This window comes from Salmo trutta, chromosome 36 (genome assembly GCF_901001165.1).
Source record: "Salmo trutta chromosome 36, fSalTru1.1, whole genome shotgun sequence".
Classification (NCBI taxonomy): domain Eukaryota; kingdom Metazoa; phylum Chordata; class Actinopteri; order Salmoniformes; family Salmonidae; genus Salmo; species Salmo trutta.
In genome coordinates this window covers 2,164,745-2,233,153 of record NC_042992.1, presented here as the reverse complement: position 1 = coordinate 2,233,153, position 68,409 = coordinate 2,164,745, and the positions used below count along the sequence as shown (strand labels likewise).

At 42.8% G+C, this 68,409-nt stretch overlaps 2 protein-coding genes and 1 long non-coding RNA gene across 5 annotated transcripts; 1 reads left to right on the top strand and 2 right to left on the bottom strand.

The window, feature by feature from the left end:
• Positions 1–8,251: 8,251 nt before the first annotated feature.
• Positions 8,252–39,962, bottom strand: LOC115176274 (type 2 phosphatidylinositol 4,5-bisphosphate 4-phosphatase). Of its 2 annotated transcripts, XM_029736198.1 has the most exons (8): positions 39,345–39,962; positions 21,804–21,952; positions 18,877–18,983; positions 17,630–17,753; positions 13,218–13,286; positions 12,821–12,873; positions 11,013–11,103; positions 8,252–8,916 (listed from the first exon to the last, which is right to left on the bottom strand). In XM_029736198.1, the coding sequence occupies exons 1-8, from the start codon at positions 39,451–39,453 to the stop codon at positions 8,773–8,775; spliced, it is 846 nt and encodes a 281-aa protein (XP_029592058.1). In that variant the 5' UTR covers positions 39,454–39,962; the 3' UTR covers positions 8,252–8,772. The 2 variants fall into 2 exon arrangements, with proteins under 2 accessions (XP_029592058.1, XP_029592059.1); XM_029736199.1 differs by lacking the exon at positions 13,218–13,286 and having other exon boundaries at positions 39,345–39,837.
• Positions 31,655–33,600, bottom strand: LOC115176275 (uncharacterized). The gene is made up of 3 exons (XR_003872206.1): positions 33,580–33,600; positions 31,716–31,749; positions 31,655–31,685 (listed from the first exon to the last, which is right to left on the bottom strand). It is a non-coding gene; the product is annotated as an uncharacterized LOC115176275 (long non-coding RNA).
• Positions 39,963–40,493: 531 nt separating the features above from the next.
• On the top strand, positions 40,494–49,141 carry otud6b (OTU deubiquitinase 6B). 2 transcript variants are annotated; one of them, XM_029736195.1, is made up of 8 exons: positions 40,494–40,764; positions 43,617–43,801; positions 46,552–46,656; positions 46,861–47,008; positions 47,235–47,399; positions 48,001–48,062; positions 48,305–48,411; positions 48,930–49,141. In XM_029736195.1, the coding sequence occupies exons 1-8, from the start codon at positions 40,689–40,691 to the stop codon at positions 49,024–49,026; spliced, it is 945 nt and encodes a 314-aa protein (XP_029592055.1). In that variant the 5' UTR covers positions 40,494–40,688; the 3' UTR covers positions 49,027–49,141. The 2 variants fall into 2 exon arrangements, with proteins under 2 accessions (XP_029592055.1, XP_029592057.1); XM_029736197.1 differs by having other exon boundaries at positions 40,495–40,764; positions 43,617–43,771.
• Positions 49,142–68,409: the final 19,268 nt, after the last annotated feature.

The window sequence follows — 68,409 nt, the reverse complement described above, 5'->3', positions numbered from 1 at the left end:
CACACCCTGGAACTCTTCCCGAAGTCCAATCTCATACCCCCAAGTACTTCCCTGCAGCTGCCACTACAACGTCTATTTTCTGTCATTTACGTTCTATTTCTGTAGTACAGTTGATAACCATTGCTATGAAGCCAACCTTACTGAAACATATGATATATATTATCACTCAACTCAAAATCACTCATTGGCTATCCCTTCGTTGCAGATCTACTATTTACAGGGATCCTCTCAGAATCCTTCACCTTTTACTAGTGAAGCCTGCTGACGGGAGAACGGCTCATAATAATAGCCGGAACGGAGCAAATGGAATGGCAACAAACACCAAGAAACCATGTATTTGATACCATTCCACTGATTCTGCTCCAGTCATTACCACGAGCCTGTTCGCCCCAATTATGGTGCCACCAACCTCCTGTGACCTTGACCCATTGTCACGTCCTGACCCTAGTAAGATGTCATTTTCTATAGTAGAGTAGGTCAGGGCGTGACAGGGGGTGTTTTGGGTTGATCTATGTTTTCTATTTCTATGTTTTAGTTCTAGTTTTTCTATTTCTATGTTGGGGTTGTTTGAGTTGATCTCCAATTGGAGGCAGCTGGTCCTCGTTACCTCTGATTGGAGATCATATTTAAGTAGGGGTTTTTCTTCCTGGGTTTTGGTGGGTGATTATATTTTGAGTAGAGTTTGTTTCTCTTTGCGTCACGGTTTGTTGTTTTGTCAATTCAGTTATTTATGTTTTGCAAAGTTTCACGGATTAAATAAAACGTGGAACTACAACCACGCTGCACTTTGGTCCGATCCTTTCGACAGCCGTGACACCCATCCTCTTCTACGTTCTTCAGTGCCTCAGCATACGACGCCCTGTGCACTACTCTGGCTCTAGACACCTCAACCTGCCTCTCTCACAACTTTATCCACTGAAAAAACTACACAGTTCTCTATGCCATGCCCTCTGGCTGCACACTTCCCACACAAGGTCTCTCAGCCTTAACAGTCGTCGTCATCCACAAAGCGGCAAGGCGAGCTGGCTAACTCTGGCCTATTCTTTCTTTGGATTGGTGGATACAATTTCAATTTAATTTCAATTTAAGGGGCTTTATTGGCATGGGGAAACATATGTTTACATTGCCAAAGCAAGTGAAATAGATAATAAATAAAAAGTGAAATAAACAATAAAAATGAACAGTAAACATTACACTCACAAAAGTTCCAATAGAATAAAGACATTTCAAATGACATTATGTATATATACAGTGTTGTAATGATGTGCAAATAGTTAAAGTACAAAAGGGAAAATAAATAAGCATAAATATGGGTTATATTTACAATGGTGTTTGTTCTTCACTGGTTGCCCTTTTCTTGTGGCAACAGGTCACACATCTTGCTGCTGTGATGTCACACTGTGGTATTTCACCCAGTAGATATGGGAGTTTATCAAAATCGGGTTTGTTTTCAAATTCTTTGTGGATCTGTGTAATCTGAGGGAAATATGTGTCTCTAATATGGTAATACATTTGGCAGGATGTTAGGAATTGCAGCTCAGTTTACACCTCATTTTGTGGGCAGTGTTGCACATAGCCTGTCTTCTCTTGAGAGCCAGGTCTGCCTACAGCGGCCTTTCTCAATAGCAAGGCTATGCTCACTGAGTCTATACATAGTCAAAGCTTTCCTTACGTTTGGGTCAGTCACAGTGGTCATATATTCTAATTAGCTCATTTAAAAAAGATATATATTTCCAATGTGTCAAGTAATTATCTTTTTGTTTTCTCATGATTTGGTTGGGTCTAATTGTGTTGCTGTCCTGGGGCTCTGTGGGGTCTGTTTGTGTTTGTGAACAGAGCCTCAGGACCAGCTTGTTTAGGGGACTCTTCTCCATGTTCATCTCCCTGTCGGTGATTGGATAGTTATCGGGTATCTTCCTAATTCTGCTCTGAATGCAGTATTTGCTACATGTCATTATTGTAAATCATTTTGAATATTCGATGAGGGTTGATGACATCAACTGCCTGTATTCAATGGAGATAGATGCCTCAAACTATGAATATGCATTGGCATCTCGAGACAACTCTGATATTAAAGAAAATTATCTCAAAATTGCCGGGATGTCACATGTCCTACTTATATCAAAACAACTTAAGCATTACGAAACTTCTGTTAGATCAAATAAAACTCACGTAGCAAATATCCAATTCATTCTGTCGACCAAATTCGAAATTGTCTCATTAATTAACCTCCATACAAAAACTCTTTGCTTGGTGTGCGAAACAACGAGAATACGCCATCTGCTGGAGGAAGACATATTTTCCTCTGAGTTGGTCCTCTCTGGTTAATATCTATCTTTGTGTGGCTGTCTGACGCTGGTCGGCCATTTAAAATCCGCTGAGTTGGGCATCTCTGGTTAATATCTATCTTTGTGTGGCTGTCTGACTCTGTTCAGCCATTTAAAATCCGCTGAGTTGGGCATCTCTGGTTAATATCTATCTTTGTGTGGCTGTTTGACTCTGGTCGGCCATTATTTTCCGCTGAGTTGAGCCTCTCTCTCTCTCTTCCTTTCTGTCCTCATCAACTGCAGCTTGATGTCGGAACCAAAGCATTGTGGGAGACCTTGTTTTTTTTGTGTGTGTGTGTGTTTTTTTTTTTATTAAGAAAAACATAAACAAATGAAATGTCCTCCTTGCGACAATATGGCTAATGTAATTATCTAGATGTTACTGTAATATTTTGTCCCATGTTATAGCCCACAATGTGTCTAGGCTACACATGGGTTACTGTAGGGGTTACTGTAATTTTAGAGGCTTAACCTGTGTCCGGGAAACCGGCCCTTAATGAGCAAGTACCCCAGACACCAGCCATGGGGTCAATACCAAGTGCATTTGACTGCTTGACATGTTGTTTACCCAGTCATTTATGTGAACTGGTGTAAATGTACAGAGTTCGGAAAGTATTTAGACCCCTTGACTTTTTCCACATTTTGTTACGTTACAGCCTTATTCTAAAGTGTATTTAAAAAAATATATAATTCTTCATCAATCTACACACAATACCCCATAATGACAAAGCAAAAACAGGTTTTTAGAATATTTAGCAAATGCATAATATATACATTTTTTTTAAATATTACATTTCCATAAGTATTCAGACCCTTTACTCAGTACTTTGTTGAAGCACCTTTGACAGCGATTACAGCCATGAGTCTTCTTGGGCACGACGCTACAAGCGTGGCACACCTGTATTTGGGGAGTTTCTCCCATTCTTCTCTGCAGATCCTCTCAAGCTCTGTCAGGTTGGATGGGGAGCGTCGCTGAACAGCTATTTTCAGGTCTCTCCAGAGATGTTCGATCGGGTTCAAGTCCAGGCTCTGGCTGGGCCACTCAAGGACATTCAGAGACTTGTCCTGAAGCCACTCCTGTGTTGACTTGGCTGTGTGCTGAGGGTCGTTATCCTGTTGGAAGGTGAACCTTCACCCCAGTCTGAGGTCCTGAGCGCTCTGGAGAAAGTTTTCATCAAGGATTTCTCTGTACTTTGCTCCGTTTATATTTGCCTTGATCCTGACTAGTGTCCCAGTCCCTGCCGCTGAAAAACATCCCCACAGCATGATGCTGCCACCACCATGCTTCACCGTAGGGATGGTGCCAGGTTTCCTCCAGACATGATGCTTGGCATTCAGGCCAAAGAGTCTTGGTTTCATCAGACCAGGGAATCTTGTTTCTTATGGTCAGAGTCCTTTTGGTGCCTTTTGGCAAACTTCAAGCAGGCTGTCATGTGCCTTTTACTGAGGAGTGGCTTCTGTCTGGCTACTCTACCATAAAGGCCTGATTGGTGGAGTGCTGCAGAGGTGGTTGTCCTTCTGGAAGGTTTTCCCATCTCCAGAGAGGAACTCTGGAGCTCTGTCAGAGTGACCATTGGGTTCTTGATCACCTCCCTGACCAAGGCCCTTCTCCCCCGATTGCTCAGTTTGGCCGGGCGGCCGGCTTTAGGAAGAGTCTTGGTGGTTCCAAACTTCTTCCATTTAAGAATGATGGAGGCCACTGTGTTCTTGGGGACCTTTCAATGCTGCAGACATTTTTTGGTACCCTTCCCCAGATCTGTGCCTCGACACAATCGTGTCTCGGAGCTCTACGGACAATTCCTTCAACCTCATGGCTTGGTTTGTACTGTCAACTGTGGTTTTTGCTTTCACATGCATGGTTAACTGTGGGACCTTATATAGACAGGTGTGTGTCTTTCCAAATCATGTCCAATCAATTGAATTTACCACAGGTGGACTCCAATCAAGTTGTAGAAACATCTCTAGGATGATCAATGGAAACAGGATGCATCTGAGCTCAATTTCAAGTCTCATAACAAAGGGTCTGAATACTTATGTAAATAAGGTATTTCTGATCTTTATTTTTTATAAATTAGCAAACATATCTTCAAACCTTTTTCGCTTTGTCATTATGGGGTAGTGTGTGTAGATTGATGAGGATTTTTATTTATTTAATCCCTTTTAGAATAAGGCTATAATGTGACAAAATGTGGAAAAAGTCAAGGGGTCTGAATACTTTCTGAATGCACTGTGCATTCATCCACTCACAGTAAAGTGAACAGTAACCTGGGGAAAGTTTTCTGTAGTAATATAAATGTAAGAGTGGGCTTCCCGAGAGGCGCAGCGATCTAAGGCACTGCATCGCAGTGTTTGAGGCATCACTACAGCTCCGTGTTCGATCCCAGGTTGTGTTACAGCCGGCCGTGACCAGGAGACCCATGAGGCGGCTCACAATTGGCCCAGTGTCATCCGGGTTAGGGGAGGGTTTGCAGGACCGAGATTTCCTTGACCCATCGCGCTCTAGCACCTCCTTGTGGCGGGCCGGGCGCCTGCAAGCTGAATTCGGTCGTCAATTGGATGGTGTTTCCTCTGACACATTGGTACAGCTGGCTTCCGGGTTAAGACACATTGGTGCAGTGTGGCTTGGCAGGATGGTGTTTCAAAGGATACATGGCTCTCGACCTTCACCTCTCCCGAGGCCATAGGGGAGTTGCAGCGATGGGACGAGAATGTAACTACCAATTGGATACCACGAAAAAGGGGTGTTTAAAAAAATAAATAAAAAAAAGATTGTAAGAGTTATAAACTTCCTTAATAAGCACAATGTCTACAAAGCACGACCAATCATATTTACACACCACAATATTACCAAAATGCACTCATGCTTTATCGACTTCCAAACAGCATATGATTTTATTTGGCATACAGGACTGTTCTACAATGTTATTGAAAGTGGTGTAGGGGGTAAAACATGACATAATTAAAATCAATGTATACTGGCAAGACATGCAGCATCAAAATGATTGAGTCTTTGAACGAAGACGGATATAAATCTGTCTAAAACGGATAAAATACAACACCCACATCACACACTGCCACCTGGTGGGCACTGGAAATACAACACCCATATCACACACTGCCACCTGGTGGGCACCGGAAATACAACACCCATATCACACACTGCCACCTGGTGGGCACTGGAAATACAATCATAATAATATTGCTGTCTGGAGATGAGATGCAGTCTTGCTGTCTGGTGATGAGATGCAGTCAGTCGGAGAATATTTCTACCTACCATATAACACCATAGGAGAGTTGTATTGTGCAATAGGATACACACTACATTTGTACTAGGGCCCATATCAAAAGTAGTGCCCCAAAAACAGAATAGGGTGCCATTTGGGATGTGCAGTTGAAGTCGGAAGTTTACATACACCTTAGCCAAATACATTTAAATTCAGTTTTTTTTGTTTTCACAATTCCTTACATTTAATCCTCGTAAAAATTCCCTGTCTCAGGTCAGTTAGGATCACCACTTTATTTTAAGAATGTGAAATGTCAGAATAATAGTAGAGAGAATGATATATTTCAGTTTTTATTTCTTTCATCACATTCCCAGTGGGTCAGAAGTTTACATACACTCAATTAGTATTTGGTAGCGTTGCCTTTAAATTGTTTAACTTGGGTCAAACGTTTCGGGTATCCTTCCACAAGCTTCCCACAATAAGTTGGGTGAATTTTGGCCCATTCCTCCTGACAGAGCTGGTGTAACTGAGTCAGGTTTGTAGGCCTTCTTGCTCGCACACGCTTTTTCAGTTCTGCCCACACATTTTCTATAGGATTGAGGTCAGGGCTTTGTGATGGCCACTCCAATACCTTGACTTTGTTGTCCTTAAGCCATTTTGCCACAACATTGGAAGTATGCTTGGGGTCATTGTCCATTTGGAAGACCCATTTGCGACCAAGCTTTAACTTCCTGACTGATGTCTTGAGATGTTGCTTCAATATATCCACATCATTTTCGTTCCTCATGATGCCATCTATTTTGTGAAGTGCACCAGTCCCTCCTGCAGCAAAGCACCCCCACAAAGCTCTACCAACTGTGGCTCAGTAGGTGTGTGCAACGCCAGGGTTGTGGGTTCGATTCCCACGGGGGGCCAGTACAAAAAAAAATGCATGAAATGTATTCACTACTGTAAGTCACTCTGGATAAGAGCGTCTACTAAGTGACTAAAATGTAAAATGTAAACATGATGCTGCCACCCCCGTGCTTCACGGTTGGGATGGTGTGCTTCAGCTTGACGGCTGCATGGTCCCATGGTGTTTATACTTGCGTACTATTGTTTGTACAGATGAATGTGGTACCTTCAGGCATTTGGAAATTGCTCCCAAGGATGAACCAGACTTGTGGTCTACAATTTCTTCTGATTTTCCCATGATGTCAAGCAAAGAGGCACTGAGTTTGAAGGTAGGCCTTGAAATACATCCACAGGTACACCTCCAATTGACTCAAATGATGTCAACTAGCCTATCAGAAGCTTCTAAAGCCATGACATTTTCTGGATTTTCCAAGCTGTTTAAAGGCACAGCCAACTTAGTGTATGTAAACTTCTGACCCACTGGAATTGTGATACAGTGAATTATAAGTCTGTAAACAATTGTTGGAAAAATGACTTGTGTCATGCAGAAAGTAGATGTCCTAACCAACATGCCAAAACTATAGTTTCTTAACAATAAATTTGTGGAGTGGTTGAAAAACGAGTTTTAATGACTCCAACCTAAGTGTATGTAAACTTCCCACTTCAACTGTATACAATGTAATTTATGTCCATATGGAGAACATTGTCCTTCATGGCCGATGCACTGCCCTTCACATATATAGAGAGGTAGATCAGGGAGATGGAGTCAGTGACTCAGTCTTCTGTTGATCTGAATAGAAAAATCAGCAAAATCATGAATGGAAACAGAGAGCAAGACTCACATCCGTTCATTTTATTGATAAATTATCATTTTTTAAAAAGACCCCACCGCCATTTCATATTCCAACTGATTCAAACCGTTTCAACGTTGCTGAATTAACTAATGTAACTCTGTTTCATTTCATTCACATTCAGAACAACATTAGTTAAGAGATTGTGGCCCATTTTTTTTTTTTTCTTCCTCTCAACAGGATTTCTCATCTACTGCAACGCCAGCTAGCTGGGTTTCACTGGCTACAGGAAACGATAAAAAAAAAAAATCAGGAAGTAGGTTACATTCGAGTAGCACAGGTGGGAGAGCCAGAGAGTTAAGGATCGGATCAAAACAAAAATATTGACAGAACTTTTCCTTTCTGAATCCGATAAACTATACAACCCTGGTGTCGGTTAGAAATCGGAGAACAACAACAAAAACATGCGAACGGGATTTCCCATCAAGTGGTGTGTTTAAAAATGCATCTCATTCTGCCACCAATGACGAGAAGGCAATTCAAATACAGTAGATAAGTAGTTAGGTACAGTGGAGGTAAACACTAGGGCATGATAACAGTATAGTGGAGGTAAAGCATAGTGGAACAGACGTGATAACAGTATAGTGGAGGTAAACACTAGGACATAATTGGGCAGCAACGTTGGCACACGGGTTTATTAAGGAGGAAGGTGTTAAAAGGGGGATAATTTCAGAGTATTAAAAATCAGGAACAGTATTATGTATTATACCGGCAGGGCGTTGCTAGGGTTACATACAGTATGGAGAGAGAGACAGAGAGAGAGAGAGAGACAGAGATAGAGAGAGGGAGAGACAGAGAGAGAGAGGGCGAGACAGAGAGAGAGAGAGAGAGAGACAGAGAGAGAGAGAGAGAGAGAGAGAGAGAGAGAGAGAGAGAGAGAGAGAGAGAGAGAGAGAGAGAGAGAGAGAGAGAGAGAGAGAGAGAGAGAGAGAGAGAGAGAGAGAGAGAGAGAGAGAGAGAGAGAGAGAGAGAGAGAGAGAGAGAGAGACAGCTTTTAGAGCCGGGATAACTAGCAGCAACTGAACAGAATCATTGTATATAATCATAGCGCAATGGGCAACATTTTTCTTAATAAAAGTTATTCTTCTCATTTGTTTGGTAACAAAACGCAGTACGTAAAATGTGTAACGTGTCCATTAACCAGTCAGTCAGTCAGTACCTGGGCCATGGTCCAGGAGACCGAATCCAGCCACCTGGCTTTCTTTATAATCATCATATTTACCAAAGTCAACTTTCTTCATTTCAATATCAATTACTTAAATCACACTTTATGATTTATCGAACCAATTAATATATCTTAATTACTGATCTTAATATATTAAAAGATTTCTGGAGTTAATTGCAAAACCAGGACTGGAGTTCTGTTTTCTCTTGGACCAGGAGTGACCGGACTGGACTTGGAGCTGTCAGAATCAGAATAACAACAACGTGAACAACTTAAAGGGAGATTTACAGTACAACGGTCTGTCTGTCTGTCTAGGAAAAGCTGTTCTCTGGATAGCTGACTTTGATGGCGCCCCAGTAACAAGCTCGTATCAGACAGATCAGACCCAGGAGGTAGGAGAACGCCCAGGACACATAGGTGGCATGGTAACGGCTGGCAAAGTCCTGAGTCCCCACCTGGAGAGGAGAGGAGAGACAGACAGACAGACAGGAGAGTAGACAGACAGACAGACAGACAGACAGACAGACAGACAGACAGACAGGAGAGTAGACAGACAGACAGACAGGAGAGTAGACAGACAGACAGACAGACAGACAGACAGACAGACAGACAGACAGACAGACAGACAGACAGACAGGAGAGTAGACAGACAGACAGACAGACAGACAGACAGACAGACAGACAGACAGACAGACAGACAGACAGGAGAGTAGACAGACAGACAGACAGGAGAGTAAACAGACAGACAGACAGACAGACAGACAGACAGACAGACAGACAGACAGACAGGAGAGAGTAGACAGACAGACAGACAGACAGACAGACAGACAGACAGACAGACAGACAGACAGACAGACAGACAGACATTTTTATATTGCTACTGGTGATGTGATTTTGTCACGTTTAACGCTTATTAATGCCACTATATCATCACTGTTCAATATATTTCAACTAGAAAGGACATTTCCTAAAAATAAAATAAATGTGTATGTCGTGAATTATTTATGGTTAAATCTATTTCAATGACTGGAATGTAAACCGGAAAGAGGACAAACACTGTTTCACTGGATAAGAACATCTGCTAAATGTCTAAAAGTTGAAATGCAGTGAAGGAAACGTCCACACAATACATTCTTATTTTAATTGGTTTATTGTACCCCCTTTTTCTCCGCAATTTCATGATATCCAATTACGATCTTGTCTCATCTCTGCAAACTCCCCAACGGGCTGCAACTCCCCAACGGGCTGCAACTCCCCAACGGGCTGCAACTCCCCAACGGGCTGCAACTCCCCAACGGGCTGCAACTCCCCAACGGGCTGCAACTCCCCAACGGGCTGCAACTCCCCAACGGGCCGCAACTCCCCAACGGGCCGCAACTCCCCAACGGGCCGCAACTCCCCAACGGTCCGCAACTCCCCAACGGTCCGCAACTCCACAACGGTCCGCAACTCCACAACGGTCCGCAACTCCCCAACGGGCTGCAACTCCCCAACGGGCTGCAACTCCCCAACAGGTTCAGGAGAGGCGAAGGTCGAGTCATGTGTCCCATGAAACATGACTCGCCAAAACAGCACTTTTCAGCACCCGTCCGTTTAACCAGGAAGAGAGCCGCACCATTGTGTTGGAGGAAACACTGGTGACCGGAAGTCAGCCTGCAGGCGCCCGGCCCGCCACAAGTAGTCGCTAGAGTGCAATTAGCCAAGTAAAGAGCCCCCCGGCCAAACCCTCTACAAACCCTGACGACGCTGGGCCAATTGTGCGCCGCCCTATGGAACTCCTGGTCACGGCCCAGTTGTGATACAGCCTGGGATCGAACCAGGGTCTGTAGTGACGCCTCCAGCACTTGGATTCAGTGCCTTAGACCGCTGAACCAGGGTCTGTAGTGACGCCTCCAGCCGCTGAACCAGGGTCTGTAGTGACGCCTCTAGCACTGAGATGCAGTGCCTTAGACCGCTGAACCAGGGTCTGTAGTGACGCCTCCAGCACTGAGATGCAGTGCCTTAGACCGCTGAACCAGGGTCTGTAGTGACGCCTCCAGCTGCTGAACCAGGGTCTGTAGTGACGCCTCCAGCCGCTGAACCAGGGTCTGTAGTGACGCCTCTAGCACTGAGATGCAGTGCCTTAGACCGCTGAACCAGGGTCTGTAGTGACTCCTCCAGCACTGAGATGCAGTACCTTAGACCGCTGAACCAGGGTCTGTAGTAACGCCTCCAGCACTGAGATGCAGTGCCTTAGACCGCTGAACCAGGGTCTGTAGTGACGCCTCCAGCCGCTGAACCAGGGTCTGTAGTGAGATGCAGTGCCTTAGACCGTTCCACCATTCAGGAGGTCTAGTAGATTCTATCTAGAATTATTATTATCTGATTATAATATGTTGTGCAAGCCTGAGTCTGGTAAATATGGGATGTCTACGTCCTAAAATACACCCTATTCCCTATATAGTGCACTTATTTTGACCAGAGTCCTATGGTAGTGCCCTGTAAGGGGAATTTAGGATGCCATTTGTGACGCAGCCATTGTTTCAGCCGGGGGAAATACAGCAGTACTTACTGTTAATCCCACTCCGATAAAGATGCAGATCATTCCCACAGTGATATAGGCACAACAACGCCTCCTGGGAAGAGCACTACCAACAGACGATCTGTAGGAGAGAGAGAGAACAAGAGAGAGGAGTTTCTGAACAAATATCAATTAATTCATGTGAAGAAATGTCAGAGAGACAGAGACAGACAGACACAGAGAGAGAAAGAGAGAGAGAGACAGAGAGAGAGACAGAGAGAGATAGACAGAGAGAGAGAGAGAGACAGAGACAGAGACAGAGAGAGAGAGAGAGACAAAGAGAGAGAGACAGAGAGAGAGAAAGAGAAAGACAGAGAGAGAGAGACAGAGAGAAAGAGAGAGACAGAGAGAGAGACAGAGAGAGAGACAGAGAGAGAAAGAGAGAGACAGAGACAGAGAGAGAGAAAGAGAAAGACAGAGAGAAAGAGAGAGAGAGACAGAGAGAGAGAGAGAGACAGAGAGAGAGACAGAGAGAGATAGACAGAGAGAGAGAGAGAGAGAGAGAGAGAGAGAAAGACAGAGAGAGAGACAGAGAGAAAGACAGAGAGAAAGACAGAGAGAAAGACAGAGAGAAAGACAGAGAGAAAGAGAGAGAAAGAGAGAGAAAGAGAGAGAGAGAGACAGAGAGAGAGAGAAAGACAGAGAGAGAGAGAAAGACAGAGAGAGAGAGAAAGACAGAGAGAGAGAGAAAGACAGAGAGAAAGACAGAGAGAGAGAGAAAGACAGAGAGAGAGAGAAAGACAGAGAGAGAAAGACAGAGAGAGAGAGAAGACAGAGAGAGAAAGAAACACAGAGAGAAAGAAAGAGAGAGACAGAGAGAGAAAGAGAGAGTGAACTAGACAGCAGCTTTATAGGCCTAGCCAATGAAATCCATGAATTTGTCTTCAATGAAACTACTGTAGCAAGTTTTCACAATGATCCAACTCTGCCAGGCATCTACATGATCCCATAAGCTAGAGGCCGTGATTGGCTGGCCAGGGTCAGGGGAAAGAGCCAAGGGTGAGTCACATGTCTAGCTGTGTGTGTGTGTGTGTGTGTGTGTGTGTGTGTTCCCTTCACATCCTCAGTAAGACTCCACTACCCCTCACATCACATGACCCTCATGTGAATGGGTTCAGTAACATTCCTGTCTTCATTCTCCTCTCTCCCTAGTCTTCCTGGGTCTGTGTCTTCATTCTCCTCTCCTCTCTCCCTAGATGTCTTCATTCTCCTCTCCTCTCTCCCTAGATGTCTTCATTCTCCTCTCCTCTCTCCCTAGATGTCTTCATTCTCCTCTCCTCTCTCCCTAGATGTCTGTATCCTCTCCTACTCACTGGGTTAATTGAAGCTGCTGTGACCAACATCATAATTTTTTTTAAATTGTGGATTTTCAGGGGGTGTTGCATCACCCTCAGCACCCCTACTTCCTGTTGCTCTGCCTGTCATACCTCTAGATGAACTAAGGACTATACCAGGCGTGGGTAACTCCAGTCCCTCGAGGGCCTGATTGGTGTCACAGTTCTGCCCCAGCACCCAGCGAACACACCTGACTCCAGTAATCACCTGGTCATGATCTTCAGTTTATAATGCAGTTTGATTAATCAGCTGTGTTCTCTAGGGATGGAGAAAAAGTGCATCACCAATCAGGCCCTGGTACAGTCTGCAAAAGCTGAGAACCACCACAAATCAGCTGCTGAAACGGCCCTAGTGGAGTCTGGGTAAACTCCAATCACCAAGCATCCAACAGAGAGAACGTTGAACGGTCTCGGACGTAACCTGGTTCAGCATCTTTGAATGATTTGAAGTTTTGAGGGACTTACATTTTTTTGCAGTGAGGGCATTTTGCGAGCGTGTTAAATCTGAGCTCCATCCACTGCAGAGGAAAAGACAAGCAGCTGTTAGAGAGAACAGAGAATCTCACACACACACACACACACACACACACACACACATTATTCAGTTCTACTCTACAGTCAACTAACGACTACCGAAGGTCCTGTCAATGATTCCAACCCCCATCAATCACACCTCCATCTTTCATTTTGTTGTCCGTGATGCTGGTGTAGGTTGTCACGATTAAGGGACCTGACGTTAGTTTTAAGTATAATTCATTTCACGTTGCTCATCGATTTGAGTTGATTAAGGGGTTAGTTGAAGGTTGTTATGAAGTAAATAAAAGCCCCAAGGTCGCCGTGGAAACCCCCAGCTCATAGAGACCTGGTCTGTAGAGGTGTTGTTGTCATGGAGAGCCAGATCAGAAGGTGGCGTGGCAGAGTCCTCGTTACCCTAGACACCAAGACGCATAACGGGCAACAACCTTTAACAACACGCCAGGGTACTGCTACTGTAGGTAGGCTACGTCCCAAATGGCACCCTATGGGTTCTGGACTAAAGTAGTGCACTATATAGGGAATAGGGTTCCATAGGGCTCTGGTCTAAAGTAGTGCACTATATAGGGAGTAGGGTGCCATAGGGCTCTGGTCTAAAGTAGTGCACTATATAGGGAATAGGGTGCTATAGGGCTCTGGTCTAAAGTAGTGCACTATATAGGGAATAGGGTGCCATAGGGCTCTGGTCTAAAGTAGTGCACTATATAGGGAATAGGGTGCCATAGGGCTCTGGTCTAAAGTAGTGCACTATATAGGGAATAGGGTGGCATAGGGCTCTGTTCTAAAGTAGTGCACTATATAGGGAATAGGGTGCCATTTGGGGTGCAGGCTGGGGATCAATACATCACTTCATACTCCTTATGGACTGTGGCCGGCGCTGTCCAGAGCGCCGTACCGACACCTCCAACTGTTGAGGAACTGCGTCTCCTTTAATGAAACAAAGTGGCCCAGATTCACACACAGTGGAAAAAACAAAAACAAAATGGTTGATCAAAGTGGAATGTAGCTGGGATCTGTATTGAATAGCAATGGAGAGGTCCCGTGTGGCTCAGTTGGTAGAGCATGGTGTTTGCAACGCCAGGGTTGTGGGTTCGATTCCCACGGGGGGCCAGCACAGAAAAAAAAAAAAAAATGTATGAAATGTATGCATTCACTACTGTAAGTCGCTCTGGATAAGAGCGTCTGCTAAATGACTAAAATGTAAATGAGAGTGTATTCATATTTTAATTCCGCTTTGTTCAAGCTTATTCCACACTAGTCTGTGAATCCAGCGTAGGTGAATCCAGCGTAGGTGAATCCAGCGTGCGTGAATCCAGCGTGCGTGAATCCAGCGTGCGTGAATCCAGCGTGCGTGAATCCAGCGTACGTGAATCCAGCGTACGTGAATCCAGCGTACGTGAATCCAGCGTACGCTAACACCAGTAGACTGTTGGCGATTGAGACATTTCAGCAGCAGCTAATCTCTAAAATAAAGACAGGCTAACTAAAGAGCCAATTCAAAATGTTGCTAGTTAACCGTTTAGCTATAGAGCTAAGCATTAATGTCGCGGACTCACTGTCACCTTTCCACTGACGCTGTTTTGGGAAAGCTGGGATTCCCTCTACTAATCCAGAAGGCTATGTAATTCAGAACAATATAAAACAAATATTTTAAGAATAGTCTAATTGACAAATAGCTTCCGCGCTGAGTGTAGATCTCCCAAGAGACGAGAATATTTGAGGTTATAAATCAACATGTCTTAGTTAGCGACCTTGCTTTGAAGTAGCCTGCCTTATCCACGTTATCCCTGATTCACCGAATGAAGGAATGTAATGTTGTAATATTTATTATCAGGGGTGGCAAACCATCCTCTAGGAGAGCTACTGGGAGTGCAGGCTTTTATTCCAGCCCTGCTCTAACACACCACACTGTAGCCTCAACATCAGCCCTGGTCTAATACACCACTGTAGCCATCAACCCTGGTCTATTACACCACTGTAGCCATCAGCCCTGGTCTAATTCACCACTGTAGCCATCAGCCCTGGTCTAATTCACCACTGTAGCCATCAGCCCTGGTCTAATTCACCACTGTAGCCATCAGCCCTGGTCTAATACACCACTGTAGCCATCAGCCCTGGTCTAATACACCACTGTAGCCATCAGCCCTGGTCTAATACACCACTGTAGCCATCAACCCTGGTCTAATACACCACTGTAGCCACTAGCCCTGGTCTAATTCACCACTGTAGCCATCAGCCCTGGTCTAATACACCACTGTAGCCATCAGCCCTGGTCTAATTCACCACTGTAGCCATCAGCCCTGGTCTAATATACCACTGTAGCCTCAACAGGACTTTGATAAGAGGACTCTGGTGTGTATCAGGGCTTGATGAAAAGCCTGTACACCCAGTAACTCACCAGACTGAGGGTTGACCACGTGTTTTATACAGTAGCATAACACTGTAGTTATTTTACTTTATGGGAGGTTAAGTGCCTTGATCGAGGGCACAATGGCAGGAGATAGTAGGCCTACATGTGATCCAGAGACTAGTAGACTTCTCCTGTCAATACCACATTTACACTGACTTCTTCACGTAGGCTATATAGAGACGCCAATTATTGGTCATGGAAATGTGGTTCAAAGTCATGAAACAGTTGAAGTGGGAAGTTTACATACACTTAGGTCATTAAAACTCGTTTTTCAACCACTCCACACATTTCTTGTTAACAAACTAGTTTTGGCAAGTCGGTTCGGACATCTACTTTGTCCATGACACAAGTCATTTTCCCAACAATTGTTTACAGAGGCCTACCTTCAAACTCAGTGCCTATTTGTTTGACATCATGGGGAAATCAAAAGAAATCAGCCAAGACCTCAGAAAAAAATGTGTAGACCTCCACAAGTCTGGTTCATCCTTGGGAGCAATTTCCAAACGTCTGAAGGTACCATGTTCATCTGTACAAACAATAGTACGCAAGTATAAACACCATGGGACCACGCAGCCGTCATACCGCTCAGGAAGGAGACGCGTTCTGTCTCCTAGAGATGAACGTACTTTGGTGTGAAAAGTGCAAATCAATCACAGAAGAACAGCAAAGGACCTTGTAAAGATGCTGGAGGAAACAGGTACAAAAGTATCTATATCCACAGTAAAACAAGTCCTATATTGACATAACCTGAAAGGCCGCTCAGCAAGGAAGAAGCCACTGTTCCAAAACCACCATAAAAAAAGCCAGACCACGGTTTGCAACTGCACATGGGGACAAAGATCGTACTTTTTGGAGAAATGTCCTCTGGTCTGATGAAACAAAAATAGAACTGTTTGGCCATAATGACCATCGTTATGTTTGGAGGAAAAAGGGGGAGGCTTGCAAGCCAAAGAACACCATCCCAACCGTGAAGCACGGGGGTGGCAGCATCATGTTGTGGGGGTGCTTTGCTGCAGAAGGGACTGGTGCACTTCACAAAATAGATGGCATCATGAGGACAAAAATTATGTGGATGTATTGAAGCAACATCTCAAGACATCAATCAGGAAGTTAAAGCTTGGTCGCAAATGGGTCTTCCAAATGGACAATGACCCCAAGCATACTTACAAAGTTGTGGCAAAATGGCTTAAGGACAACAAAGTCAAGGTATTGGAGTGGCCATCACAAAGCCCTGACCTCAATCCTGTAGAAAATTTGTGGGCAGAACTGAAAAAACTTGTGCGAGGAAGGAGGCCTACAAACCTGACTCAGTTACACCAGCTCTGTCAGGAGGAATGGGCCAAAATTCACCCAACTTATTGTGGGAAGCTTGTGGAAGGCTACCCAAAATGTTTGACCCAAGTTAAACAATTTAAAGGCAATGCTACCAAATACTAATTGAGTGTATGTAAACTTCTGACCCACTGGGAATGTGATGAAATAAATAAAAGCTGAAATAAATAATTCTCTCTACTATTATTCTGACATTTCACATTCTTAAAATAAAGTGGTGATCCTAACTAACCTAAGACAGGGAATTTTTACGAGGATTAAATGTCAGGAATTGTGAAAAACTGAGTTTAAATGTATTTGGCTAAGGTGTATGTAAACTTCCAACTTCAACTGTAAGTCATGGAAAAGTCACTGCAAGTCATGGAAAAGTCACGATAAGGTCACGATAAGTCATGGAAAAGTCACGATAAGTAATGGAAAAGTCACGATAAGTCATGGAAAAGTCACGATAAGTCATGGAAAAGTCACGATAAGTCATGGAAAAGTCACGATAAGTCATGGAAAAGTCACGATAAGGTCACGATAAGTCATGGAAAAGGCACGATAAGTCATGGAAAAGGCACGATAAGTCATGGAAAAGTCATGAAATTCCATCTGTCAAAATGTGTATGAACCCTTAACAGTGAATAAATCAGAGGTCTGTCTCCATAGCATATTGTCATTTGGGAATTTCTGTGAATGGACCAACTTGAAAAAAAAAGACATCCCAAGTCAAACACTGAGAACCACACACACAGTCTTTTCCTTATTAGCCTGATCCCAGACCTGTTTGTGCCGTCTTGCCAAACTCCTATGATCACTGTCGTTGGCAAGACTGCACAACACATTTATTAAGCGTCTCAGTGCAGGAGTGCTGTTTTGCCTTTTCGATTATATGGGAATGGACAAGGGAGACCTGATCCTAGACCAGCACTACCACTCTGAGACGCTTTATGAAGTCTCTGATAGGCCAGAAGGTGCTGACTGCTGCTCAGAGGGCACACTGATTAGCCACATACGAGGAAGGCGTTTCCACAGTGGCCACAGACCACCCTCGTGCCCTCAGGCTGGACTGGCAGGGCTGGCTGGGCCGGCTGCTCCTCTGGAATCACCATCACAGGGCTCAGGTTGATGATGCGTCTGCTGTGGGGGTGGGGCACACAGAGGGCGAGGGGTTACCATACAGTAGTGATGGATCATATTGTTTACCCATGTTTCCCAGGTAAGTTGGTTACTGATGGTCAGTTTGTTATTGGATTCATGGTATTGAACATTTCTGTATGCAAGAACATCCATCAGGCTGTTTTGAAAAACGATCAGGATTTTACTTTTCCTGTTTCTTAGAACATTTCTGAAAACATCCTCTCCAGGTGCAAGCAAGGATTTACCTACTGGAGCCTAGACCAGCAAGGATTTACCTACTGGACTCTAGACCAGCAAGGATTTACCTACTGGACTCTAGACCAGCAAGGATTTACCTACTGGAGTCTCGACCAGCAAGGATTTACCTACTGGAGTCTCGACCAGCAAGGATTTACCTACTGGAGTCTCGACCAGCAAGGATTTACCTACTGGACTCTAGACCAGCAAGGATTTACCTACTGGACTCTAGACCAGCAAGGATTTACCTACTGGACTCTAGACCAGCAAGGATTTACCTACTGGACTCTAGACCAGCAAGGATTTACCGACTGGACTCTAGACCAGCAAGGATTTACCGACTGGACTCTAGACCAGCAAGGATTTACCGACTGGACTCTAGACCAGCAAGGATTTACCGACTGGACTCTAGACCAGCAAGGACTTACCTACTGGACCAGAAACCCTGTGTGCACTGTATGCATTCCTGGGGCTACTGTGAACATCCTATCACCTACCAGTTGGGTCTGGGACATCCTATCACCTACCAGTTGGGTCTGGGACATCCTATCACCTACCAGTTGGGTCTGGGGTATCCTATCACCTACCAGTTGGGTCTGGGACATCCTATCACCTACCAGTTGGGTCTGGGACATCCTATCACCTACCAGTTGGGTCTGGGGCATCCTATCACCTACCAGTTGGGTCTGGGGCATCCTATCACCTACCAGTTGGGTCTGGGGCATCCTATCACCTACCAGTTGGGTCTGGGCATCCTATCACCTACCAGTTGGGTCTGGGGCATCCTATCAAATACCAGTTGGGTCTGGGACATCCTATCACCTACCAGTTGGGTCTGGGACATCCTATCACCTACCAGTTGGGTCTGGGACATCCTATCACCTACCAGTTGGGTCTGGGACATCCTATCCTCCTAGATGAGTCTTTGCAGATGAGGAGACAGTTACAGGGACACCGTACATACTTCTTCCCAGTCGGTGGGTTTTTGATGGGCTGAAAGAAAGAAACCACTTTTAACTACATTTAAATCCATTTTAAACCAGTTTTGCTATTGAATCCTCTCTGTAAAGTACACAGTCTGCATTTCTAACATCTGGTTCTTATTTAAAGCATAATTTCTTTGCTAGTAAATTACACAGTAAAATTACATAATAAAATCACAATAACACTGTCACGTTTAATCCCTCTCCAGACTCTAGGTCACCAGGCTGCTCGTTATGACACACACCATCGTTACACGCACCTGCGCGGCGTCAGACTCACCTGGACTCCATCACTTCCCTGAGTACCTTCCCTATATATATATGGAGTCCAGGTGAGTCTGACGCCGTGCAGGTGCGTGTAACGATGGTGGGAGGGATATATATATATATATATATACGCCTGAGAAGGAACCAAAGGGAGTGACATATATATATATATATATATGTCACTCCCTTTGGTTCCTTCTCAGGCGTCTCTGTTTCATGGTCTGTTAGTGTTTCGTGGCCTGTTAGTGTTTCGTGGCCTGTTAGTGTTTCGTGGCCTGTTAGTGTTTCGTGGCCTGTTAGTGTTTCGTGGCCTGTTAGTGTTTCGTGGCCTGTTAGTGTTTCGTGGCCTGTTAGTGTTTCATGGGCTGTGTGCTGTTAGTGTTTCATGGGCTGTTAGTGTTTCATGGGCTGTTAGTGTTTCATGGGCTGTTAGTGTTTCGTGGCCTGTTCGTGTTTCGTGGCCTGTTCGTGTTTCGTGGCCTGTTCGTGTTTCGTGGCCTGTTCGTGTTTCGTGGCCTGTTCGTGTTTCGTGGCCTGTTCGTGTTTCGTGGCCTGTTAGTGTTTCGTGGGCTGTTAGTGTTTCATGGGCTGTTAGTGTTTCAGGTCTGTGTGCTGTTAGTGTTTCATGGCCTGTTAGTGTTTCATGGGCTGTTAGTGTTTCATGGGCTGTGTGCTGTTAGTGTTTCATGGGCTGTTAGTGTTTCATGGCCTGTTCGTGTTTCATGGGCTGTGTGCTGTTTGTGTTTCATGGCCTGTTAGTGTTTCATGGCCTGTTAGTGTTTCATGGCCTGTTAGTGTTTCATGGCCTGTTAGTGTTTCATGGCCTGTTAGTGTTTCATGGGCTGTTAGTGTTTCATGGGCTGTTAGTGTTTCATGGGCTGTTAGTGTTTCATGGGCTGTGTGCTGTTAGTGTTTCATGGTCTGTTAGTGTTTCAGGTCTGTTAGTGTTTCGTGGTCTGTGTGCTGTTAGTGTTTCTTGCTTCTGTATTATGTTCCATTTATTTTATTAAAACACTCACTCCCTGAACTTGCTTCCCAACTCTCATTACAGAGTCTCGTTACAAACACTCTTATTCACAGGGGACACACCCAATTACATTCCAATTAGTTGGTCATTTTGCAGAGTCATGGCCCTGGATTCAGGTGTTACTACAAGCCCTGGTTGAGTGTAGACAGAGCAGAGCGTGGCAGTACGACTGCTACTAACACCCTCTCGATGAGGGGTCAGCCTCGGCACGCACGGATCGACTGACTCACTATTTGATCCCTCTCAGCTGAGACGACTGAGGCATTGGGAAACTTCTGGCTGTCAGACATCAACTGCTGCGGAACTGTGGGTCCACACTGTAGTAGTAGTAGAAATAAGGAACAATCTCTATAGCCGCGTGAAACCAGACTGACCACCGCACTCACAATTTGTTTTCACTTCACTTGGTGATACGCGAAACAGAATTTGAGCTCGCAACATCTGTCTGCTTTAACAAGGGCTACAATCTTTAGTCCACTCGTGTAATAACAAAACCCAGCTCAACTCCATGACTTCGCCGTTGTAGAGTAGTTACTACATTCGTATGACACGTTAATAACCCATGTTATAACACTGTTAAATCCACATCCATTTAATACGACAGGTCACATCCAGGTCTTTAGGATAGCTCTACCACTCTCCCATTACATCCCAAACAGCACCTTATTCCCTACATAGTATGCTACTTTGAGCAGAACCCTACGGGCCTGGTAGAAGGATAGGGTGTTAAATGTACCCAGCTCTACTGACAGACAAACACATTAGCTCCCTGTCATTCAACGTGTGTGTGTGTGTGTGTGTGTGTGTGTGTGTGTTTGTGTGTGCCCACTGTGGGCTCACAGAACTGCCATCACAGTGGAAACTGAAGGATATCTAGTGTCTAGTTAAAATCCCTCTCCTAGTCTCTGATCTGATGTCACTACAGTATGGATCCTCTCCTAGTCTCTGATCTGATGGTGACGTCACTACAGTGTGGATCCTCTCCTAGTCTCTGATCTGATGGTGACGTCAGTACAGTGTGGATCCTCTCCTAGTCTCTGATCTGATGGTGACGTCACTACAGTGTGGATCCTCCCCTAGTCTCTGATCTGATGTCACTACAGTGTGGATCCTCTCCTAGTCTCTGATCTGATGGTGACGTCAGTACAGTGTGGATCCTCTCCTAGTCTCTGATCTGATGTCACTACAGTGTGGATCCTCTCCTAGTCTCTGATCTGATGGTGACGTCAGTACAGTGCAGTCCTGGAGTAATGGATCATATTACAACACAATGGTGTGGTATGGATGACCTAACACTGGCCTTAAGGTAGAATGATGGTGCTGAGAGACAGACAGACAGACAGACAGACAGACAGACAGACAGACAGACAGACAGACAGACAGAGACCAGTGAAGCAGCAGTAGGTTGAGAATTGACTAAGCAGTAGAATCATCATCAGTCTGCATGGTGAGTCTGCATGCTGAGTCTGCATGGTGAGTCTGCATGGTGAGTCTGCATGGTGAGTCTGCATGGTGAGTCTGCATGGTGAGTCTTACCGTGGCCTCGTTGCACACGGTGCACTTCACCACGTGCTGATGCAGTTTGCCATCCAGGTTAATGAGAGACTGGCACACCCGGCAGTTGATGACAGGTACCCCTCCTGGGTCGGGACTGGCGATGGCTGTGTAGGGTGGAGGTAGTTCAGCTGGAGGGGAGAGACACACACACACACACACACACACACACACACACACACACAGCACCTGGTTTAATGACACATTACATACAGTTGAAGTGGGAAGTTTACATACACTCAGGTTGGAGTCATTCAAACTTGTTTTTCAACCACTCCACAAATGTCTTGTTAACAAACTATAGGTTTGGCAAGTCGGTTAGGACATCTGCTTTGTGCATGACACAAGTCATTTTTCCAACAATTGTTTACAGACAGATTATTTCACTTATAATTCACTGTATCACAATTCCAGTGGGTCAGAAGTTTACATACACTAAGTTGACTGTGCCTTTAAACAGCTTGGAAAATTCCAGAAAATGATGTCATGCCTTTAGAAGCTTCTGATAGGTTAATTGACATCATTTGAGTCAATTGAGGGTGTACCTGTGGATGTATTTCAAGGCCTACCTTCAAACTCAGTGCCTCTTTGCTTGACATCATGGGGAAATCAAAAGAAAAATCTGCCAAATAATTGTAGACCTCCACAAGTCTGTTTCATCCTTGGGAGCAATTTCCAAATGTCTGAAGGTACCACGTTCATCTGAACAAACAATAGTACGCAAGTATAAACATTATGGGACCATGCAGCCATCATACCGCTCAGGAAGGAGACGCGTTCTGTCTCCTAGAGATGAACGTACTTTGGTGCGAAAAGTGCAAATCAATCCCAGAACAACAGCAAAGGACCTTGTGAAGATGCTGGAGGAAACAGGTACAAAAGCATCTATATCCACAGTAAAACAAGTCCTATATCGACATAACCTGAAAGGCCGCTCAGCAAGGAAGAAGCCACTGCTCCAAAACCGCCATAAAAAAGCCAGACTATGGTTTGCAACTGCACATGGGGACAAAGATTGTACTTTTTGGAGAAATGTCTTCTGGTCTGATGAAACAAAAATAGAACTGTTTGGCCATAATGACCATCGTTATGTTTGGAGGAAAAAGGGGCAGCAGGTTTTTCCACCTAGTCGGCTTGGGGATTTGAACCAGCAACCTTTCCGTTACTGGCCCATTGCTCTTAACAACTAGTCTACCTTGTTGTAATGACATCGTACACAATTTCATGGCATTGTTTTTAGGCCTACAGACAAGGCCCTGTTTTCACTTCTATTTTCAGTACCTTTTTCTTTAACATGGGTCGACCTGGGAGACGAGTGAAAATAGGGTCGGTCAGTTGACAGTGAAAGGGAAGGAATGGATTTAATTCCTGATGTCAATACACTGTGCATCACCCACCCCTCCCCTTCTGTTTGGGTCAAAAAGCAGAACTGACCTATTTTTATACCTTGATTTAACTAGGCAAGTCAGTTAAGAACAAATTTCTTATTTATAATGATGGCCTAGGAACAGTGGGTTAACTGCCTTGTTCAGGGGAAAAACAACAGATTTGTACCTTGTCAGCTCTGGGATTCGATCTACCTTCGGGTTACTGGCCCAACGCTCTAACCACTAGGATACCTGCCTCCTATAGGCCAAGCAGACTCTCTGTTCAACAAGAGGTTTAGTATCGATCCTTTAGCATATTAACCCGTATGTCTTCAATGTACCAAGTAGTGTCAACATCACAGAGCTCGGTGATATATCACAGAGCTCGGATATATATCACAGAGCTAGGCTATACATCACAGAGCTCGGATATATATCACAGAGCTAGGCTATATATACAGTATCTCACAAAAGTGAGTACACCCCTCACATTTTTGTAAATATGAGTATCTTTTCATGTGACAACACTGAAGAAATGACACTTAGCTACAATGTAAAGTAGTGAGTGTACAGCTTGTATAACAGTGTAAATTTGCTGTCCCATCAAAATAACACAACACACAGCCATTAATGTCTAAACCGCTGGCAACAAAAGTGAGTACACCCCTAAGTGAAAATGTCCAAATTGGGCCCAAAGTGTCAATATTTTGTGTGGCCACCATCATTTTCCAGCACTGCCTTAACCCTCTTGGGCATGGAGTTCACCAGAGCTTCACAGGTTACCACTGGACTCCTCTTCCACTCCTCCATGACGACATCACGGAGCTGGTGGATGTTAGAGACCTTGCACTCCTCCATGACGGAGCTGGTGGATGTTAGAGCCCTTGCACTCCTCCATGACGGAGCTGGTGGATGTTAGAGCCCTTGCACTCCTCCATGACGGAGCTGGTGGATGTTAGAGCCCTTGCACTCCTCCATGACGGAGCTGGTGGATGTTAGAGACCTTGCACTCCTCCACCTTCCGTTTGAGGATGCCCCACAGATGCTCAATAGGGTTAGGTCTGGAGACATGCTTGGCCAGTCCATCACCTTTACCCTCAGCTTCTTTAGCAAGGCGGTGGTCGTCTTGGAGGTGTGTTTGGGGTCGTTTATCATGTTGGAATACTGCCCTGTGGCCCAGTCTCCGAAGGGAGGGGGATCATGCTCTGCTTCAGTATGTCACAGTACATGTTGGCATTCATGGTTCCCTCAATGAACTGTAGCTCCCCAGTGCCGGCAGCACTCATGCAGCCCCAGACCATGACACTCCCACCACCATGCTTGACCGTAGGCAAGACACACTTGTCTTTGTACTCCTCACCTGATTGCCGCCACACACGCTTGACACCATCTGAACCAAATAAGTTTATCTTGGTCTCATCAGACCACAGGACATGGTTCCAGTAATCCATGTCCTTAGTCTGCTTGTCTTCAGCAAACTGTTTGCGGGCTTTCTTGTTCATCATCTTTAGAAGAGGCTTCCTTCTGGGACGACAGCCATGCAGACCAATTTGATGCAGTGTGCGGCTTATGGTCTGAGCACTGACAGGCTGACCCCCCCCCCCCACCCCTTCAACCTCTGCAGCAATGCTGGCAGCACTCATACGTCTATTTGCCAAAGACAACCTCTGGATATGACGCTGAGCACGTGCACTCAACTTCTTTGGTCGACCATGGCGAGGCCTGTTCTGAGTGGAACCTGTCCTGTTAAACCGCTGTATGGTCTTGGCCATCGTGCTGCAGCTCAGTTTCAGGGTCTTGGCAATCTTCTAATAGCCCAGGCCATCTTTATGTAGAGCAACAATTATTTTTTTCAGATCCTCAGAGAGAGTTCTTTGCCATGAGGTGCCATGTTGAACTTCCAGTAACCAGTCAGTATGAGGGAGTGTGAGAGTGATGACACCAAATTTAACACACCTGCTCCCCATTCACACCTGAGACCTTGTAACACTAACGAGTCACATGACACCGGGGAGGGAAAATGGCTAATTGGGGCCCAATTTGGATATTTTCACTTAGGGGTGTACTCACTTTTGTTGCCAGCGGTTTAGACATTAATAGCTGTGTGTTGTGTTATTTTGATGGGACAGCAAATTTACACTGTTATACAAGCTGTACACTCACTACTTTACATTGTAGCAAAGCGTCATTTCTTCAGTGTTGTCACATGAAAAGATATACTCATATTTACAAAAATGTGAGGGCTGTACTCACTTTTGTGAGATACTGTATATATATATATATCACAGAGCTCGGCTATCTATATCTATATCTATATATATATATCACAGAGCTAGGCTATATAAATATATATCACAGAGCTAGGCTATATAATATATATATATATATATAAATAATCACAGAGCTAGGCTATATATATATATATATATATATATATATATATATATATATATATATATATATATATATAAATATCACAGAGCTCGGCTATATATATATATATATATATATATATATATATATATATATATATATATATATATCTATATATATATAAATAATCACAGAGCTAGGCTATATATATATATATCACAGAGCTCGGCTATATATATATATATAATCACAGAGCTAGGCTATATATATATATATATATATATATATATATATATATATATATATATATATATATATATAATCACAGAGCTAGGCTATATATATATATATATATATATATATATATAAATATCACAGAGCTAGGCTATATATATATATATATATATATATATATATATATATATATATATAAATATCACAGAGCTCGGCTATATATATATATAATCACAGAGCTCGGCTATATATATAAATAATCACAGAGCTAGGCTATATATATATATATATATATATATATATATATATATATAATCACAGAGCTTGGCTATATATATATATATAATCAAAGAGCTAGGCTATATATATATATATATATATATATATATATAATCACAGAGCTAGGCTATATATATATATATATAAAATCACAGAGCTAGGCTATATATATATATAATCACAGAGCTAGTCTATATATATATAAATAAATATATATCACAGAGCTAGGCTATATATCCATCCACTCAAGGTCGTCCAAGGTCGCTCTATTGTTGACTCTCTTACAACAGTTATGGACGATGGCATTTTAGAAGACCATTCAATTCAGTGATTCAATGAGGTTTTAGAAGTGCATTCAATTCAGTGATTCAATGAGGGTTTTAGACGTGCATTCAATTCAGTGATTCAATGAGGTTTTAGAAGAGCATTCAATTCAGTGATTCAATGAGGTTTTAGAAGAGCATTCAATTCAGTGATTCAATGAGGTTTTAGAAGTGCATTCAATTCAGTGATTCAATGAGGTTTTAGAAGAGCATCCAATTCAGTGATTCAATTAGGTTTTAGAAGCGCATTCAATTCAGTGATTCAATGAGGGTTTTAGAAGTGCATTCAATTCAGTGATTCAATGAATTTTTAGAAGAGCATTTAACATCATATAACAGAATCTGTATGATTTAAAGCTGGTTCTAAATTCAGGTAAAACAAAATGCATGGTATTTTCAAATGACAGGCATGTTACTAATCATGTCATTGCTACATTGGCTGGACATACTATAGAGCAAGTTAAAGTGTATAAATATTTGGGTGTGTGGGTTGTTGATAAGCTGAGCTTAACTGTAAACACTATATGTGTTTATAGTTGTGTTTAATGTTGTGTTAGTGTGTGTGTGTTTATAGTTGTGTTAAATGTTGTGTTAGTGTGTGTGTGTGTGTATAGTTGTGTTTAATGTTGTGTTAGTGTGTGTGTGTTTATAGTTGTGTTTAATGTTGTGTTAGTGTGTGTGTGTTTATAGTTATGTTTAATGTTGTGTTAGTGTGTGTGTGTTTATAGTTGTGTTTAATGTTGTGTTAGTGTGTGTGTGTTTATAGTTGTGTTTAATGTTGTGTTAGTGTGTGTGTGTTTATAGGTGTGTTTAATGTTGTGTTCGTGTGTGTGTGTTTATAGGTGTGTTTAATGTTGTGTTCGTGTGTGTGTGTTTATAGGTGTGTTTAATGTTGTGTTAGTGTATGTGTGTTTATAGTTGTGTTTAATGTTGTGTTAGTGTATGTGTGTTTATAGTTGTGTTTAATGTTGTGTTAGTGTGTGTGTTTATAGTTGTGTTTAATGTTGTGTTAGTGTGTGTGTGTTTATAGTTGTGTTTAATGGTGTGTTAGTGTATGTTTTTGTTGTAGTGTGTGTGTGTTTATAGTTGTGTTTAATGTTGTGTTAGTGTGTGTGTGTTTATAGTTGTGTTTCATGTTGTGTTAGTGTGTGTGTGTTTATAGTTGTGTTTAATGTTGTGTTAGTGTGTGTGTGTTTATAGTTGTGTTTAATGTTGTGTTAGTGTGTGTGTGTTTATAGTTGTGTTTAATGTTGTGTTAGTGTATGTGTGTTTATAGTTGTGTTTAATGTTGTGTTAGTGTGTGTGTGTTTATAGTTGTGTTTAATGTTGTGTTAGTGTGTGTGTGTTTATAGTTGTGTTTAATGTTGTGTTAGTGTGTGTGTGTTTATAGTTGTGTTTAATGTTGTGTTAGTGTGTGTGTGTGTTTATAGTTGTGTTTAATGTTGTGTTAGTGTGTGTGTGTGTTTATAGTTGTGTTTCATGTTGTGTTAGTGTGTGTGTGTTTATAGTTATGTTTAATGTTGTGTTAGTGTGTGTGTGTTTATAGTTGTGTTTCATGTTGTGTTAGTGTGTGTTTATAGTTGTGTTTAATGTTGTGTTAGTGTGTGTGTTTATAGTTGTGTTTAATGTTGTGTTAGTGTGTGTGTGTTTATAGTTGTGTTTAATGTTGTGTTAGTGTATGTGTGTTTATAGTTGTGTTTAATGTTGTGTTAGTGTATGTGTGTTTATAGTTGTGTTTAATGTTGTGTTAGTGTGTGTGTGTTTATAGTTGTGTTTAATGTTGTGTTAGTGTGTGTGTGTGTGTTGTGTTTAATGTTGTGTTAGTGTGTGTGTGTGTTGTGTTTAATGTTGTGTTAGTGTATGTGTGTTTATAGTTGTGTTTAATGTTGTGTTAGTGTGTGTGTGTGTTTATAGTTGTGTTTAATGTTGTGTTAGTGTGTGTGTGTTTATAGTTGTGTTTAATGTTGTGTTAGTGTGTGTGTGTTTATAGTTGTGTTTAATGTTGTGTTAGTGTTGTACTGTATGTGTGTTTATAGTTGTGCTTAATGTTGTGTTAGTGTGTGTGTGTTTATAGTTGTGCTTAATGTTGTGTTAGTGTGTGTGTGTTTATAGTTGTGTTTAATGTTGTGTTAGTGTTGTACTGTGTGTGTGTTTATAGTTGTGTTTAATGTTGTGTTAGTGTGTGTTTATAGTTGTGTTTAATGTTGTGTTAGTGTTGTACTGTGTGTGTGTTTATAGTTGTGTTTAATGTTGTGTTAGTGTTGTACTGTATGTGTGTTTATAGTTGTGTTTAATGTTGTGTTAGTGTGTGTGTGTTTATAGTTGTGTTTAATGTTGTGTTAGTGTTGTACTGTATGTGTGTTTATAGTTGTGCTTAATGTTGTGTTAGTGTGTGTGTGTTTATAGTTGTGTTTAATGTTGTGTTAGTGTTGTACTGTATGTGTGTTTATAGTTGTGTTTAATGTTGTGTTAGTGGAAGTTGTTTTGTCTGAAACGTTGTTCCCCTGATGCTATTGGACCAGGTCTCTCTTGGAAAAGAGATATTATCTCAATGAGAAAAAACCTGGATAAATAAAAGGTTAAATAAAAATAAAAAAGTGCATTCAATTCAGTGATCAATGAGTACGGTTATTCATTTATCTCACATTATTGTGGACAGTCAGGTTAATATAATAGTTGGATTAAAACGTTTACATGCTTTGCAAGAAGAACTATTTCCCTAATTATCCTGTTTCCATGGACTACCTGATGGTACTCTGATAAAAGCAGAAAATCAACAATCAAAATTTAACATTCTACCACAGCGACCTTGTCATTTTTAGGAAGTATATTTGATTCTGAGTTCAGACATATAAAGTTTGTATGTGAAACTACTTCTACGACGGATACAGCCAGTAGTTCTGTACTCACTTCCCTCATGCTAAAGAGGGAGGCTCACTCAGATGGAGCAAACACAAGGCCAGATTAAATACATCTCTGGAACACATGACCAGATTAAATATACCTCTGGAACTAACACATGACCAGATTACATACACCTCTGGAACACATGACCAGATTAAATACACCTCTGGAACACATTACCAGATTAAATATACCTCTGGAACTAACACATGACCAGATTAAATACACCTCTGGAACACACAACCAGATTAAATACACCTCTGGAACACATGACCAGATTAAATACACCTCTGGAACACATGACCAGATTAAATACATCTCTGGAACACATGACCAGATTAAATACACCTCTGGAACTAACACATGACCAGATTAAATACACCTCTGGAACTAACACATGACCAGATTAAATACACCTCTGGAACTAACACATGACCAGATTAAATACACCTCTGGAACACATGACCAGATTAAATACACCTCTGGAACACATGACCAGACTAAATACACCTCTGGAACACATGACCAGATTAAATACACCTCTGGAACTAACACATGGCCAGATTAAATACACCTCTGGAACACATGACCAGATTAAATACACCTCTGGAACTAACACATGACCAGATTAAATACACCTCTGGAACTAACACATGACCAGATTAAATACACCTCTGGAACTAACACATGACCAGATTAAATACACCTCTGGAACTAACACATTACCAGATTAAATACACCTCTGGAACTAACACATGACCAGATTAAATATACCTCTGGAACTAACACATGACCAGATTAAATATACCTCTGGAACTAACACATGACCAGATTAAATACACCTCTGGAACACATGACCAGATTAAATACACCTCTGGAACACATGACCAGATTAAATACATCTCTGGAACACATGACCAGATTAAATACACCTCTGGAACTAACACATGACCAGATTAAATACACCTCTGGAACTAACACATGACCAGATTAAATACACCTCTGGAACACATGACCAGATTAAATACACTTCTAGAACACATGACCAGATTAAATACACCTCTGGAACTAACACATGACCAGATTAAATACACCTCTGGAACTAACACATGACCAGATTAAATACACCTCTGGAACTAACACATGACCAGATTAAATACACCTCTGGAACTAACACATGACCAGATTAAATACACCTCTGGAACACATGACCAGATTAAATATACCTCTGGAACACATGACCAGATTAAATATACCTCTGGAACTAACACATGACCAGATTAAATACACCTCTGGAACACATGACCAGATTAAATACACCTCTGGAACACATGACCAGATTAAATACATCTCTGGAACACATGACCAGATTAAATACACCTCTGGAACTAACACATGACCAGATTAAATACACCTCTGGAACTAACACATGACCAGATTAAATACACCTCTGGAACTAACACATGACCAGATTAAATACACCTCTGGAACTAACACATGACCAGATTAAATACACCTCTGGAACTAACACATGACTAGATTAAATACACCTCTGGAACTAACACATGACCAGATTAAATACACCTCTGGAACTAACACATGACCAGATTAAATACACCTCTGGAACTAACACAAGACCAGATTAAATACACCTCTGGAACTAACACACGACCAGATTAAATACACCTCTGGAACTAACACACGACCAGATTAAATTCACCTCTGGAACTAACACACGACCAGATTAAATTCACCTCTGGAACTAACACACGACCAGATTAAATACACCTCTGGAACTAACACACGACCAGATTAAATACACCTCTGGAACTAACACACGACCAGATTAAATACACCTCTGGAACTAACACATGACCAGATTAAATACACCTCTGGAACTAACACATGACCAGATTAAATACACCTCTGGAACTAACACATGACCAGATTAAATACACCTCTGGAACTAACACATGACCAGATTAAATACACCTCTGGAACTAACACATGACCAGATTAAATACACCTCTGGAACTAACACATGACCAGATTAAATACACCTCTGGAACTAACACATGACCAGATTAAATACACCTCTGGAACTAACACATGACCAGATTAAATACACCTCTGGAACACATGACCAGATTAAATACACCTCTGGAACACATGACCAGATTAAATACACCTCTGGAACTAACACATGACCAGATTAAATACACCTCTGGAACACATGACCAGATTAAATACACCTCTAGAACACATGACCAGATTAAATACACCTCTGGAAATAACACATGACCAGATTAAATACACCTCTGGAACTAACACATGACCAGATTAAATACACCTCTGGAACTAACACATGACCAGATTAAATACACCTCTGGAACACATTACCAGATTAAATATACCTCTGGAACTAACACATGACCAGATTAAATACACCTCTGGAACACATGACCAGATTAAATACACCTCTGGAACACATGACCAGATTAAATACATCTCTGGAACACATGACCAGATTAAATACACCTCTGGAACACATGACCAGATTAAATACACCTCTGGAACTAACACATGACCAGATTAAATACACCTCTGGAACTAACACATGACCAGATTAAATACACCTCTGGAACACATGACCAGATTAAATACACCTCTGGAACTAACACACGACCAGATTAAATACACCTCTGGAACTAACACACGACCAGATTAAATACACCTCTGGAACTAACACACAACCAGATTAAATACACCTCTGGAACACACGACCAGATTAAATACACCTCTGGAACTAACACATGGCCAGATTAAATACACCTCTGGAACTAACACATGACCAGATTAAATACACCTCTGGAACTAACACATGACCAGATTAAATACACCTCTGGAACTAACACATGACCAGATTAAATACACCTCTGGAACTAACACATGACCAGATTAAATACACCTCTGGAACTAACACATGACCAGATTAAATACACCTCTGGAACTAACACATGACCAGATTAAATACACCTCTGGAACTAACACAAGACCAGATTAAATACACCTCTGGAACTAACACATGACCAGATTAAATACACCTCTGGAACTAACACATGACCAGATTAAATACACCTCTGGAACTAACACATGACCAGATTAAATACACCTCTGGAACTAACACATGACCAGATTAAATACACCTCTGGAACTAACACATGACCAGATTAAATACACCTCTGGAACTAACACATGACCAGATTAAATACACCTCTGGAACACATTACCAGATTAAATACACCTCTGGAACTAACACATGACCAGATTAAATACACCTCTGGAACACATGACCAGATTAAATACACCTCTGGAACACATGACCAGATTAAATACACCTCTGGAACTAACACATGACCAGATTAAATACACCTCTGGAACTAACACACGACCAGATTAAATACACCTCTGGAACTAACACACGACCAGATTAAATACACCTCTGGAACTAACACACGACCAGATTAAATACACCTCTGGAACTAACACATGACCAGATTAAATACACCTCTGGAACACATGAGCAGACTAAATACACCTCTGGAACTAACACATGACCAGATTAAATACACCTCTGGAACTAACACATGACCAGATTAAATACACCTCTGGAACTAACACATGACCAGATTAAATACACCTCTGGAACTAACACATGACCAGATTAAATACACCTCTGGAACTAACACAAGACCAGATTAAATACACCTCTGGAACTAACACACGACTAGATTAAATACACCTCTGGAACTAACACACGACCAGATTAAATACACCTCTGGAACTAACACATGACCAGATTAAATACACCTCTGGAACTAACACATGACCAGACTAAATACACCTCTGGAACTAACACATGACCAGATTAAATACACCTCTGGAACTAACACATGACCAGATTAAATACACCTCTGGAACTAACACATGACCAGATTAAATACACCTCTGGAACTAACACATGACCAGATTAAATACACCTCTGGAACTAACACATGACCAGATTAAATACACCTCTGGAACTAACACATGACCAGATTAAATACACCTCTGGAACTAACACATGACCAGATTAAATACACCTCTGGAACTAACACATGACCAGATTAAATACACCTCTGGAACTAACACATGACCAGATTAAATACACCTCTGGAACTAACACATGACCAGATTAAATACACCTCTGGAACTAACACATGACCAGATTAAATACACCTCTGGAACTAACACATGACCAGATTAAATACAGGTGTTTTAAATCGGCATACGCTTACTCAGATTTTGACCTTTGGCCGATTAAAATAAACAGTGTAAAGTGTTTACATGACTACTGCATAATCTGCCTGCTGCCATAATCAGTTTAACATCGAATTATTACTGTGCATGTAAACATACTTAATGAGGTTTTAGAAGAGCATTCAATTCAGTGATTCAACGACGCTCTCTAGGAATCTTGTCTGTCCTCTCACTGAAGATGTACAGCTGTGTACTGACTATTCTAGAGTAGTACAAAAACCTTGAACTAAACCAGTCCAGGTAACTAGGGGAGGCAGGTAGCCTAGTGGTTAGAGCGTTGGACTAGTAACCGAAAGGTTGCAAGATCAAATCCCCGAGCCGACAAGGTAAAAATCTGTCGTTCTGCCCCTGAACAAGGCAGTTAACCCACTGTTCCTAGGCCGTCATTGAAAATAAGAATTTGTTCTTAACTGACTTGCCAAGTTAAATAAAAAGGTATATAAATCAACACTAAACTGTGTATTCACTAACCTACAGACTAGAATCCAGTTCAGTTTCCATTTTTTTTGTAATGGTATTCAAGAACAAAAACATTCAGAAACACTATGGGACTGGATCCAGGAAGTAAGCAGGAAAAGCTGGTCACTTTCCCAGCGTATTAGAGGTCATTATAGTCCCAACATTTCAATGTTTACCGTTACTTCTGTGGTGAAATATGGATTAAACATCAGATTTAAATCTCATGGTGTACAAAGGTGAGTAACAATGCTCATTCAGTGTCTCCATTACATCGCCGTTGGCAATTGGCAAAAAAAATTTAAATAATGTATTTATACTTAACACTTGATTTTCAACTGGTCTGTAAACCTTGTTGTCAGGGCTGACACTACCTCGACCTATATGGGTCTCTCTGTGTGGGTCTCTCTGTGTGGGTCTCTCTGTGTGGGTCTCTCTGTACTGGTCTCTCTGTACTGGTCTCTCTGTACGGGTCTCTCTGTACGGGTCTCTCTGTACGGGTCTCTCTGTACGGGTCTCTCTGTACGGGTCTCTCTGTGTGGGTCTCTCTGTACTGGTCTCTCTGTACTGGTCTCTCTGTACTGGTCTCTCTGTACTGGTCTCTCTGTACTGGTCTCTCTGTACTGGTCTCTCTGTACGGGTCTCTCTGTGTGGGTCTCTCTGTGTGGGTCTCTCTGTGCTGGTCTCTCTGTGCTGGTCTCTCTGTGTGAGTCTCTCTGTACTGGTCTCTCTGTACTGGTCTCTCTGTACTGGTCTCTCTGTACTGGTCTCTCTGTATGGGTGAACATGCTGCTTAACTGGCATTGTGTTCCTCTGGATAGGTCTCAACAGGCAGAGCCCATGCAGAGCTGGTTCCAGGTATAAGCCACATAAACAGGCGTTTAGAGCCCCGAGCCCGGGGGGAGACTCAGGTCGGGGTCTCAACTTTCTGAGAGTAAGAATAGTAGAATACACAAGGTGTAATTTAACAATCTGTTTGTGCATCAGCAGTTTATCTGTTGTTAAGTCAGCCACTGACAGTCACTCAATTAGCCATGTCAGCCACAGGAGGCTGGTGGCACCTTCATTGGGGAGGACGGACTCGTGGTAATGACTGGAGCGGAATCAGTGGAATGGTATCAAATACATCAAATACATGGTTTCCATGGTTCCCATGTACATCAAACACATGGTTTCCATGGTTCCCATGTACATCAAACACATGGTTTCCATGGTTCCCATGTACATCAAACGCATGGTTTCCATGGTTTCCATGTACATCAAACACATGGTTTCCATGGTTCCCATGTACATCAAACACATGGTTTCCATGGTTCCCATGTACATCAAACACATGGTTTCCATGGTTTCCATGTACATCAAACACATGGTTTCCATGGCTCCCATGTACATCAAACACATGGTTTCCATGGTTCCCATGTACATCAAACACATGGTTTCCATGGTTCCCATTTACATCAAACACATGGTTTCCATGTACATGAAACACGTGGTTTCCATGGTTTCCATGTGTTTGATGCCATTCCATTCGCTCCAGCCATTATTATGACCCATCCTCCCCTCAGCAGCCCCCATTGATGTCAGCTAATAAGTTATGGATTGGTAATTAGCTTAGCCAGCTATCTAAACTTGTAGTAATCATGGCCGAATACACAGGGGCTCTGACCTACAGGGGAACCCCATTGATTCTGTTAGTCACTCTGACCTCCAGGGGGACCCCATTGATTCTGTTAGTCACTCTGACCTCCAGGGGGACCCCATTGATTCTGTTAGTCACTCTGACCTCCAGGGGGACCCCATTGATTCTGTTAGTCACTCTGACCTACAGGGGGACCCCATTGATTCTGTTAGTCACTCTGACCTCCAGGGGGACCCCATTGATTCTGTTAGTCACTCTGACCTACAGGGGGACCCCATTGATTCTGTTAGTCACTCTGACCTCCAGGGGGACCCCATTGATTCTGTTAGTCACTCTGACCTCCAGGGGGACCCCATTGATTCTGTTAGTCACTCTGACCTACAGGGGGACCCCATTGATTCTGTTAGTCACTCTGACCTCCAGGGGGACCCCATTGATTTTGTTAGCTACCCTGACCTCGAGGGGCACCCCACCTCCAGGGGGACCCCCAAAAAGCTAGAGCCAGCTCTGGGCCCATGCTCTGGTCAAAAGTAGTGCACCATACTGGGAAAAGGGTTCCATTTGGAATGTAGCCTCTGTGTTCTAACTCTGCACCATACTGGGAAAAGGGTTCCATTTGGAATGTAGCCTCTGTGTTCTAACTCTGCACCATAATGGGAAAAGGGTTCCATTTGGAATGTAGCCTCTGTGTTCTAACTCTGCACCATAATGGGAAAAGGGTTCCATTTGGAATGTAGCCTCTGTGTTCTAACTCTGCACCATACTGGGAAAAGGGTTCCATTTGGAATGTAGCCTCTGTGTTCTAACTCTGCACCATAATGGGAAAAGGGTTCCATTTGGAACGTACAGTGGGGGGAAAAAAGTATTTGATCCCCTGCTGATTTTGTACGTTTGCCCACTGACAAAGAAATGATCAGTCTATAATTTTAATGGTAGGTTTATTTGAACACTGAGAGACAGAATAACAACAAAAATCCAGAAAAACACATGCCAAAAATGTTATAAATTGATTTGCATTTTAATGAGGGAAATAAGTATTTGACCCCCTCTCAATCAGAAAGATTTCTGGCTCCCAGGTGTCTTTTATACAGGTAACGAGCTGAGATTAGGAGCACACTCTTAAAGGGAGTGCTCCTAACCGCAGCTTGTTACCTGTAAAAAAGACACCTGTCCACAGAAGCAATCAATCAATCAGATTCCAAAATCTCCACCATGGCCAAGACCAAAGAGCTCTCCAAGGATGTCAGGGACAAGATTGTAGACCTACACAAGGCTGGAATGGGCTACAAGACCATCGCCAAGCAGCTTGGTGAGAAGGTGACAACATTTGGTGCGATTATTCGCAAATGGAAGAAACACAAAAGAACTGTCAATCTCCCTCAGCCTGGGGCTCCATGCAAGATCTCACCTCGTGGAGTTGCAATGATCATGAGAACGGTGAGGAATCAGCCCAGAACTACACGGGAGGATCTTGTCAATGATCTCAAGGCAGCTGTGACCATAGTCACCAAGAAAACAATTGGTAACACACTACGCCGTGAAGGACTGAAATCCTGCAGCGCCCGCAAGGTCCCCCTGCTCAAGAAAGCACATATACATGCCCGTCTGAAGTTTGCCAATGAACATCTGAATGACTCAGAGGACAACTGGGTGAAAGTGTTGTGGTCAGATGAGACCAAAATGGAGCTCTTTGGCATCAACTCAACTCGCCGTCTTTGGAGGAGGAGGAATGCTGCCTATGACCCCAAGAACACCATCCCCACCGTCAAACATGGAGGTGGAAACATTATGCTTTGGGGTGTTTTTCTGCTAAGGGGACAGGACAACTTCACCGCATCAAAGGAACGATGGACGGGGCCATGTACCGTCAAATCTTGGGTGAGAACCTCCTTCCCTCAGCCAGGGCATTGAAAATGGGTCGTGGATGGGTATTCCAGCATGACAATGACCCAAAACACATGGCCAAGGCAACAAAGGAGTGGCTCAAGAAGAAGCACATTAAGGTCCTGGAGTGGCCTAGCCAGTCTCCAGACCTTAATCCCATTGAAAATCTGTGGAGGGAGCTGAAGGTTCGAGTTGCCAAACGTCAGCCTCAAAACCTTAATGACTTGGAGAAGATCTGCAAAGAGGAGTGGGACAAAATCCCTCCTGAGATGTGTGCAAACCTGGTGGCCAACTACAAGAAACGTCTGACCTCTGTGATTGCCAACAAGGGTTTTGCCACCAAGTACTAAGTCATGTTTTGCAGAGGGGTCAAATACTAATTTCCCTCATTAAAATGCAAATCAATTTATAACATTTTTGACATGTGTTTTTCTGGATTTTTGTTGTTGTTATTCTGTCTCTCACTGTTCAAATAAACCTACCATTAAAATTATAGACTGATCATTTCTTTGTCAGTGGGCAAACGTACAAAATCAGCAGGGGATCAAATACTTTTTTCCCTCACTGTAGTCTCTGTGTTCTAACTCTGCACCATAATGGGAAAAGGGTTCCATTTGGAATGTAGTCTGTGTTCTAACTGAGATCAGGCCAGCTCAGTTGAAAAGCGTGTCTTGACAAAGACGTGTGGTTTATTCTAGGTTAGTAAGCTCTCCAGTCATTTCAATGAGGAATATGCTGATTTCACAACGGGGCTGTGTATATTTTCATCTGAATATCACTGTGAAAAACAGGGGGAACGACGGCCCTAAGCATTCCGATCACTCACAAGGGCCCTGTGTGTTTAACTATACATATGAAATACACTACATGGAGGAATTATGTTTCCAGAAAACACATAGTGAAGGGATCATCAACATGCACAACTGGGCCTGTATGTCATTAAGGGATATTATGGGATAGTAAAACCAACCTATAGATGTATTTCATGGATGTTTATGATCCAGTCAAATGAAAGAGGTGAATAATACATATGTTACAGTGGAGGCCTGTAGGAGGCGCTATAGGAGGATGGGCTCATTGTAATGTCTAGAATGGAATTAGATGGAAAGGTATTAAACCATCAACCATATGCAAACCACGTGTTTTGACTCATTTCCTTCAATATCATTCCAGCCATTAGAATGATCCCGTCCTCCTATAGCGCCTCCCACTGATGGTAATAAAAATACTCATTCATAGCCTAGTGGCCTGTTCAGTTTGCATGGGCCTAATGTCTTATGGACTCAACAACCACACAACAACAACAAAAAAACAACGTTGAGAGGGGAGTTTTTTTTTTTTCAGGATTTGTGAGTTATACTTGTATCCTCTGATTGATAATGTCCTTGCTCATCTCAAGTAATGGCTGACAGCATCACATATCCTTTTAAGAAGACGTATAAACAGTATTACCCAGAAACACAGATCGTGATGCGAGTCATTTCTGCAGAATACTGAATGACAACTGGAAAATATTCGGCTAGGCCTTCTACTGCAAGCTCAACCTTTCTGATTTCTGACTGATGTCCTTCTCTTGTCTTGATGTCCTTCTCTTCTCTTGTTACAATTTAACGCACTACGCAAAAAAATATATAATGCTCAACACGATACTCCCCCAAAATGATTCAGCATTCACGGGGGGAGTCATAGCCTGGAGTCGGTTTACCTCTCGGACTCGTGTCCTGCAGGTAGGAAGGCGGTCCCGACGGCGTGACATTCCCGGAGTTCGGTGCTGAGAGCAGCGGGGACCGTTCATCCATGCCTTCGTCGGCCATGGCGGCAGCAGTTCACCCAAAGCAGACGACTAAACAAGGAGTAGAAGGACAGCCGATGCGGCGGAGCCTCTCCTCTGGCCAGTGTTTCCTCTGGAGGGGGGCGGCCAGCAGATCGGTGGTAGCCTGCTGCTCCAGAGAGGGCAGTTCCTCAGAGGTGGAGCTACAGACACCGAAACGGGACCGGGTGGGAGGGTTATGAGCGACTGAATGCAGAGAGAGAGCCAGACACCCCAACCCAACCCAACCCAACCCGTTCCCCCCAGGCACAGTGCCGGCATGCCATTTAGTAGGCCTGCAAACTACACTTAATCATCATTTTAATTCTTTAAGATACAGTTTACATCCTCCAAAATGAGAGATTTGAGGAATAAAATAGTACTAGGCCCTAGGGGCTACTGTAGACAGGCTATATTATATTGTATTATATGTTTAAAAGATTAAACAAAACTATTCATGAATATTTCATATTATATTCTGATGTTGGTGGTGGATGAGGTGTTTCCGCGTAAAACCGATTTGGGTGTCTAGAAAAAAAAGCACTATATAAATCCAATCAATGAATCATCTATTCTGTTTTATTCTATTCAGATCTATGTTTAACAATGTTACTCTGAATGATATAGGTGTGTTTTCTAAAACAAAAGCAAAAGAGAATATATTCTTGAAGATCTGCTACTTCTATCATTTTCACCGCAGTTACCAATAATAGATTATATCATATCGATCATATCTCTACTAGCCATAAAGAATTATTCATTCAAATCATTCTGTGATTGATGTTGAAGACAGTATTTTTTTTTAGACGTATTTGTTATTTTAATTAAGCTTCACTGACGTTTTGCTCATTGCCAATCCCATATAATCGGATATAATCGATCTTTGAGAAACCAACGTTTTAAAGATTCCTGAAAAATAAATGATATCAAACTTAAAAGTTGAACGTGAAACAGCGATTTTGGACGTCAAAAAAAGAAAAACGTCTTTATTCGACTAGAAGCTCCTAACCAATCAACTCAGGAAACTGTTGCGACGTGATGAACAAAAACATCGCGATACTTCAGGAGCCGGAAGTATGGTGCTCAACACGTTTCAAATGTAATGGATGGTCAGCTGACGTAAACTTGTATCTGATATCAATAATGTTCCAATTCTACATAACAGCAAAACCATAACGTTGAATTGCATATATATATATATATATATATGTTACAGTATTTATAAAATAAAATACAGTCATGGAAGAGGTAACGATAGACACAGCCGAGGAGATGTTAGCCAAGCAACATCGCAAGGAGAAGAAGGACCTGCAAGGTTGGTAGCTACATGTAGTGTTATGATTTACAATGATGTCTTTGCTAGCTAGCCACATTTACAATTACTGTTTTAATCATTAGCGATTTAACATGTACTGGTAATCAGGCTGTAGCATCCTGACTGGGATAGATATGACATGCCTGTCTGTTATTCTAGCTAGCTAATAATAACAGGTCTAACTTGTTAACAATCAAAACAGCAATTTAGTTTAGCCAAAGAAACTTGTATCTGTGGTTAGCTAGCTAGCTAATTGTTATGACCGTATGACTACTGGAGGCTATTGTTATGACTGTATGACTACTGGAGGCTGATGTTATGACTGTATGACTACTGGAGGCTGATGTTATGACTGTATGACTACTGGAGACTGTTGTTATGACCGTATGACTACTGGAGGCTGATGTTATGACTACTGGAGGCTGTTGTTATGGCCGTATGACTACTGGAGGCTATTGTTATGACCGTATGACTACTGGAGGCTATTGTTATGACTACTGGAGGCTATTGTTATGGCTGTATGACTACTGGAGGCTGATGTTATGACTACTGGAGGCTGTTGTTATGGCCGTATGACTACTGGAGGCTATTGTTATGACTACTGGAGGCTATTGTTATGACCGTATGACTACTGGAGACTGATGTTATGGCTGTATGACTACTGGAGGCTATTGTTATGACTGTATGACTACTGGAGACTGTTGTTATGACCGTATGACTACTGGAGGCTGATGTTATGGCTGTATGACTACTGGAGGCTATTGTTATGACTACTGGAGGCTATTGTTATGACTACTGGAGGCTGTTGTTATGACTGTATGACTACTGGAGGCTATTGTTATGACTGTATGACTACTGGAGGCTGATGTTATGACTGTATGACTACTGGAGGCTGATGTTATGACTGTATGACTACTGGAGGCTGATGTTATGGCTGTATGACTACTGGAGGCTATTGTTATGACTGTATGACTACTGGAGGCTATTGTTATGACTGTATGACTACTGGAGGCTGATGTTATGGCTGTATGACTACTGGAGGCTTATTGTTATGGCTGTATGACTACTGGAGGCTATTGTTATGACTGTATGACTACTGGAGACTGTTGTTATGACTGTATGACTACTGGAGGCTGATGTTATGGCTGTATGACTACTGGAGGCTATTGTTATGACTGTATGACTACTGGAGGCTATTGTTATGACTGTATGACTACTGGAGGCTGATGTTATGACTGTATGACTACTGGAGGCTATTGTTATGACTGTATGACTACTGGAGGCTATTGTTATGACTGTATGACTACTGGAGGCTATTGTTATGACTGTATGACTACTGGAGGCTGATGTTATGACTGTATGACTACTGGAGGCTGATGTTATGGCTGTATGACTACTGGAGGCTATTGTTATGACTGTATGACTACTGGAGGCTATTGTTATGACTGTATGACTACTGGAGGCTATTGTTATGACTGCTGTAGGCTATTGTTATGGCTGTATGACTACTGGAGGCTGATGTTATGACTACTGGAGGCTGTTGTTATGGCCGTATGACTACTGGAGGCTATTGTTATGACCGTATGACTACTGGAGGCTATTGTTATGACTACTGGAGGCTATTGTTATGGCTGTATGACTACTGGAGGCTGATGTTATGACTACTGGAGGCTGTTGTTATGGCCGTATGACTACTGGAGGCTATTGTTATGACTACTGGAGGCTATTGTTATGACCGTATGACTACTGGAGACTGATGTTATGGCTGTATGACTACTGGAGGCTATTGTTATGACTGTATGACTACTGGAGACTGTTGTTATGACCGTATGACTACTGGAGGCTGATGTTATGGCTGTATGACTACTGGAGGCTATTGTTATGACTACTGGAGGCTATTGTTATGACTACTGGAGGCTGTTGTTATGACTGTATGACTACTGGAGGCTATTGTTATGACTGTATGACTACTGGAGGCTGATGTTATGACTGTATGACTACTGGAGGCTGATGTTATGACTGTATGACTACTGGAGGCTGATGTTATGGCTGTATGACTACTGGAGGCTATTGTTATGACTGTATGACTACTGGAGGCTATTGTTATGACTGTATGACTACTGGAGGCTGATGTTATGGCTGTATGACTACTGGAGGCTTATTGTTATGGCTGTATGACTACTGGAGGCTATTGTTATGACTGTATGACTACTGGAGACTGTTGTTATGACTGTATGACTACTGGAGGCTGATGTTATGGCTGTATGACTACTGGAGGCTATTGTTATGACTGTATGACTACTGGAGGCTATTGTTATGACTGTATGACTACTGGAGGCTGATGTTATGACTGTATGACTACTGGAGGCTATTGTTATGACTGTATGACTACTGGAGGCTATTGTTATGACTGTATGACTACTGGAGGCTATTGTTATGACTGTATGACTACTGGAGGCTGATGTTATGACTGTATGACTACTGGAGGCTGATGTTATGACTGTATGACTACTGGAGGCTGATGTTATGACTGTATGACTACTGGAGGCTATTGTTATGACTGTATGACTACTGGAGGCTATTGTTATGACTGTATGACTACTGGAGGCTATTGTTATGACTGTATGACTACTGGAGGCTATTGTTATGACTGTATGACTACTGGAGACTGTTGTTATGACTGTATGACTACTGGAGGCTGATGTTATGGCTGTATGACTACTGGAGGCTATTGTTATGGCCGTATGACTACTGTAGAATATTGTTATTACTACTGTAGAATATTGTTATTACTACTGTAGAATATTGTGATATGTGAGAAGCGGACATAAACCACTCATAAATGTTTTCAGCTAAAATCCAGAGCATGAAAAATGCTGTCCCCAAAAATGCCAAGAAGAGACGTAAACAGCTGACGGAGGATATTACCAAGCTGGAGGCTGAGCTGAGCCAGAAACACAACGAGGAACTCCGACAACTACACTCATCAGGAGGAGGAGACAACACGGTATCTGTTGTGTACATATCAGCCGTACTGGTGACCAATAACATCTGTTGTCTACATATCAGCCGTACTGGTGACCAATAACATCTGTTGTCTACATATCAGCCGTACTGGTGACCAATAACATCTGTTGTCTACATATCAGCCGTACTGGTGACCAATAACATATGTTGTCTACATATCAGCCGTACTGATGACCAATAACATATGTTGTCTACATATCAGCCGTACTGATGACCAATAACATCTGTTGTCTACATATCAGCCATACTGGTGACCAATAACATATGTTGTCTACATATCAGCCATACTGGTGACCAATAACATCTGTTGTCTACATATCAGCCATACTGGTGACCAATAACATCTGTTGTCTACATATCAGCCGTACTGATGACCAATAACATCTGTTGTCTACATATCAGCCATACTGGTGACCAATAACATCTGTTGTCTACATATCAGCCATACTGGTGACCAATAACATCTGTTGTCTACATATCAGCCATACTGGTGACCAATAACATCTGTTGTCTAGTTATCAGCCATACTGATGACCAATAACATCTGTTGTCTAGTTATCAGTGGTTATATACGTTAGTAGTAGGCCTACTTGGTAACCCCAAAGGTCACTGGTTTGAAATCCCAGAGCCGACAGCGTGAATAATCTCACCACCTGTGCTCACATGAATGTTTTGATGATTGTACTTAAGCTCATTCAGAGCTAGGTGAAAAAGCTTTCCAGTTTCCTGTCCCTTCTGCTTGGAATGAGCTTCAAAAGTTCTTGAAATGACTGGAGCTCGTTCCTTTAAGTTAGTTTAAAGCTAGGTTAAACACTATGATGGAAAATGAAGTGTGGGGGGGGGGGAGGGAGGGGGCTGTCAATGTTTTGGCTCCTAGTTGCACCACACTTTCCCAAACCAACTTTCTGTTCAATGTTTTCTGCTATTTTGGCCAGGTATCTCTTGGAAAAGAGATTGTTCATCTCAATGAGACTAACCTGGTCAAATGAAAATAGTAAGAAACTTGAGCAAGACATTTAACCCCAATTGCTCCAGGGGCGCTTGATAATGGTGACCCTGGCTGTGACCCAAGGTTATTATAGTAAACACAAAAACTGAAAACAAAACTATTCATGAAGAAACTATTTAGTAAACTGAAATAAAATAATTAACAAATCCCTTTTGAAAACTACAACTATACTGAAAATATATCTTTGACTCAAACTAAATAAAATAAAAATCATCATGAATTAAGTTACATTTTAGTTTTTCATCTAAACTTTGGGTAAAATTCTGATGGGGTTTCAAAGGTGTTTTCAATTTTTTGGGGGGAGTTTTCAAGCTACTTAATCTGGTGAGTAAATAATTATGCCTCCAGTAGATGGCGATGTTTGATACTGGTCTAGCTTGTGCATCACCATCACTACAGGGGAAATCAGCTAAGTAGCAAAATTTTTCTTACATATGCTACTCAAGTTAAAAAAACATTGGATTGGTGTAAACATGTATGAGAGCGTTTCCTTATACCATATTTTTTTGGGGCACCGGTCTTGGCACTATTCCTTTTAAAATCGAAGTCACATTGAGATTGACATTATAAACCGAACCTAACCTATCACCTAAGCCATCACCTGATGTAATACCAAAGACTATCTGTATACTGACAAGAGACGGGACTCTATACTCTAATAATGGGAATAAATGTCCGCAAAGGCAGAAAGCAGGCGGGAGGAGGCGGGAGCAGGCTGAAACATTCTAGCCAATGAGAGGGCAGATTTGCATGTGAACAACAGGCACAAGTCTGATCAAATGTTTTTTTTTTCTCTCAAAGATGCCACGTGCGTCCGCTTATTTCAGTACATTCGTTACAACCTAAACATGATCAAACTTATATTCAATCAAATAAACCTCACGTAGCAAATTATCAATTCAATTTTATGTTGATCAAATTCATCACTCTCCCATTGACCTACATTCAAAAAATCTCCAGTTCCATTGGTTTAACGCTGTATTTTCGCTCGGACATAATTTTTGGAGGGGTCAAATCTCTCGCTTCAGCTCTTCCTCTCTGGTATTACTGCCCCCCATTTGCAAGACATTCCAAAAAAAACTATTTCCAATAAAAAGCGAATAGAAATAAAAACTCATATAATAACACAACACTATAATAACCTTTCTGTGACCCCGCTCCCTGATAACCTTTCTGTGACCCCGCTCCCTGATAACCTTTCTGTGACCCCGCTCCCTGATAACCTTTCTGTGACCCCGCTCCCTGATAACCTTTCTGTGACCCCGCTCCCTGATAACCTTTCTGTGACCCCGCTCCCTGATAACCTTTCTGTGACCCCACTCCCTCCCTGATAACCTTTCTGTGACCCCACTCCCTCCCTGATAACCTTTCTGTGACCCCACTCCCTCCCTGATAACCTTGCTGTGACCCCACTCCCTCCCTGATAACCTTGCTGTGACCCCACTCCCTCCCTGATAACCTTGCTGTGACCCCACTCCCTGATAACCTTGCTGTGACCCCACTCCCTCTCTGATAACCTTGCTGTGACCCCACACCCTCAGGGAGTTGGGATATGTAAGAAACACATTTCCTTTTTATAACCTATTTGTGTCTGTGTGTGAATATCATGTTATTTTTTTACCTATGCTATTTTATTTCATGGAATCATTATTGTTATCACCGTCCACAATCTTTAATTGTAAATAATCACACAGATAAATAACTTGGTATGTTTTAATAACAGAAATATATTTATACCTCCTTCTCTTAAGGTGGAAGAGGTTGTGAATGGAGTAGAGTCCCTGGCTTTGGAAGGAGAAGAGGAGCAGAAAGATGCCAAACAAGGTGGAGGTCCATCCAAGGCACAGAAGAGACGGGTGAGCTGTAATGCATTGTGTCAGTCACTGTAATACCTTAATGTATTACCCTTCAATGAGCCCTAAACTCCTGCTGTTTTTGGTTGTTCTAATCCTCTCATTTACCAGTTGCAATAACATGAGATTGATGTAATCCTTTATTTAGTTTCGCATTGGAGTTCAAGTCTCATGTGTGTCCTCCCTGTGCTCTCTGAACCCTCCCAGGATAAGAAGGCAGCCGCGGAGAAGGAGAGAGAACGTCGCATAGCGGAGGCAGAGGTGGAGAACCTGTCTGGGCTGAGACACCAGGAGGGACTGAAGTTGTCCCAGAAACTAGTAGAACGCCAGCTGCAGATCAGGGAGATTTCCTCAGGTACCTCACCCGCAGCAGGGTGGGTAAGACCTGCAGGGGGGGGGGGGGGGCTAGCGGGTGGCCTAGCGGTTAGAGAATCAGGCCAGCAAATGGAGGGTTGCCGGGTTGGAATGAGCAAGGCACTTTCTTAGGGACATGTGTATCTCAGAGGGAAGTTGGATTGTGAGCATAAGGACTCCAATTTCATTCCCTGCAAGTTAATGTAAAGTAAACTGTCTTCCCTCAGATGGCCACTGTATGTACCGTGCTGTGGAGGATCAGTTAGGGCAGCATGGCTTAGGTCTGACCCTGAAGGACCTCCGGGCCAAAACCGCTCAGCACATGAGGAGCCACGCTGACGACTTCCTTCCCTTCATCACTAACACCAACACAGGGGACATGTACACGGCTGGTGAGGACGAGCTGAACTCTTCACTTCGGGGGGACGGTTTAGTTAAGACATTAAAACGGTGGTTTCCCCAGAGACAGATTAAGCCTTGTCGAGTACTAAAAAGCATGATCAGTGACGAGAACTTTTTTTATTGAAATGGCTTTTCAATCCAGGACTAAACTGAATCGGTGTCTAGAAAACCGTCTCTAGGTTTTATGTTGTTGTTGTTTTGAATGAGTGATTCCTCACTAAATTAGAACAGAAAAATAATGCTTTGGATTTTCATGAAATGTAATCCGTTAAAAGCATTCTTTTGGAGGAAGGATTGTTTTTCACATTTGTATCTTAAAACATAATTGAGAAATAATGAATTGAAGTTGTAATATTTGGGGCATTATGACCTTACCCAGACCATAATGTTTCATCTATAGATGCTACAAAACAACAGTTGTTTATGAAGCTTTACCACTTCCTCTGTAATATGATTCGGATTGTGGTCCGCTCTGCAGTGTCACTCCAGTGTGTGATCACTACCTCTGTGTGTGTGTGTGCGTGTGTGCGTGTGTGCGTGCGTGCGTGCGTGCGTGTCTGTGTCTGTGTCTGTGTGTGTGTTTTTTTCCAGATGAGTTTGACAAGTATTGCAGTGACGTGGCAGACACAGCCGCCTGGGGTGGACAACTGGAGGTATCGTCAACTTTATTTCAACTTTAGGAAAGTTCATCCGTTCAATCACTTGATCAGGGAATTTATTTTATCAAAGGACCCAACAGAGCACCTTGTGTCATAACGGTTTTATAATAATTTATAAATTACCTAGAAACTGGAAATTAACATTTACAAACGACTTATAGTTAGCGTACCTTAGTGTAAAATGGGGTCAGATGTACTCTGTGATTCATGTGTGCTGTTAATTTGTTTCCTAACAGCTGAGAGCTCTGACACAGATCCTTCAACGGCCAATAGAAGTGCTCCAAGCCGATTCCCCAGCTATAATGATTGGAGAGGAATTTAACAAGTCACCCATCACCCTTATGTAAGGACCATATCAGTTAACCTCTATACTGTTAGCATCCTATCAGTTAACCTTCTGTTAGCACCATATCAGTTAACCTTCTGTTAGCACCATATCAGTTAACCTTCTGTTAGCACCATATCAGTTAACCTCTATACTGTTAGCATCCTATCAGTTAACCTCTATACTGTTAGCACCATGTCAGTTAACCTTCTGTTAGCACCATGTCAGTTAACCTCTATACTGTTAGCACCATGTCAGTTAACCTCAATACTGTTAGCACCATGTCAGTTAACCTCTATACTGTTAGCACCATGTCAGTTAACCTCTATACTGTTAGCACCATGTCAGTTAACCTCCATTCCTCCCCTTACATCCTTAGCTCAGTTTATCAAGTCATTTGAGTGGTTACATTTCTTCAGCCCCATTCACGAATCAGCCTTATAGTAAACTAAGTGACGGGGGCTGCCGTTTGGCAGAAAAACAAATTATTCAAATGATGGATTGTGCCGTTTTTAATTGTTGCGATTGTGTTTCAGTTACATGCGTCATGCGTACGGACTGGGAGAACACTACAACTCAGTGGAACGTATGAAAGACCCTGCTACTCAAGAGGAGACCCGAGACTCTCTTTGAGTTCCGTTATAATGAATGATAAAGTCAACTATACTGAATGAAAATATAAACACAACATGTAAAGTGTCATGTTTCATGAGCTGAAATAAAAGACCCCAGAAATGTTCCATACGCACAAAAATCTTATTTCTCTCAATTTTTATATACACATTTGTTTACATCCCTGTTAGTGAGCATTTCTCCTTTCCCGAGATAATCCATCCACCTGACACGTGTGGCATATCAAGAAGCTGATTAAACAGCATGGTCATTACACAGGTGCACCTTGTGCTGGGGACAATAAAAGGCCACTAAAATGTGCAGTTTTGTCACAAAACACAGATGTCATAATTTTTTAGGGAGGCGTGCAATTATCATGCTGATTGCAGGAATGTCCACCAGAGCCGTTGCCAGAAAAGTGAATGTTAATTTCTCTACCATAAGCCGCCTCCAATGTCGTTTTAGAGAATTTGGAAGTACATCCAACCGGCCTCACAACCGTCAAACCACGTGTATGGCGTTGTGTGGGGCGAGCGGTTTGCTGATGTCAATGTTGTGAACAGAGTGCCCCATGGTGGTAGTGGCGTTATGGTATGGGCCCCATGGTGGTAGTGGCGTTATGGTATGGGCCCCATGGTGGAGGTGGGGTTATGGTATGGGCCCCATGGTGGTAGTGGCGTTATGGTATGGGCCCCATGGTGGAGGTGGGGTTATGGTATGGGCCCCATGGTGGAGGTGGGGTTATGGTATGGGCCCCATGGTGGAGGTGGGGTTATGGTATGGGCCCCATGGTGGAGGTGGGGTTATGGTATGGGCCCCATGGTGGTAGTGGCGTTATGGTATGGGCCCCATGGTGGTAGTGGCGTTATGGTATGGGCCCCATGGTGGTAGTGGCGTTATGGTATGGGCCCCATGGTGGTAGTGGCGTTATGGTATGGGCCCCATGGTGGTAGTGGCGTTATGGTATGGGCCCCATGGTGGTAGTGGCGTTATGGTATGGGCCCCATGGTGGAGGTGGCGTTATGGTATGGGCCCCATGGTGGTAGTGGCGTTATGGTATGGGCCCCATGGTGGAGGTGGCGTTATGGTATGGGCCCCATGGTGGAGGTGGCGTTAGGGTATGGGCCCCATGGTGGTAGTGGCGTTATGGTATGGGCCCCATGGTGGAGGTGGCGTTATGGTATGGGCCCCATGGTGGAGGTGGGGTTATGGTATGGGCCCCATGGTGGAGGTGGCGTTATGGTATGGGCCCCATGGTGGAGGTGGGGTTATGGTATGGGCCCCATGGTGGCGGTGGGGTTATGGTATGGGCCCCATGGTGGAGGTGGGGTTATGGTATGGGCCCCATGGTGGAGGTGGCGTTATGGTATGGGCCCCATGGTGGCGGTGGGGTTATGGTATGGGCCCCATGGTGGAGGTGGGGTTATGGTATGGGCCCCATGGTGGTAGTGGCGTTATGGTATGGGCCCCATGGTGGCGGTGGGGTTATGGTATGGGCCCCATGGTGGAGGTGGGGTTATGGTATGGGCCCCATGGTGGAGGTGGCGTTATGGTATGGGCCCCATGGTGGAGGTGGCGTTATGGTATGGGCCCCATGGTGGAGGTGGCGTTATGGTATGGGCCCCATGGTGGAGGTGGCGTTATGGTATGGGCCCCATGGTGGAGGTGGGGTTATGGTATGGGCCCCATGGTGGAGGTGGCGTTATGGTATGGGCCCCATGGTGGAGGTGGGGTTATGGTATGGGGCCCATGGTGGAGGTGGGGTTATGGTATGGGCCCCATGGTGGAGGTGGCGTTATGGTATTGGCCCCATGGTGGAGGTGGCGTTATGGTATGGGCCCCATGGTGGAGGTGGCGTTATGGTATGGGCCCCATGGTGGAGGTGGGGTTATGGTATGGGCCCCATGGTGGAGGTGGGGTTATGGTATGGGCAGGCATAAGCTACGGACAACGAAAACAATTTCATTTTATCGATGGCGATTTGAATGCACAAAAATACCGTGACGAGATCCTGAGGCCCATTCTTTAAAAGTTATCTGTGGCCAACAGATGCATATCTGTATTCCTAGAAATGTGAAATCCATAGATTAGGCCCTAATGAATTTATTTTAATTGACTGATTTCCTCATATGAACTGTAACGCCGTAAAATCAATGACATTGTTGCACGTTGCGTTTATATTTTTGTTCAGTATATATGGTGTTATTAGATTTACAGTTTACTGTCTAAATAAAGTGCTTGCCATCCATGGAATTTGATGGGAGAGGAGAGAGAGGCAGAGAGACTGAAAATAATTCCACCTAACTATGTGGCGACAGAGAGTAGTTTGCCATCACAGTGAGCTGAGGAGGAATTGGAAGTAACTTTATACACCCTTCAGTGCTTGTGAATACTCCTGAAATCACCATGGAAATGTTAACTATTAAATATTGCTTTTGGTGGTGATGTGCTGTTATTTCCTATGACTGCAATATCAAAGGCTGATTGTCTTGTATGTGTGTATGCTGATGGACAATACAATTATCAAAATGGTTTTCAATTTAGTTTCATTTCCACTGGAAAGACATAAATGCAAAAAAAAAAAACAGAACATATTGTCATGTTGAAAGTCCAATGTGCCAATTTAGGCATTTTATTTCAATGATCGGGACACATTCAGGGGCTACCTCTTACAGTAGCTAGAATGGCTCTGAAGTTCAGACAAAACCTGAAGGAAATAGAATAAGAATATCCTAAAATACAAACCGATTCCCAGGAGTGTCATAAAGCGTCTTGTTTCTATGGGAACCTGCCTCCTGTGGGAGTTTTTTGTATCCTGTGTACCAAATCATGGCTAACAATGTGGTTATCAGAGTTTTTTGACAATCTGACAATCTGAAATGGTCCACCCACACAGACAGTGTGGTGAAGAAGGTGCAACAGTGCCTCTTTAACCTCAGGAGGCTGAAGAAATTCAGCTTGGCCCATAAAACCCTCACAAACTTTTACAGATGCACCATTGAGAGCATCCTGTCGGGCTGTATCACCGCCTGGTACGGCAACTGCACCGTCCACAACCGCAAGGCTCTCCAGAGGGTAGTGCGGTCTGCACAACGCATCACCGGGGGCAAACTACCTGCCCTCCAGGACACCTACAGCACCTGATGTCACAGGAAGGCCAAAAAGATCATCAAGGACAACAACCACCCGAGCCACTGCCTGTTCACCCCGCTACCATCCAGAAGGCGAGGTCAGTACAGGTGCATCAAAGCTGGAACCGAGAGACTGAAAAACAGCTTCTATCTCAAGGCCATCAGATTGTTAAATAGCCATCACTAGCCAGCTTCCACCTGGTTACACAACCCTGCACCTTAGAGGCTGCTGCCCTAAATACATAGACATGGAATCACTGATCACTTTAATAATGGAACACTAGTCACTTTAATAATATTTACATACTACTTTACTCATCTCATATGTACAGTGCCTTTGGAAAATATTGGATCGGGTTCAAGTCCGGGACTTTTTATATATATATGTATATACACTGCTCAAAAAAAATAAAGGGAACACTTAAACAACACAATGAAACTCCAAGTCAATCACACTTCTGTGGAATCAAACTGTCCACTTAGGAAGCAACACTGATTGACAATCCATAAATTGGATTTCCATTGATTATTTTTGTGTGATTTTGTTGTCAGCACATTCAACTATGTGAAGAAAAAAGTATTTAATAAGATTATTTCATTCATTCAGATTTAGGATGTGTTGTTTTAGTGTTCCCTTTATTTTTTTGAGCAGTGTATATACATATATACATATACATACATATATACATATATATACATATATATACATATACATACATATATATACATATAGGTGGTCCTGGGAATCGAACCCACTATCCTGGCATTCCAATGCTCTAACAAGAAGCATGCCAAGGTTATAAATGCTTTGTGATGCCTCGATTTAATATGCTTTATAAAGCCTTTATTAAGCGGTCCTTATGCCACCCTAAGCACAGGCTTATATCATATTTGACATAGTGGGTTATGTCACATTTGACATTAGTGGTTATGTCACACAGTTATGTCACATTTATAAACCCTTTATAGAACATGACATGCAGTTATAGATGATTAGTGGCACATGTATGTAGTATTTATGAAGGCTTTATGAAGCCTTTATAAGCTGCACGTCATTTAAAGTAGGACCATATATTCATACTCTGGACTCTGATATTGCTCATCCTTATATTTCATAATTCCATTCTTACATTTTTTTGATTTGTGTGTATTGTTAGATATTACTGCACTGTTGGAGCTAGAAACACCAGCATTTAGTTAGATACTACTGTTGGAGCTAGAAACACCAGCATTTAGTTAGATATTACTGTTGGAGCTGGGAACACAAGCATTTAGTTAGATATTACTGCACTGTTGGAGCTAGAAACACAAGCATTTAGTTAGATATTACTGCACTGTTGGAGCTAGAAACACAAGCATTTAGTTAGATATTACTGTTGGAGCTGGGAACACCAGCATTTAGTTAGATATTACTGCACTGTTGGAGCTAGAAACACAAGCATTTAGTTAGATATTACTGTTGGAGCTGGGAACACCAGCATTTCGTTAGATATTACTGTTGGAGCTAGAAACACAAGCATTTAGTTAGATATTACTGTACTGTTGGAGCTAGAAACACAAGCATTTAGTTAGATACTGCTGCACTGTTGGAGCTAGAAACACAAGCATTTAGTTAGATATTACTGTACTGTTGGAGCTAGAAACACAAGCATTTAGTTAGATACTGCTGCACTGTTGGAGCTGGGAACACAAGCATTTCGCTACACCTGCAATGACATCTGCTAAATGTTTGTATGCGACCAATACAACTTTACGTTAGCTAGCTAGATATAGTACAGTTGTGTCTGGTTATATGACTAACCTGCTAGCTATAGTACAGCTGTATCTGGTTATATGACTAGCCTGCTAGCTATAGTACAGTTGTATCTGGTTATATGACTAGCCTGCTAGCTATAGTACAGTTGTGTCTGGTTATATGACTAGCCTGCTAGCTATAGTACAGTTGTATCTGGTTATATGACTAGCCTGCTAGCTATAGTACAGCTGTATCTGGTTATATGACTAGCCTGCTAGCTATAGTACGGCTGTATCTGGTTATATGACTAGCCTGCTAGCTATAGTACAGTTGTATCTGGTTATATGACTAGCCTGCTAGCTATAGTACAGCTGTATCTGGTTATATGACTAGCCTGCTAGCTATAGTACAGCTGTATCTGGTTATATGACTAGCCTGCTAGCTATAGTACAGTTGTATCTGGTTATATGACTAGCCTGCTAGCTATAGTACAGCTGTATCTGGTTATATGACTAGCCTGCTAGCTATAGTACAGTTGTATCTGGTTATATGACTAGCCTGCTAGCTATAGTACAGTTGTGTCTGGTTATATGACTAGCCTGCTAGCTATAGTACAGTTGTATCTGGTTATATGACTAGCCTGCTAGCTATAGTACAGCTGTATCTGGTTATATGACTAGCCTGCTAGCTATAGTACAGCTGTATCTGGTTATATGACTAGCCTGCTAGCTATAGTACAGCTGTATCTGGTTATATGACTAGCCTGCTAGCTATAGTACAGTTGTGTCTGGTTATATGACTAGCCTGCTAGCTATAGTACAGTTGTATCTGGTTATATGACTAGCCTGCTAGCTATAGTACAGCTGTATCTGGTTATATGACTAGCCTGCTAGCTATAGTACAGTTGTGTCTGGTTATATGACTAGCCTGCTAGCTATAGTACAGTTGTGTCTGGTTATATGACTAGCCTGCTAGCTATAGTACAGTTGTATCTGGTTATATGACTAGCCTGCTAGCTATAGTACAGCTGTATCTGGTTATATGACTAGCCTGCTAGCTATAGTACAGCTGTGTCTGGTTATATGACTAGCCTGCTAGCTATAGTACAGTTGTGTCTGGTTATATGACTAGCCTGCTAGCTATAGTACAGTTGTATCTTGTTATATGACTAGCCTGCTAGCTATAGTACAGCTGTATCTGGTTATATGACTAGCCTGCTAGCTATAGTACAGCTGTATCTGGTTATATGACTAGCCTGCTAGCTATAGTACAGCTGTATCTGGTTATATGACTAGCCTGCTAGCTATAGTACAGCTGTATCTGGTTATATGACTAGCCTGCTAGCTATAGTACAGTTGTATCTGGTTATATGACTAGCCTGCTAGCTATAGTACAGCTGTATCTGGTTATATGACTAGCCTGCTAGCTATAGTACAGCTGTATCTGGTATCGAAGAGCCCTCACTGCTGCACGATCATCCTATTTTTCCAACTTAATTGAGGAAAATAAGAACAATCCGAAATTTCTTTTTGACACTGTCGCAAAGCTAACTAAAAAGCAGCATTCGCAAATGGAGGATGGCTTTCACTTCAGCAGTAATAAATTTATGAACTTCTTTGAGGAAAAGATCATGATCATTAGAAAGCAAATTACGGACTCCTCTTTAAATCTGGGTATTCCTCCAGGGCTCCATTGTCCTGAGTCTGCACAACTCTGCCAGGACCTAGGATCAAGGGAGATACTAAAGTGTTTTAGTACTATATCTCTTGACATAATGATGAAAATAATCATGGCCTCCAAACCCTCAAGCTGCATACTGGACCCTATTCCAACTAAACTACTGAAAGAGCTGCTTCCTGTGCTTGGCCCTCCTATGTTGAACATAATAAACGGCTCTCTATCCACCGGATGTGTACCAAGCTCACTAAAAGTGGCAGTAATAAAGCCTCTCTTGAAAAAGCCGAATCTTGACCCAGAAATTATAAAAAACTATCGGCCTATATCGAATCTTCCATTCCTCTCAAAAATTTTAGAAAAAGTTGTTGCGCAGCAACTCACTGCCTTCCTGAAGACAAACAATGTATACGAAACGCTTCAGTCTGGTTTTAGACCCCATCATAGCACTGAGACTGCACTTGTGAAGGTGGTAAATGACCTTTTAATGACGTCAGACCGAGGCTCTGCATCTGTCCTCGTGCTCCTAGATCTTAGTGCCGCTTTTGATACCATCGATCACCACATTCTTTTGGAGAGATTGGTTTAGATCTTATCTGTCGGAAAGATATCAGTTTGTCTCTGTGAATGGTTCGTCCTCTGACAAATCAATTGTAAATTTCGGTGTTCCTCAAGGTTCCGTTCTAGGACCACTATTGTTTTCACTATATATTTTACCTCTTGGGGATGTCATTCGAAAACATAATGTTAAATTTCACTGCTATGCGGACGACACACAGCTGTACATTTCAATGAAACATGGTGAAGCCCCAAAATTGCCCTCGCTAGAAGCCTGTGTTTCAGACATAAGGAAGTGGATGGCTGCAAATTTTCTACTTTTAAACTCGGACAAAACAGAGATGCTTGTCCTAGGTCCCAAGAAACAAAGAGATCTTCTGTTGAATCTGACAATTAATCTGGATGGTTGTACAGTCGTCTCAAATAAAACTGTGAAGGACCTCGGCGTTACTCTGGACCCTGATCTCTCTTTTGAAGAACATATCAAGACTGCTTCAAGGACAGCTTTTTTCCATCTACGTAACATTGCAAAAATCAGAAACTTTCTGTCCAAAAATGACGCAGAAAAATTAATCCATGCTTTTGTTACTTCTAGGCTCGACTACTGCAATGCTCTACTTTCCGGCTACCCGGATAAAGCACTAAACAAACTTCAGTTAGTGCTAAATACGGCTGCTAGAATCCTGACTAGAACCAAAAAATTTGATCATATTACTCCAGTGCTAGCCTCCCTACACTGGCTTCCTGTTAAGGCAAGGGCTGATTTCAAGGTTTTACTGCTAACCTACAAAGCATTACATGGGCTTGCTCCTACCTATCTTTCCGATTTGGTCCTGCCGTACATACCTACACGTACGCTACGGTCACAAGACGCAGGCCTCATAATTGTCCCTAGAATTTCTAAGCAAACGGCTGGAGGTAGGGCTTTCTCCTATAGAGCTCCATTTTTATGGAATGGTCTGCCTACCCATGTGAGAGACGCAGACTCAGTCTCAACCTTTATGTCTTTACTGAAGACTTATCTCTTCAGTAGGTCCTATGATTAAGTATAGTCTGGCCCAGGAGTGTGAAGGTGAACGGAAAGGCTGGAGCAACGAACCGCCCTTGCTGTCTCTGCCTTGTCGGTTCCCCTCTTCCCACTGGGATTCTCTGCCTCTAACCCTTTTACAGGGGCTGAGTCACTGACTTACTGGTGTTCTTCCATGCCGTCCATGGGAGGGGTGCGTCACTTGAGTGGGTTGAGTCACTGACGTGGTCTTCCTGTCTGGGTTGGCGCCCCCCCCTTGGGTTGTGCCATGGCGGAGATCTTTGTGGGCTATACTCGGCCTTGTCTTCGGACGGTAAGTTGGTGGTTGTAGACATCCCTCTAGTGGTGTGGGGGCTGTGCTTTGGCAAAGTGGGTGGGGTTATATCCTGCCTGTTTGGCCCTGTCTGGGGGTATCATCGGATGGGGCCACAGTGTCTTCTGATCCCTCCTGTCTCAGCCTCCAGTATTTATGCTGCAGTAGTTTATGTGTCGGGGGGCTAGGGTCAGTCTGTTACATCTGGAGTATTCTCTTGTCTTATCCGGTGTCCTGTGTGAATTTAAATATGCTCTCTCTAATTCTCTCTTTCTCTCTTTCTTTCTTTCTCTCGGAGGACCTGAGCCCTAGGACCATGCCTCAGGACTACCTGGCATGATGACTCCTTGCTGTCCCCAGTCCACCTGGCCATGCTGCTGCTCCAGTTTCAACTGTTCTGCCTGCGGCTACGGAACCCTGACCTGTTCACCGGACGTGCTTGTTGCACCCTCGACAATTACTATGATTATTATTATTTGACCATGCTGGTCATTTACGAACATTTTAACATCTTGACCATGTTCTGTTATAATATCCACCCGGCACAGCCAGAAGAGGACTGGCCACCCCTCATAGCCTGGTTCCTCTCTAGGTTTCTTCCTAGGTTTTTGGCCTTTCTCAGGAGTTTTTCCTAGGGAGTTTTTCCCAGCCACCGTGCTTCTTTCACATGCATTGCTTGCTGTTTGGGGTTTTAGGCTGGGTTTCTGTACAGCACTTTGAGATTTCAGCTGATGTACGAAGGGCTATATAAATAAATTTGATTTGATTTTGATTTATATGACTAGCCTGCTAGCTATAGTACAGCTGTATCTGGTTATATGACTAGCCTGCTAGCTATAGTACAGCTGTATCTGGTTATATGACTAGCCTGCTAGCTATAGTACAGTTGTATCTGGTTATATGACTAGCCTGCTAGCTATAGTACAGTTGTATCTGGTTATATGACTAGCCTGCTAGCTATAGTACGGCTGTATCTGGTTATATGACTAGCCTGCTAGCTATAGTACAGTTGTATCTGGTTATATGACTAGCCTGCTAGCTATAGTACGGCTGTATCTGGTTATATGACTAGCCTGCTAGCTATAGTACAGTTGTATCTGGTTATATGACTAGCCTGCTAGCTATAGTACAGTTGTATCTGGTTATATGACTAGCCTGCTAGCTATAGTACAGCTGTATCTGGTTATATGACTAGCCTGCTAGCTATAGTACAGTTGTATCTGGTTATATGACTAGCCTGCTAGCTATAGTACAGCTGTATCTGGTTATATGACTAGCCTGCTAGCTATAGTACAGTTGTATCTGGTTATATGACTAGCCTGCTAGCTATAGTACAGCTGTATCTGGTTATATGACTAGCCTGCTAGCTATAGTACAGTTAACATTTATATTATTTGTAGCTGTCTATTTACCACCACAGACCAATGCTGGCACTAAGACCGCACTCAACCAACTACATAAGGCCATAAGCAAACAAGAAAATGCTCACACAAGTATATACTGAGTTTGAGTTTTTCCGACCTATATAATGGTTTGCTGTTACTTTTGAACATGCTCTAACAAAATAGTTGCTCATTTAGGAATGTCATGCTCCTTTTCAACTACTAGTAACATGCTAGCCAAGTTACTTCTTGGAACGTTTAATAATTAATAATGCAAGAAATGGCGGTGGGAACGCTTTTATGCGCAAATATTGATATAATATTCATAAATTCGAAGTAAACTTGGAGGCACGCGATGATATGTTGTGTGGTCCTCCCACTACGACGCGATGATATGTTGTGTGGTCCTCCCACTACGACACTAATACATGTAACAGTGCAGGGACTGGTTCAACTGGCTTCCGCCAAAGAATCGACCTGCATGAGGAATATGTTGTAAACTCCCACCAGCCATGCTTGCACCAAACCAATGCTTTTACATTGCGAGGGTGCGAGGCAAGGGCGTGTTTGAATCTCAGAGGGAGGCTCCCTCCTTGTTTTAGCTTGTGCATGTTATTGCATTGTGTATATTTGGTATTTTTAGTTTTAAGGATCTAACCATTGTTTTAATAGACTTGTATTTAGAATTAGTTCAAAATGTCTATTATTACTGTAGGGATGTGTTTTACATGTTACAGGACAAGGAGAAGCCTGTTGCAGTTAGACATTGTCTCACTAGATGGCAGCATCAAGTGAGACAATCACCACCTTCCGGAGACACCAGAAACCCCTCCTCTTTAAGGAATACCTGGGATAGGATAAAGTAATCCTTCTATTCCCCCCCCCCCCTTTAAAGGATTTAGATGCACTATTGTAAAGTGGTTGTTATACCTATAAAAGGTGGTCAACATCCTGGAGAGGCCATCCACACCAGGTAAGGAACCTCCAGCCGTGGACCAGGCCGTCCTCTCCCTGCCTGTTACCCCCTTACCTTCTTCCTTCAGCAAAGAGTCCACCTCTTCCTCCAAACACAGCGGTGACCACCACCATCACCACCACCACCACGAGCACAAGAAGAAGAAGAAGAAGAAGCACAAACATAAACACAAACACAAACATGAGAGTCTAAAAAGAAACGCTTGTTTTTTTTTGTTGTAAAACTTGTTCCTTTGCAAAATGTTTCGCTAAATTGTGCACTACTGAATAAAAATTCAGTAGTAGCACAGTAATGAACTTGTGTGTGTAAATATGTATTTAAGTGTCTTTTTGTACCTTTTAGCTGCATATGTGTTAAAAAAGGGAAGTTGTGTGTTATTGTTAGCAGATGTATTCATTGTAGTGCCATGAATATAACTACGTCTGATGAAGATTGTGTTTTTGCTGTGTACTCTACCTGGTTACAGAGCTCATGTATTTTGTAGGGCCAGGAGTTTTTCCTATCCACATATCCTGACCAGGGAAAGCTCTGGCCTATGGAGACCGTTTTTGTAAATATAACTTTTTTATATTTGTGCGGAATGTGGGTTAGCTTTTGCTCAAAGAAAGCGCCGGACTGAACACCAATGCACTCACTCCTTGAATTAAAGTGTTATTTTGAAGATTCTACTGACTACTTGCATTGCAAGGCGATTTCGAAAAGTAAACTGTGGGTTGAGTTATTTGCGTCAAGGGAAGTTATTTTAATGTCAATTTGTATGTTTTCCAGTTTCTAGTTTAGGCGCTGGGAGAGTTAAGAGGGTATCACATCATACATCATTAACCTGTTATCTTGTTGGTTCTGTATTTATTTATTGGTGAAGGTCGGTAGGTTTTTACTTGCCTTTTTACAGCTGTATCTGGTTATATGACTAGCCTGCTAGCTATAGTACAGTTGTATCTGGTTATATGACTAGCCTGCTAGCTATAGTACAGTTGTATCTGGTTATATGACTAGCCTGCTAGCTATAGTACAGCTGTATCTGGTTATATGACTAGCCTGCTAGCTATAGTACAGTTGTATCTGGTTATATGACTAGCCTGCTAGCTATAGTACAGCTGTATCTGGTTATATGACTAGCCTGCTAGCTATAGTACAGTTGTATCTGGTTATATGACTAGCTGCTAGCTAGTACAGTTGTATCTGGTTTACTACTAGTACAGTTGTATCTGGTTATATGACTAGCCTGCTAGCTATAGTACAGCTGTATCTGGTTATATGACTAGCCTGCTAGCTATAGTACAGTTGTATCTGGTTATATGACTAGCCTGCTAGCTATAGTACAGCTGTATCTGGTTATATGACTAGCCTGCTAGCTATAGTACAGCTGTATCTGGTTATATGACTAGCCTGCTAGCTATAGTACAGTTGTGTCTGGTGTTATTGTTGAACTGGCTATTTGTTTGCATAACCTTTATAATATACCGGGGAAGCTATGCTACAATATTAAGTATTTAAACTACGGGTAAATTAACTGTTGAAGACAAGAACTACAACCGGCGACAGGAAGTGCGTCACTAGGCTAGGACCAGCCTGCACGCCGACGATAGGATGAGCAAGTTTAAACCACGCTCCTCCTCCCTCTGACAGGCCAGCATTGAGCGGGAACTATCTCTGTCAGAGTATATAAGCGAGAACAATAGAATGTGACGCTCTCTTCTCTGTTTTGCCTTGCGAGGTAAAACAGCGAGACCGTATATATACGAACCACACATATACCACACACGTGTTTGCATTAATTAAAGTACAGCTAAATCAGAAGTTACTATGTGCTGACTATTTTGTTCTGATACCAGAAACGAACTGTCGCAACATTAACACTGGTTATATGACTAGCCTGCTAGCTATAGTACATGAAATAATGCTCAGGAGGGGAACCCCTCAGGTACCTACACTTCTTAACATTTAAGATTACATAACACCTCTGGTGGCAAACTGTCCTGCTGTCAATATGGATTCTGACTTGAATAGGTACTGTACAGTACCATCACTGCTATTCCATGATAATCCCTCATCATCATCACACACACACACACACACACACACACACACACACACACACACACACACACACACACACACACACACACACACACACACACACACACACGGACACATATCATAAAGGACTTCATAACCTCACTCTCCTCAATCTGAACCACAATCACTTCACAGTCCTTCCACCAGAGGTCAAAAGGTCACATCACAGTCCTTCCACCAGAGATCAAAAGGTCACTTCACAGTCCTTCCACTAGAGGTCAAAAGGTCACATCACAGTCCTTCCACCAGAGGTCAAAAGGTCACTTCACAGTCCTTCCACTAGAGGTCAAAAGGTCACTTCACAGTCCTTCCACCAGAGATCAAAAGGTCACTTCACAGTCCTTCCACTAGAGGTCAAAAGGTCACATCACAGTCCTTCCACCAGAGGTCAAAAGGTCACTTCTCAGTCCTTCCACCAGAGATCAAAAGGTCACTTCACAGTCCTTCCACTAGAGGTCAAAAGGTCACATCACAGTCCTTCCACCAGAGGTCAAAAGGTCACTTCACAGTCCTTCCACTAGAGGTCAAAAGGTCACATCACAGTCCTTCCACTAGAGGTCAAAAGGTCACTTCACAGCCCTTCCACTAGAGGTCAAAAGGTCACTTCACAGTCCTTCCACTAGAGGTCAAAAGGTCACATCACAGTCCTTCCACTAGAGGTCAAAAGGTCACATGACAGTCCTTCCACTAGAGGTCAAAAGGTCACATGACAGTCCTTCCACTAGAGGTCAAAAGGTCACATGACAGTCCTTCCACTAGAGGTCAAAAGGTCACATGACAGTCCTTCCACTAGAGGTCAAAAGGTCACATCACAGTCCTTCCACTAGAGGTCAAAAGGTCACATCACAGTCCTTCCACCAGAGATCAAAAGGTACCAATTTGTTTACCAATAGCCTAATTGTGATTCATACAGCAAGCCTGTGCATGATAGAGGCTACATAGGCTACATAGGCTGTGTTTACACAGGCAGCCCATTTCTGATCTTTTCCCCACTAGCCTAATTAGTCTTTTGACCAATCACATCAGATCTTTATCAGAGCTGACCAATCAGTGAAAAAAAGATCAGAATTGGGGTGCCATGTAATCTCTCGCGGACAGACAATAGTCGCGTTGCCCTGCTCAGACGTTGCATTCATTAATCAATGGTTGCGTGCTACTTCATCGACTGTGTTGTGATTGACGACAGATTGCTATAACATGTGATGTGGTCAGCTGATATGTAAAATACCTATCCAGGTGTTGTAAGATCTGGTCACTGGTCAGCTGATATGTAAAATACCTATCCAGGTGTTGTAATATCTGGTCAGCTGATATGTAAAATACCTATCCAGGTGTTGTAATATCTGGTCAGCTGATATGTAAAATACCTATCCAGGTGTTGTAATATCTGGTCAGCTGATATGTAAAATACCTATCCAGGTGTTGTAATATCTGGTCAGCTGGGATGTAAAATACCTATCCAGGTGTTGTAATATCTGGTCAGCTGATATGTAAAATACCTATCCAGGTGTTGTAAGATCTGGTCAGCTGATATGTAAAATACCTATCCAGGTGTTGTAATATCTGGTCAGCTGATATGTAAAATACCTATCCAGGCGTCAGCAACGCTTCGGCAGAGGAACGCTCCATTTCGACAGACAGTCTAATTCTAATCTTTTTGCAACTAATTGGTTTTATGACCAATCAGATCAGCTCTGAAAAAGATCTGATTTGAAAAGATCTGATGTGATTGGTCAAAAGACAAATTACTATGAGAAAAAATATATCAGAATTGGGCAGCCTGTGTAAACATATTGAGCATCTGACCAAATTTTACTTCTGGGTGAACCGAGATTTAGGCTAAATCTAGAAATATAACCACATTTTTGGTTCTCTGTTTTCAAAGACTGGAAACCCTCAGTCCACTGGACAACCAATTGGAGGAACTTCCTATAGAAATTCTCAAGAAAATAGTTGAGATTAATTTAGCCATCAACAAGCTGGTCAGACTGGTCAGATTACATCTAGAGTTTGTCACAACTGGCCAGATTACAGAACTTCCAGACAGTGGAGGTTGGTGACGTTTTTTTGTATTAGCATGGCCTTATTTCTCAGACCATCCCCTGTACGTGTTCTCCTCTGTTCCTACACGTGCTTCAATAAGAGCGGACATTCATACTATGGTGCTGCATCTGTATGAAGAGGTACTTCTATTTACAGTTTTTCTCAATTGCTAAAACACTAAAACCTATTGGCTGAACAAAGTTCTCAGTTGTCTGGACTCATTTAGCTAATTATGCAGTCTGTTGTCAGTACCTTAAACCATTTCACATGGTAAAACACAATTTGCAGATCTCACTTAGACTTTTCAGAAAAACTCTAAACACATTCTCAAAACACATTCTGCACTCTAATGCACATGTCATCCATACTGGTAAACACAAGTGGCAACAATCAAATACAAATAGAGAAGACATGTCATTGATTGAACACAACCACTCAAAATTGATTTAACCTGTTTCAAATGATGCGACACAACCAATATAAGCCAGTTCAGAGAGCAAACAGGTTGTTGAAGGTGGGAAGGAGAAAGTCTGAGATAGAAGAAACAATGTGAGAGGACGAGTGCGTATGCGAGGTGGGCGACGAGGAGGAAGAGGAGGAGGTGGGCGACGAGGAGGAAGAGGAGGAAGTGGGCGACGAGGAGGAAGAGGAGGAGGTGGGCGACGAGGAGGAAGAGGAGGAGGTGGGCGACGAGGAGGAAGAGGAGGAGGAGGGCAAGAAAGAGGAAGAGGAGGACGAAGAGGAAGAGGAAGACAAAGAGTGGAAATATCTGATGAAATTTGAGCAACAGTTATAGACCATGTTCTTGTCCATGGACTGACAATGAGGGAAGCAGGACTTAGAGTGCAACCCAGTTTGAGCCGATTTTCTGTGTCCACCATAGTAAGGACATTCAGAGAAGAGAACAGGTACAGTATACTACTGTATTTTTGTAATTGCAAATTTACTGTACTACACTATATGCAGCTGTTTCAATAGACATTTGTAAAGTTAATCACTGTATGTATTGTACTGCATGAATATGTTTTGTAACTGCACAACTACATTTTGTAGAATTGCAAGGCTGCCACATGCAGGTGGAAGGACAGCTATATTCACTCGGGAGCAAGAGGCCGTTATAGTTGGCATGGTCCTTCAAGATAATGCAATTACGACTCAGAGAAATCCAGGAACGAGTGATACAAGACAACACACACTTCCAGGGAATCGACATTGTCAGCATTTCCACAATTGACCGTGTCCTCCATCGTAACAGGATGCGAATGAACCAAGTCTACAGAGTACCTTTTGAGGGAAACTCACCAAGGGTGAAAGAACTGCGAGCTCAGTATGTGCAAGTAAGTGTACATTCAGAAACATTTACTGTAATCCAGATTGTCTACAGTACTAACAAATACTATGTGAATGACATTACTCTTCAGTACATACAATGTATGTGAATCAGAAGTGCATACAGTAGGCCTAATTGTACTCTACAGTATAGGACTGTCTCTGTACGACTTACAAAATCCTACATACAGTATATTGTATTTCTACACAGACAATATTTGACTTGGAATCCTTGGACAGACCCCATGAGTTAATCTTTTGTCGATGAAGCAGGTTTCAATCTAACAAAGAGGAGAAGGAGAGGCCCGAAACATGATTGGACAGCGGGCCATTGTTGAAGTCCCTGGTCAACGAGGTGGTGATGTCACAATCTGTGTTGCTCTCAGCAACCATGGTGTTCTACATCACCATGTTACACTCGGGCCATATAACACCCAGCACCTTCTGACATTTATGGCCAATCTAAGATATATTTTATTTGAGCAGCAGGTTCAAGAGCAGCAGGGTCAAGAGCTAAATGAGAATCCCATTCCCACCTATGTGATAGTGTGGGACAATGTCAGTTTCCACCGAGCTGCTCAGGTAAGGGAATTGGTTTAACATCAATGGGCAGTTAATGAACTTGGACCTCCCTCTATACTCACCCTTTCCTGAATCCGATTGAGGAGTTTTTCTCCTCTTGGAGATGGAAAGTGTATGATAGACAACCCTACACCAGAGTAAATCTGCTGCAAGCCATGGATTTAGCCTGTGGTGATATAGGTGAGGAAATATGTCAGGGCTGGATAGGGCACACAAGAGGCTTCTTCCCCCGTTGCCTCAGGAGGGACAATATTGCTTGTGATGTGGACGAAGTGCTCTGGCCTGACCCAGCCCAAAGACAAGAAGAAGCACATTGATCACATGTTTACTCCTTTGATTTGTGTCCCTTTTAATATTGTATACTGTAGTACAGTGCATTGTAGGCTGTATACTGTACAATGGACAAATTGTATGGCCCTGAACATTGTGCTTTCCATTTATTAACAGTACTGACTGCTCAATAGATTTTGACTGGTTGCAGGTTCATATCAACAAAGAACAAGAATTACAGTATCACAGAGACAAAGGACAAGTTTGTGAGGTGCAGGGTACAGTACTGTATAAATAGGGGTACAAGGAGGAGGAAGAATAAAAAACTAAATTTCAAAGAGCAAAGCAGAATAGTAATTTCTGATCCATTTTGAGCTACTATGATAGAACATGTTTTCGTTCATCAAAAGACAATGACGGAAAAATATGAATAATTTTTTTAGATTAAAAATGTACTTCTCCCTGAGAATTGTATCTTTTGAACAATGTGTTTTCTATTTTTCGGTGTATTGTTTACTGACTGCTTGAGAGTGTATATCATTTTGATCACTTTGTTTATGATTTGAGAGCAGTGTTTGATTTTGAACACAGGTCAAACTGTTTTGAGGCGAATGTTTCATTTTGCGAGAGGAGTCAGTGGTTATGTAAATAGTGCTTGAAGGAGAGGAGAGGAGAGGAGAGGAGAGGAGAGGGGAGGAGAGGAGTCAGAGGTTATGTAAATAGTGATTGAAGATGAGGTTTTGTGTTTAATGTTTTCAGGAAACAGAGCAAGGTTTCAGGAATCGTGTTTTAGCAATTGAGAAAAACTGTAAACACCTATCTGATATACTGTAAGAAATGAATTGCTGTTCTTTCAATCAAATATTTATTACATGCATGTCCACCAGATGGCAGCAGAGGACCACAGTAAGAGACCAGACTCATGACACAATACCATAAGGCCAAAACAATGAGCTAGGTTGGCCAGAGAGCTAGGTTGGACAGAGAGCTAGGTTGGCCAGAGAGCTAGGTTGGACAGAGAGCTAGGTTGGACAGAGAGCTAGGTTGGCCAGAGAGCTAGGTTGGACAGAGAGCTAGGTTGGACAGAGAGCTAGGTTGGCCAGAGAGCTAGGTTGGCCAGAGAGCTAGGTTGGACAGAGAGCTAGGTTGGACAGAGAGCTAGGTTGGACAGAGAGCTAGGTTGGCCAGAGAGCTAGGTTGGCCAGAGAGCTAGGTTGGCCAGAGAGCTAGGTTGGATAGAGAGCTAGGTTGGCCAGTGAGCTAGGTTGGACAGAGAGCTAGGTTGGACAGAGAGCTAGGTTGGCCAGAGAGCTAGGTTGGCCAGAGAGCTAGGTTGGACAGAGAGCTAGGTTGGACAGAGAGCTAGGTTGGACAGAGAGCTAGGTTGGACAGAGAGCTAGGTTGGACAGAGAGCTAGGTTGGACAGAGAGCTAGGTTGAACAGAGAGCTAGGTTGGACAGTGAGCTAGGTTGGACAGAGAGCTAGGTTGGACAGAGAGCTAGGTTGGACAGAGAGCTAGGTTGGCCAGAGAGCTAGGTTGGCCAGAGAGCTAGGTTGGACAGAGAGCTAGGTTGGACAGAGAGCTAGGTTGGACAGAGAGCTAGGTTGGCCAGAGAGCTAGGTTGGCCAGAGAGCTAGGTTGGATAGAGAGCTAGGTTGGCCAGAGAGCTAGGTTGGACAGTGAGCTAGGTTGGACAGAGAGCTAGGTTGGACAGAGAGCTAGGTTGGCCAGAGAGCTAGGTTGGCCAGAGAGCTAGGTTAGACAGAGAGCTAGGTTGGACAGAGAGCTAGGTTGGACAGAGAGCTAGGTTGGACAGAGAGCTAGGATGGACAGAGAGCTAGGTTGGCCAGAGAGCTAGGTTGGACAGAGAGCTAGGTTGGCCAGAGAGCTAGGTTGGCCAGAGAGCTAGGTTGGACAGAGAGCTAGGTTGGCCAGAGAGCTAGGTTGGATAGAGAGCTAGGTTGGCCAGAGAGCTAGGTTGGACAGTGAGCTAGGTTGGATAGAGAGCTAGGTTGGACAGAGCTAGGTTGGACAGAGAGCTAGGTTAGATAGAGAGCTAAGTTGGACAGAGAGCTAGGTTGGACAGAGAGCTAGGTTGGATAGAGAGCTAGGTTTGCCAGAGAGCTAGGTTGGATAGAGAGCTAGGTTGGATAGAGAGCTAGATTGGACAGAGAGCTAGGTTGGACAGAGAGCTAGGTTGGACAGAGAGCTAGTTTGGATAGACAGCTAGGTTGGATAGAGAGCTAAGATGGACAGAGAGCTAGGTTGGATAGAGAGCTAGGTTGGATAGAGAGCTAGATTGGA

Bases quoted from the DNA above. Each gene is read 5' to 3' on its own strand.
- LOC115176274 (XM_029736198.1), bottom strand. From the start codon at position 39,453: ATGGCCGACGAAGGCATGGATGAACGGTCCCCGCTGCTCTCAGCACCG. The intron at 21,953-39,344 runs GTAAACCGACTC...TCTCCCCTCCAG, and splicing joins GCAGGACACGAGTCCGAGAG to CTGAACTACCTCCACCCTAC. The intron at 11,104-12,820 runs GTAAGTCCCTCA...TCTCTCCTACAG, and splicing joins TGCCCTCACTGCAAAAAAAT to ATCGTCTGTTGGTAGTGCTC.
- otud6b (XM_029736195.1), top strand. From the start codon at position 40,689: ATGGAAGAGGTAACGATAGACACAGCCGAGGAGATGTTAGCCAAGCAA. The intron at 40,765-43,616 runs GTTGGTAGCTAC...AAATGTTTTCAG, and splicing joins GGAGAAGAAGGACCTGCAAG to CTAAAATCCAGAGCATGAAA. The intron at 47,400-48,000 runs GTGAGGACGAGC...GTTTTTTTCCAG, and splicing joins AGGGGACATGTACACGGCTG to ATGAGTTTGACAAGTATTGC.